Below are 72089 nucleotides of genomic sequence, written 5' to 3'. Positions count from 1 at the left end.
TAAACACTACATCCAAATGATATGACTCCTTTCCTAGGCCCTATCAACAGTTGGTATTTTCACATATTTTCAGGCCCATCATTTAGGTGATATTACTCTTCTGTCCTTCCTGGACACTGCCCACAAGGGACATTTTGCCACAAAGCTGGATTTAGCACACAAGTTTTGTGAGATTTCTGATAGGACCCTGCCTACAAAAAAAAAAAAAAAAATCGAAATATTTCTAGCTCAGCATTTAGGTGATGTGACTGTTCTGCCTGCTTCATAACCACAAATGGAATTCTGGCATATACCTAGGCATGGCTCATGGGCGTGATAATGACTCCTATATGTGTACTTAGAAAATATGGAATATTTAGACCTTTATAGTTAAGTCTAGGGACACGTCCTGCATCTCCTTCTTGTGCAAAAGTCACAAAGGATTTCAACATTCACATATATTTTACAAAGTCTTTGGACTATATAGACAGACAGAGTCAAAGCAGGGCTCAGCACTGAGGAAAAATTGTGAGTCTTGTATGCACACCCCACTGAAAGTGAGGACTTACAATCTCACATGGATGAAGGCAACTGTCACACATGAAAACAGGACATGTGTGGTATTGTAAATCTCATCTTTGAAATGTTCTGACTGTGTGATTGTGATATAAATCTTTGCCAATCACCTGTGTAATTTGATTCACCAGACTTGTTCCAGCCCACATATGGGATTATGATACCTACCATGCCAATGTTGAGGTGATATGACTCTTCTGCCTGGTCAGTAAAGATTGTGACATATCACTGGATCTAGCACCCTGGTGATGTTACATACTTTCCTGTGCCACACCCACCAAAATTATTGTGACATATTTCTGTACCTACCTCATAGTTGATGTAAGTCTTCTCTCTGAAATGAGAATGTTACAAAAGAAGGATAGTGACATATTGCAAGAAAAAAGAAAAGGCACAGAGGCAAGAGTATTCCTTTGCCAGAGGATCCCCTAAAGAGGGCATTTTGACATATCTCTGGGCCTATCACATAGATTATGTTGCTCTGCTGCTTGGGCCCTTCCAACCTTGACAGTGACATATTTCTAGGCCAAGTACACAGGTTATAGTATTCTTTTGCCAGGGATCTACTTCATAGTGGACATAGTGACATATCTCTGAGCCTATCATCTCAGTTAAGTGACTCCCTCCTTGAACCCTACACAAATGGAGCAATGTGGCATAATCAGAGAACCTGTACCTAGTATGATGTTTCTCTCTTGGCTGGGTGCTGCATTAAAACAGCCTTCGACATATCTCGGGACCAAGCACCCAAGTGACGTGGCTTTTCTGCCTGGTTTTTGCCCACGTGTTACTTTGTGACATATTCCTAGGGAAGCACATAAATGATATGCCTCTCCTGTACCTGAACCCTGACTACTTGGGACATTGGGACATATCTCTGAGCCCATGACCTACGTGATGTGACCCTCCCTTCCTGCCTGGGCATCCACAATAGGAGGATTTTGTCACATTGTTGAGCCCAGTACTTAGGATATATGACTCTCACCTTTTACCCAAACCATGCCCACAAGAAAGAAATTTTGATCTATTGCATTGCCCAGCACCCAGATGATGTAAATTATCTACCTGGAATCTGCACAAAGAGCTAATTTTATATATTGCATATTGCTGGTCCCAGCACCCTTATGATGTGACTTTCCTGCTTGTGCTGGAGCTACTCAAGGTATGTTGATGTATGTTGGGCATATTATACACGTATTTTGGCTGTCATAACTGGACTGGGTTTTTCCCACATGTGGGATTGTATCATATTGCTGGGTCTAGCATGCAGTTAATATGAATCAATTTTTCTGTACCCTGCCCAGAGAAGGCATTGTGACATATTTTCTGGCACAGCATCAAAACTATGTTACACTCCTACCTAGTGTTTTGCATACGTATGTAACTATAATATATACCCTGATTCAGTTAGCAGCCATGATGATCAAACTTATGTTGGGATTCAGCCAATAGGCAATGTTTTCTCTTTCACTGTTAGGCTTGTGGCAATAGGTAAGGTCAAGGGTTGCACGTTCGTACCAAGCTCATAGAAGTTTACACCACTAAATTGTATTGAATAAACTGTTTTGTGGTAGAAATTTTCATAACGGGGGCCAGCAAACAGTTCAGATTGGGACTCTCTATTACACACCCAGGTGAAATTAAAAGTTGCCACCATCCCGCATTTACAAAGGCCGCTGTTGAAGTTCTGAGTTTAAAACCCTCATCGAGCGGTTTTTCCTATGTCACTGAAAGGAGCTTCCAGGTGATGTGACTCTTCTCCCAGGGTCTTGCCCACAAGGTGGATTGTCACATCTCACTGGACCTGCACCCACGTAGGTGATGTGACTTTTTTGCCTTCTCTCTGACAACAGGAGATATTGTGCCATATACCTGAGACCATAGCAAAAGCCTAATAACAACTCATATGTCTGGAACCAGGACATATATAGGATGATGAGCCTTATTTTTAAACCTTTCCACAAGTGTAATTGTATATACTCCATTGTTCTGGTACCTGAGAAATTTAATAATTCTGCCTATGTATAACCCGCAAATGAGATTTTGACAAATACCTGGGTGAAGCACCTTGGTGATTTGACTATGCTAACTTGATGTTGTTTTCAGGGGAATAGTCACATATTTTTGAAGCTATTATTAAGTGTACATGACTCTCCTCTTTGGCCTCTTCTTTTAGTAATTGTAGTATTTCTAAACATTGCATCCAAATGACATGACACTCTTTTCTGGACCTCTCAACAGGAGGGATTTTGACATTTTGGGGTTCAGATTTTAGGTGATATGACTCTCCTCTCATGTCTGGACACTGACCACAGTGGAATTTGTGCTTAGCACACAAGGTATGTGATATTTCAAACAGGAGACTTTATGCAAAGAGAATATTGGAATATTTCTGGCCCAGCACTTCAGTGAAATTGCTGTTCTGCCTGTGCCATAACCACAGAGGGAATTGCAACATATACCTAGGCATGGCTCACGGGAATGATAATGACTGTCATATGTAGACTCAGCCAATAGAGAATAGTTTGACTGTTATAACTCAGCTTACGGACATGGATGATGTCTTGGATTACTTTCATATACAAACATCACAGAAGATTACAATGCTCAAACATGTTTTACAAAGTCTTTGAGTTATACAGACAGAGTCAAAGCAGGGCTCAATACACTGGTGAAAATTTGCATCTTCTATGCACATCCACCTGACAGTAAAAACTGTCATTATCTCACATGAATGAAGTCAACTGTCACACAGGAAAACAGGACTTGTGTGTTATTGCCAACTTTATCTTTGGAATTTTCTGACAGTGGGATAGTGAATAATTCTTTGCCAGGCATCTGTATTAATTTGACTCTTTAGGCTTGTTCAGGCCAGTATATGGGTTGTGATACCTACTTAGGCCAACCTCGAGGTGATGTGACTCTACTGCCTGGGACCTTCTTTCAGTAAGGGTTGTGATATATTACTGGATCTAGCATCCATGTGGTGCTACAGTCTTGCTTGAGCCACACCCACAAAAATTATTGTGACGTATTTTTGTGTCCACCCCATGGGTGATGTAACTCTCCTCTCTGGATAGGCCTTGCACAAAGGCAGGATAGTAACATATTGCAAAGGTAGATGCACAAATGATGGTACTTTTTGCCAGAACCATCCCCTAAAGAGGACACTGTGACATATCTCTGGTACTCTCACCTAGGTTATGCGGCTCTTCTACTTGGTGACATATCACTGGTACTCTCTCCTGGGTTATGCGGCTCATCTACTTTGTCCCTGCCAACCTGGAGAGTGACATATTTCTAGGCCAGGCACACAGGTGATGGTACTCATTACCCAGGGCTATGCTTCATAGAGCACACTGTGACATATCTCTGGCTCTATCACCTAGTTGATGTGACTCAATATTTTGGCCTCACCCACAGAGAACATTGTGACATGAATGTGAAACCGGCACCAAGGCGATGTAACCCTTTTACGTTGTTTCTATTCTAAGGGGGATTTCTGACATATCTAAGGACCCAGAACCCAGGTAATGTGGCTCTTTTGCCAGGTTTCTGCCCATGTGTTAGATTCTGACTTATATATAAAGAAGCACATAGAAAATACTACTCTCCTTTTCTTTCTGAGTTCTGCCTACTGAGGACATTTGGACTTATCTCTGATTCCATGACCTAAGTGATATGATTCTCTCCCCTTGCTTCACCCTTCAAAGTGGTGAGCTTGTGGACACATTGCTGAGACCAGCATTTAGGTCATGTGGCTCTAGTTTTTATTCTGAACCATGCACATAAAGAATAATTTTGACCTATTATACTCAGTTGATATTACTCTTCTGCTACATTTCTAAATATAGAGGGGATTTTTACATAATGGTGGGACTAGCACCCTGATGATGCTACTGTCCTGCTGGTGCAAGAGCCACAGAGAGAATTTTCACATGTCTTCTGCTTATTCTGAGGGTGTTTTGGCTCTCATCCCTCGGCTAATCTTCTCACAAGAATTGTGTAATATTGCTGTGTGCAGCTCCCAGATAATATGACCCTCTTTCCTATATCCTTCCTAGAGAAGGCACTGTGACAAGTTGCTTACCACATAACCGAAGTGATGTTATTTTTCCTTTTTATCCACAAATAAGATTATGACATATGCTTTTCCTCACTTCAGAGGCATGATATTCAAACTTATACTGGGATTCAACCAATAGAAGATATTTTGCCTCTCATCACAAGACTTAGGGCAATAGGTAAAATCCTGGTTTGCATATTTGTACAAAACTCAGAGAAATTTACAACACTAATTAATATCATATAAATTCCTTTAGTGGTACAAAAAGATTCATAACAAGGCCTAGAAAAATGTTAGGATTGTGACTCTCAATTAAACTCCCAGGTGAAAGTAAAAGGTGGGAACCTTTACAAAGCCCATTTTGAGGTATTGAGTCCAACAAGTAAAAACAGTTCAAAGATGGAATTGTGACTATAATTTGTGGATCAGGCCACAGGTGTGATTTTGTCTCATTTTTAGAGCCAATTCAGAGGCATAAAAATGTCTCACTCCAGAACTCAGCCTAAATGAGAGATGTTGACTATCACATCTGAGTTTAACGAAATATATAAGATCGAGAGTCCATGTGAGCATGTGGGCCTCAGAGTAGTTTGCAACTTTCATGCATGCTGTGTAAAGCCCTCGGATGTTGTAGAGGGTATCATAAAATGATGCAGCACACACATGACAATGTGACTCATATACACACCAAGATACCTGTTGAAGGTATCACCCTAAAATATGAGGAGATTTTGTCTTATCATTGAGCCTAGTACCCAGGTGTTAAAACTTTTGCCTAAATTGTTTCCCATGTGTGCATTGTGACATATCATTGGGACAGAATCATAACAATGTGACTCTTCTGCTGGGGTCCTGACAAGTAAGGATAATATCACATATCTCTGATCCTATCTGCTAGGTGATTTTTCTATTTTGCCTCTGCTTTGCCCCCAAGGAACATTGTGACATCGTCGGGGGTTAACATCTAGGAAATGTGACTCTTCTCTCCTGCCTAGGTCCTACCCATTAAAGAAATTGTGACATATCGTTGCGTGCAAAACCTAGGCAGTGCAACTATTCTCTGTATTCTGGAGTTGGCCAAAACAAGTGATTATTAAATATTGCTGACCCCAGCACCTAGGTGGTGTGACTATCCTATTTTTCTTCAATCCTGTCTACAGTGGACTTGAGACCAAATTACTTGAGGCTGTACCCAGGTGATGTGACTCTTCTCACTTGGCACTGCTTGCAAAGGAGATTATAATGTATCTTGAGTTAGGCATCCATGTGGTGAGACTCTCCTGCCATGTTCCTGCCCATAGGTGAAATTGGGACATATACCTGGGTTCAGCTATCATGAACAAATATAGCTATCATACCTACACCCAGAAAGGAGAGATATTTTGATTCTCATAGCCAGTCTTATGGCCATAAGTAATCGGTCTCCTAATTGTACACATTTCACAGAGGATTATGACACTCAGGCATATCATGTAAAGTGTGAGTGGTACAAAGAGTGTTATAACAGTGAACAGCAACCAAATGCTATTTTCACTCTTGGATGAACACCCAGCTGACATGACTGTCATTCTCTCACAAGAATAGGGCCTACCAATAAGGTGCTAAATCTCACACATAAAAAAAAGAGCCGTCAAAGTTTGAAATTTTTTCTTTCATGCATGAAATTGATCCATGGGTTTTTTAGTGATGCATGAATCAGCAGACCTGTGAAGCTATGACTCTCCTCCTGGAACACAATCTTCAAGTGGAATTCGCATCTTATACATGGATCTTGTGTATTGTTGAGATTGTGACTCCTCTGTTTCAACGTAAATCACAGGAGGTGTTGACTCCCATATACAAAACCAAGACTTGAATGGGACTGTGAAAAACATTTCTGAATATTTCCTGGTATGTGATTAGGACATAGAAGTTAGCCCTGCTCCTGAATAATTTGACTCTCATTATTTAAACCATGACAATGGATGAAATTGTGACATACATGTAACATACACCTAAGCAAAGGTGCTTGGACCTGCCTACAAATTGCACTTTTTCATATCACTATCACTAGCACCCTGGTGAGGTAAATTATTTGCCTTATCTCGGCCTATAAAAGGCATTATTGCTTATATCTAGGTCTATCATGTAAGTGATGTGACTTCTACTTCATTTGGCCTGCACTTACGGTGCATTGTGACACATAACTGGGTACTGCACCCAGGTGATGTGACTCTCCATTTTGGGTTCCACCAACGGGAAGCTTTGTAAAATATCACTTGGTTTAGCACATAGGTCATGCTTCTCCTCTCTTGCCTCACCCTGACAAGAGGGGAGATTGTGACATATTACTAAACCAAGCACCAAAGTGAGGTAATTTTCATACCTTGGTTTTGGAAATAGTGGCCATTGTGATATATATCTGGGCCTATTGCCTAGGTAAAATGAGTCTCATCAACTTCTTAATGCCTGTCCTCAAAAGGAATTTTGATATATCACTAAAACCAGCATCCAGGTAATGTGACTCTTCTTCTAGGTTCTTGGACACAAGAAAGATTGTGACATCTCACTGGACCAGCACCCACCCAGATAATGTGATATTTCTGTTTGCTCTCTGCCCATAGATAATATCATGCCATATACTTGAGACCAAATAAGAGGACTAATCGTAACTCTTAAATCTTAAGCCAGGTCATATGCAAGGTGACTCCTATTCTTGGAACTTTCCACCTGTGTCATTGTGGCATATACCATTTCCTATTTCTTGAGTGACCCACTAATCCTGCCTAGATGTAACCCACAAATTAGATTTTGATATATATCTCAGCTGAGCACCTTGGTGACTTGACTCTCCTATTTTTACAATATCCTCAGGAAGGATTGTAACATGGCTTTGGACTCATCATCTAGTTATCCAACTCTCCTCTTCTTCCTGGACCCTGCTTCCAGTGAGGATAGTACCATTTCTAGGCACTGCATCCAATTGATCTGACTCTCTTTCCTGGTCCTTTCAACATGTGACATTGTGACATATCTCTGGGCCTAGCATTTCAGTGATAGGAGTCTCTTCTTCTGTCTGGACACTGCCCACAAGGCACATTGTGACATACATCTGGGTGTAACCCCCACATTATGCAACTTTGCTGACAGAAACTTGCCAACAAGGAGAATATTGGAACATTTCTTGCTCAGCATTTGGTGTACTTTGCTGTCATGGCTATTTGATTACACACAGCGTAAATTGTTACATATACCTAGGCACAACTCACAGGCATGATTATGACTCTCCTATGTGGACCCCAGAAATTGGTGTAATTTTAAGTTTCATAACCTGCTTCAGAAACAGCAATGAATAAATGACTTTCTTGTGAAAAGATGATTTTAACAGCCTTGGATATTTTATAAAGCCCTTGGCCTGTACAGAGAGTGTAATAACAGAACCCAATAGAAAGGTGAAAGTGTGAGTCTTATATGCACACCCAGCTAACAGTAAAGACTGTCACCATCTCACATATATGAAGAGAAATGTCATTCATGAAAATAGAACATGTGTGGTATTTTAAATCTCATCCTGGTAATTTTCTGCCAGTGTGTCTGTGATATAAATCTTTGCTGGCTAAGGGCCTGTGTGATTTGACTCTTCAAGCTTTTTCCAGCCCACAAAGTTATTGTGATATCTACCTGGGCCAACCTTTAGGTGATGTGATGCTTTTCCCTGGCCCTGCTCTCAATAAGAATTGTGACATATTACTAGATCCAGCACTCAAGTCATGTCACATTTTTGCTTAAGTCATGTGCACAGAAATCACTGGGACATATCACTGAGTCAACCACTTAGGTGATGTAACTCTATTCTTTAGAATGGGCCCTGAACACAGTGGGGGATAGCAACATATGGCTGGGTCAGGCAAAGAGGTGACAGTGCTCTTTTGCTAGGGCCCTGTCCTAAAGAGGGCATTTGACAAATCTCTGGGCCTATCAACTAGGCATCTTTGCTCTCCTGTTTGGATCCTGCTTACCTGAATAGTGACATATTGCTTGGCTAGTTATACAAGTGATGGTGCTCTTTCACTAGGGCCATAATTCAAGGAGAACATTGTGACATATCTCTGCACTTATCAGCTAGATTGTGTGACTCCCTGCTTGAGCCCTGCCCACACAGAACATTGTAACATAAGGGTAGAACCTGCACTGATTTATTGTAACTCTCTAGCCAGGGTCCTGTCTTAAGGGAGCCTTGTGACGTATCACCAGACCAAGCATCAAGGTGATGTGACTCTTCTGCCTGGCTTCACCTAACATATTAGATTATGCTATAAACCTAGGGAAGCACCTGCATAATATGACTCTTCTCTTATACCTGAGTCCTACCTACTTGGGACATTGGATCATATATCTCAGCCTGTATTTTAAGTAATGTGTCTCTTTACTTCTGCCATTTTTTTTATGGGTTGATGTGACATATTGCTAAGCCCAATAATTAGGTAATATGACTCTTCTTTTTTTTTCCAGAACAATAGCCATAAAAAAGAATTTTGATGTATTGCTGGGCCCAGCACTGTGATGATTTTCAATTTCTGACAGGGTCCTGCATAAAGAAAGAATTATGGGATATTGCTGGACCCACATCCTGATGATGTAACTCTCCTGTCTCTGCCAGAGCAACAGAGTTGTGTTTTTACATATCTTGGGCCAACTATTTAGGTGATTTGGCCCTCTTCACTTGTCTGGGGTGCTTTATCCACATTTGGGATTGTGTCATATTGCTGGGTTCAGCACCCAATTATTGTAACCGGCATTCCAGACCCTGTGTAGGGAAGGCATTGTGACATATTGCTTGGCATAGAATGTAAGTTGTACTAACCTCCTGCTATTTTTTTTTACAAATGGGATTATGAAATTTACATTGCTTCAATTCAGAGGTATGATTATCAAATGGAAATTGGAAGTCCACAAATAGTAGATATTTTGCCTCTTATCGCTACACTTATGGTAATATGTAAAATTGTGAGTTGCAAATTTGAGCAAAGCTAACAGAAGTTTAAAACACTAACTCATATTGTATAAACTCTTTCAGTGGTACACAGAGCTTTATAAAAGTGCCCAGCAAATGGTTACAATCATGACTCTTGATTACACATGCAGGTGAGGGCAAAGGTTGTCACCATCTCAAATTTACAAAGCCCATTGTTGAAATCCTGAGTTTAAAATGCAAATAAAGTAAAAAGATGGAATAGTGACTTTCATATGTGTATCTTGTTACAGGTGAGATGGTGACTCATTTCTGGACCCAGATGAAGGGCATAATAACAGGTATAATGTCTCAACCCAGCCTATAAGAGCAGTGTGGACTATCATAACTGGGTTTACAGCAATATGTAAGATCGTGAGTTAACACGAGCATGTCAGCCTCAGAGTAGATTGCAACTCTCATACATCTTGCATAAAACCTTCGGATGTTGTACAGTGTGTCATACAATGACCCGGAACACACGTGACATTGCAACACTTATATATACACCAAACTGACAAAGATGTCACCCTAATACATGAAGATATTGTGTCATATCACTAGGCCTAGTACCTCTGCCAATAGGAAGCTTTTTCACATATCCCATGGCTCAGCACCTAGGTAAGGTTTCTTCTCTCTTGCCTGGGCCCTGACCACCAAAGAGATTGTGAGATATTGCTGAACCCAGCACCAGGATTAGGTCACTATTCAGCCTTGGTTCTTGATATAGCAGCCATTGTGTCATATATTCATGCCAATTGCCAAGGTGATGTTTGTCTACTGTTCTTCCTAAGCCTTTCCCACAGGGGGGGATTTACATATACCACTGAAACCAGCATCCAGGTGATGTGACATTTCTTCCAGAGTCCTGCCCACAAGTAGGATTATGACATTTCAGGGGACCAGCACCCACAAAGATGAGGTGACTTTCCTTTCTTCTCCCTGCCACAGGTGATATTGTGCCATATACCTGAGACCAGACCAAAGCCCTAATAATGACTCTTCTACCTGGAGCCAGGACATGTGCAGGGTGGTGACTCTCATTTCTGAATCTTTCCACAGTTGTTTTTGTGACATATACCATTGTCCAGCTCCTATGTGATTTAATAACCCTGCCTACTTATAGCCCACTGATTGCGTTTTGACATATTCCTGGCCAAGAACCTTGGTGATTGGATTATCCTGTCTAAAAGTGACCTCACAAGGGATAGTAACATATCTCTGTACCCATCATCTAGGTTATGTGACTCTTCTCTCCTGCCTGAACCCTATTTCCAGGCAGGTGAACCCTACTTCCAATGAATAGTGTAGCATTTCTAGGCACTGCATCCAAATGTCATGACTCTCTGGCCTGGGGCTTTCAACATGAAGCATTGTGACATATGACTGTGTCCATCATTTAGGTTATATAACTCTCCTCTCCTGCCTGGACTTTTTCTTCAAGGGCCATTTTGCCATTCAGTTTGCCTAGCACCCAAGTTTTGTGAATTTTCTGTTAGGGTCTTGCCTTCAAAGACAATATTGGAATATTTCTTGCTCAGGATTTAGGTGATGTGGTTGTCCTGCTTGTTCAATAACCACAGAGGGGATAGTGACGTATACCTAGGCACATCTAGCGGGCATAATAATGACTCTCATGTGTGAACCAAATCAGTAGGATAAATTTTGACTCTTATAACTATGTTAGAGACATGATGGTTGTCCAGGATGACCTTCTGGTAAAAAGGTCATATATCATGACAACACCCACACATATTATCACATCCTTGGTTTGTATAAAGAATGTCATAACAGGTCCTAGCACACAGAGAAAATTGTGAGTCTCATATGCACACCCAGTTGACAGTAAGGAATTTTTATTATAACAGATGGATGAAGGCAATTCTCCTACATGAAAACACGACATGTGTGGTATTGTATGTCTCATCCCTAGAACTTAATTCCACCATTACTCTGACATAAGCACCTGCCAAGCACCTGTGTGATTTCACTCTTCAGACTGTTTCCAGGCTACATATGGAATTTTGATAACTACCTGAGCCAACCTTGATGTGACTCTTCTACCTGGGCCCTTCTCTCAGTAAGATTGTGATATCACTGAATCTACACCCAGGGGATGTCACATTCTTGTGACATGATCTCTGTGCCCATCACTTAGAAGACAATTCTCTCTTTTGAATGTGCCCTGCACACAGGGCAGGATAGTGACATATTCCTAGACCAGACACAGAGGTGATGATGGTTTTTTTCCAGGGCCATGCCCAAAAGAGGGCATTTTGACATATCACAGGGCCTATAATATAGATGATATGGTTCCTCTGCTTGGTACCTGTGCACTTGAATAGTAACATATTGCTACGCCAGGCAAAAAGGTGATGGTACTTTTTTCCAGGGCCATGTTTTAAGAAAGCTTTGTGAAATATCTCTGGGCATGTCACCTAGGTGATTTAACTTCCTGCTTTGCCTGCCTACATGGAGCATTGTCACATAAGGGTGGAACCTGTACCTACATGATGTAACTTTCTTGCATAGGTACTTTTCTAAGGGGGACTTGTGAATATCTCAGGACCCAGGATGAGTTGATGTGGCTCTTTAGCCTGGTTTCTGCCCGCATATTAAATTGTGACACTTACCTAAAGAAGCACCATGGTGATATGACTCTTTTTCTTCCTGAGCCCAGCCTACAAGTGACATTGGGCCATATCTCTGAGCCCATGAGCTAAGCGATATGACTCCCTTTCTTCTGTATGTGCCTTTAAAATGGGAAGATTTTGAAATATTGGTGAGCCTAGCACTTAAGTAATGTGACTCATCTTGTTGCTGAACAACACTCATGAACAGGACTTTTGCCATATTTCAGGGCCCAGCATGTGGATGATGTCATCTTCTGCCTAGGGTATTAATAAGAAAAGAATTATAGCATATTGCTTGGCCCAGCGCTCTAATGATGTGACTCTCTTTTCTGTGCCAGAGCCTTGACACTTTCTGTGGCTCTTTTTTGGCTCTCAACACTTTGCCAGGTTTCTTGCATGTGTGGTTGTATCATATTGCTGGTTCCAGTCCCCAGTTAATGTGACCATTTATCCTAGGTCCTGCCTAAAGACGACATAGTGACATATTGAGTGATACACCACCTAAGAGATGCTAACATTCTACCTAGTTTTTTATTTTACTTTAAGTTCTGCATAACTTGCTGTTTTGTTACGTAGTTATGCATGTGCCATGGTGGTTTGCTGCACAAATCAACCCAGAACCTGTTATCTCTTCCCTAGCCCCCCACCCCCTGACAAGCCCCATTGTGTGATATTTCCCTCCCTGTGTCCATGCGTTCTTTTTGTTTAATTCTCACCTATGAGTGAGAACCTGCAGTGTTTGGTTTTCTGTTCTTGTAACAGTTTGCTGAGAAAGATGGTATTCAGCTTCATCCATATCCCTGCAAAGGACATGAACTCATCATTTTTTATGGCTGCATAATATTTCATGGTGTATATGTGTCACAAACATACATGTGCATGTGTCTTTATAGTAGCATGATTTATAATCTTTTGGGTGTACACCCAGTAATGGGATTGCTGAGTCAAATGGTATTTCTAGTTCTAGATCCTTGAGGAATCCCCAAACTGTCTTCCACATGGTTGAACTAATTTACACTCCCCCCCCAACAGTATAAAAGCTTTCCTATTTCTTCACATCCTCTCCAGCATCTGTTGTTTCCTGACTTCTTAATGATCACCATTCTAACTGGAGTGAGATGGTATCTCTTTGTGGTTTTGATTTGCATTTCTCTAGTTACCAGTGATAATGAGCACTTTTTATAAGTTATTTGCTTTTTTTTCTTGTAAATGTGTTTAGGTACTTTGTAGATTCTGGATATTATCCCTTTGTCAGATGGATAGATTGCAAAAATTTTCTCCCATTTTGGAGGTTGCCTGTTCACTCTGATGATAGTTTATTTTGCTGTGCAGAAACTTGTTAGTTTAATTATATCCCATTTATCAATTTTGGCATTTGTTGCCATTTCTTTTGGTGTTTAAATATGAAGTATTTGCCCATGCCTATGTCCTGAATGGTATTGCCTAGGTTTTCTTCTATAATTTTTATAATTTTAGGTTTTATGTTTAAGTTTTTAATCCATCTTCAGTTTATTTTTGTACAAGGTGCAAAGAAGCGGTCCATTTTCATTTTTCTGCATATGGCTAGCTAGTTTTCAAGATACCATTTATTAAATAGGAAATCTTTTCCCCATTGCTTGTTTGTATCACGTCTGTCAAACATCCAATGATTGTAGATGAGTGGTGTTATTTCTGAGGCCTCTGTTCTGTTCCACTCATCTATATATCTGTTTTGGTACCAGGACCATGCTGTTTTAGTTACTGTAGCCTTGTAGTATAGTTTGAAGTCAGGTAGTGTGATGCTTCCTTCTTTGTTCGTTTTGCTTAAGATTGTCTTGGATATTCAGGCTCTTTTTAGGTTCTGCATGAAGTTTAATGTAGCTTTTTTTTTTCCAATTCTGTGAAGAAAGTCATTGGTAGCCTCATGGGGAAAGCGTTGATTCTACAAATGACTTTGGGAGTTGTGGTCATTTTCATGATATTAATTATTCCTATCCATGAGCATGGAATGTTTTTTCATTTGTTTATGTTCTCTCTTATTTCCTTGAGCAGTGGTTTGTAGTTGTCCCTAAAGAGATTTTTCACATTCCTTGTAAGTTGTATTTTAAGTATTTTATTCTCTTTGTAGCAATTGTGAATGGGAGTGCACTTTGATTTATTATCTTGAGACTTTACTGAAGTTGCTTATCAGCGTAAGGAGATTTTGGGCTCAGACAATGGGATTTTCTAGATATACAATCGTTCAACTGCAAACAGAGACAATTTAAGTTCATCATTTCCTACTTGAATAACTAATTTTAGGGATCCCAAATGTCCTGAATCTCTTTCTTGTACAAAGTTTATAAAAAATTCCAACAAGCACACATATTTTACAAAGTCTTTAGGCTATACAGACAGAGTCAAAGCAGAGCTCAGGACACACTAGAAATTGTGAATATGGTATGCACAGCCAGCTGACAGTAAGAACTATCATCATCTCATATGGATAAAACCAACTGTCATATATGAAAACAGGACATGTGTGGCATTGTAAATCTCACCCTGGGAATTTTCTGACAATGTGATTGTGATATAAATCTTTGTCAAGCACCTGTTTAATTTGACTCTCCAGGCTTGTTCCAGTGTATATGTGGGATTATCATATCTATGTAGGCCACCCTAGAGGTGATGTGACTCTCCTGCCTGGGCACTTTCAGTGAAGATTGTGACATATCACTGGATCTAGCACCAAGGTAATGTTACATTGTTGCCTGTGCCAGGCACACCAAACTTATTGCAACATATTTCTGTATTCACCTCATAAGTTATGTAACTCTCTTCTCTGGAATGAGCCCTGCAAGAAGGAATGATAGTGACACACTGCCAGACCAGGTACACAGGGGAAGGTACTTTTTGCCAGAGCCATGCCGACAAAAGGGCATTGTGAAATACCTCTGGGTCTATCACCTAGGTTATGTGACTTTCCTGCTTGGGCCCTGCCAACCTTGACAATGACATATTTTAGGCCAGGCACACAGGTGATGGTACTCTTTTGCCAGGGCTATGCTTCATAGAAGTCATTCTGACATATCTCTGAGCCTATCACCCAGGTGAAGTGACTCCCTCCTTGGGTCCTATGTACACGGAGGCCAAATGGAGAATTGTAGCATAAACAGAGAATCTGCACCTAAGTGATCTTTGCTGAGTGCCATCCTAAGAGAGCCTTTTGAAATATTTCAGAACCCAGCATTCTGGTGATGTGGCTCTTCTGCCTAATTTCTGCCCACATTTTACATTATAACATATTTCTAGGGAAGCACATAGGTGACATGACTCTCCTTGTGTGCCTGAGCCCTGCCTACTGGGGACATTAGGACAAATGTCTGAGCTCATGACCTAAGTGATGTGACTCTCTTTTTCTGCCTGGGCGTTCACAATAGGAGGATTTTGGCACATTACTGAGCCCAGCACTCAGGATATGAGACTCTCCTCATTTTTCCAAGTCATTCTCACAAAACAGGAATTTTGACCTATAGCAGGGCCCAGCACCCAGATGATGTTACTCTTCTGCATATAGAGGAACTTATGGAATATTGTGTGTTGCTCAGTCCAGGACGATTTTTATGTGACTCTCCTCCTGTGCTGGGGCCACTGAAGGTATTTTGACATATCTCGGATTATTTATGTGGTTGTTTTGGCTCCCATAACTTGACTGGGTTTTTTCCACATGTGAGATGGTGTCATATTGCTGGGTCCAGCACCCAGCTAATATGACCAAATTTCCTACGCCCTGCCTAAAGAAGGCATTGTGACATGTTGCCTGGCAAAGAATCTAAGTGATATTACCCTCCTGCCTAGTTTTTTGCCCACATATGGGATTATGATATATACCTTGCTTCAGTTCACAGACATGATGTTCAAACTTATATTGGGATTCAGGCAATAGAAGATATTTTGTCTTTCATTGTTAGGCTTGGAGCAATAGATAATATCCTGGATTGCTTATATGTAACAACCTCACAGAAGTTTACAGCACTAATTTACATCATATAAACTCTTTGGTGATATAAAATTTCATAACAGGGCCTGGCTAAAATTTCAGATTGGGACTCCAGGTTACAAACCCAGGTGAAATCAAAAGTTGTCACCATCCCACATTTACAATGCCCACTGTTGAGATCAAGAATCTAACAAGGGAATACAGCACAAAGTTGGAATTGTGAAATTTATATGTGGCTCTGGCCACAAGTGGGATGATCAGTCATTTCTAGACCCAGCCCATAGAAATAATAATGGGTCTTTTTCCTTAACCCTGCCTATAGGAGAGATGTTGACTACCAAACCTGGGTTTAGATTAATATGTAAGTTTGTGAGTCCATATCAGCACGTAGGCCTCAGAGAGATTTGCAACTCTTATGCACGTTTTATAAGTCCCTTGGATGTTGCAAAGGGTCATACATTGTCGCAGCAAACATGTGAGATTGTCACTCTAATATACACACTTAGCTAAAAGTTAAAGTCCTCACCCTCAAAGATGATGAGATTGTGTCATATTACTGGGCCTAGTACCCAGGTGTTGAGACTTTTGGCTCAAATTCCTTTCCATGGGAGCATTGTTGCATAACGCTGGCTCAGAATCACAATAATGTGATTCTTCTGTGTGAGTCCTGTCAATAGGGTACATTATCATATATCTCTTGGTCTATCAGCTACGTTATGTGTCTCTCCAGACTGCTCTCTGCCTCCAGAAAAAAATTTTGAAATATCATATAAATTAGTATTTAAATAGTGTGACTCTCCTCTCCTGCCTGGGTCCTGCTTACCAAAGGAATTGTGACATACAGCTGAATGAAAAACCTAGGTAGTATGTCTCCCCTCTCCATTCAAAAGTTTATTTCTGTGCTGCATTCTGCTTCATTACTTTCATGTTCTACCTTTATACTGGTACCAAGTGCTTTGATTACTTTAGGTTTGTTTTGTGTTTGGAAATTGTTAAGTGTAATGCTTCCAATATTTGTCTTCCTTTTAAAGATTGCCTGGATTTTCATGTAATTTTCTGGGTTTTTTTAATTTATATTTTTGGGAAAGTTTAATTTAAAATTAAAAATTAACCTGTTGAATGTGTAGATCCCTTTAAGCAGCATGGACATGTTTACAATATTATATCTTCCAACCCTTGATAATGAGCATGCTTAAAACTGTGTTATTGGCTAGGCCTGGTGGCTCATACCTGTAATCCCATCACTTTGTAAGGCCAAGGAAGGCCCATGGCTAGATCAGGAGATCGAGATCATATTGGGCAAATGATGAAATCTCACCCCTACTGACATGCACCCAATTAGCTGGGCATGGTGGTGTGTGCCTGTAGTTCCAGCTACTGGAGAGGCTGAGGCAGGGGACTTGCTGGAACCTGGAAGTGGAGGTTGCAGTGAGCCAAGATTGTGCCACTGCACTTCATCCTAGTGACAGAGTGATATTGCATCTAAAAAAAGATAAAAAGAAAAAAGAAAAACTGTGTTGTTATTTGTTTTTTTTAATTTTTTTTCAGCTTTTCTTCCATTACTGATTTCTAGTTTCATTCCATTTGGGCTATAAATAATTGTCTGTAAAATTTCAATTAAAAATCGTTAATGCCTCTTTTGTGGTTATTGGATTATGCTCACACATAATCCATCTAGGAAATATTCTATGAGCTATTATAAAATACATATTCTATTGCCTGTATAGATTTGTTAGGTATAAATATTGTATAGAACATTCAAACTTTAAGTCCCTTATTGATATTGTGTCTTGCTTTATTTATTACTGAAAGTGAGATATAAACGTATCCTTCCATTATTATATTGCTTTCTATTTTTGCTTCAATTATGTCAATGTTTGTTTTATGTATTTGGGAAAACTCTCATATATTTACAGAATCTCAGTGAATGAACTCTCTTAGTATAATTGAATGTCCTACTTTGCCTCATGAATTTTGACTTAGAGCAAATTTTACAAAATATGACAGCTTTCAATTTAATAAATTGTTGCCCCTTCTCCTCTTATTTGGTTAACACTCCCATGACATGTATTTTTTATCCTGCCATTTTCAGTCTATTTTTTTATTAGGTCTGAAGTGAGACTCTTGAAGAGATGACATGCTTAGATCTTGATATAGATCATGATATAGTTAGGCTCTTTCTTTTTCATTTTGAAGGATACTTTTGCTGGGTATAGTATTCTTACTTAGACTTTGTAAAAAGTAAAAAGTTTTTCATCAAAGTTTTCCTTCTTTTAAGTAATAAATGTTAGAAATAATATTTTCTTTTAAAAATTTAATTTCTTCAAAGCCTTCTTGTTTTGTGCTATTGACTCTCTTTTAAGCCCTCTTCTATGTAGCTGTTATATATAAGGAATAAGTACATTCTATGCCCTTGGACTTTCACCAAGAGATTTTTTTCTGTACATGCTCAAGCATGTCCCAGTTTACAGTTTATGCCCCTTTCTTATTCGGAAATATTATTGCTTCTCTAAGTCTTTTCACAAGCAACTTTCTCCTTTTCTTTGTTCTCCATTGCCATTACCTATTTCGGGAAGTTTTAGGTTGTTAGCTAGTCAGGTTTAGCTTAGACGGTGATGTCCTTCTCAAACTAATGGAAATAGGAAACAGAAGTAAGAACCCAACGCATACAGGATAAATATTCCTGCCTTTCTGTTTCATTGTGCTTTCATGGCAGGATTGCTGAAGAGCAGTAAGCTTTCTACAGAAGTAAAATTGCCTTGCCAAGAAAATTCTTTGTCTGAGCGCTACTTCTACTTTTTGGCACTGAGGAATAGGCATTTCTTTTTTTTTTTTTTTTTTGAGACGGAGTCTCACTCTCTCACCCAGACTAGAGTGCAGTGGTGCAATCTCGGCTAGCTGCAAGCTTCGTCTCCTGGGTTCACACCATTCTTCTGCCTCAGCCTCTCCGAGTAGCTGGGACTACAGGTGCCTGCCACCACGCCCAGTTAATTTTTTGTATTTTTAGTAGAGAAAGGGTTTCACTGTGGTCTTGATCTCCTGACCTCATGATCCGCCCACCTCGGCCTCCCAAAGTGCTGGGATTACAAGCATAAACCACCATGCCCAGCCAGAATAGGCATTTCTAATAGAATTTTTTCTTCAGTATTTTAAGTACGTTATCCTACTCCTTTCTTCTTGAAAGATTTATGTTCATAAACTTACTGGTAATCTTACAGAAGCATGCATATAAATAACACATCTGTTTTTTTCTTCCTGCATTGAAGATTCTCCTCTTATATATGACTTTCAAAGTATTTCTTATATGGGGCCTTGTTAGAAATTTCTTTGTGTTAATGTTAGTTGAAATTTACTGAGCTTCTTGATTTTCTTATTTTTTTAATAACGTTGAAGTGCATATTAGTCTTTTTTGTACTTCTACTACACAAATTTTATTTTTTGTTCTTTTTATCATTTTGTTAATTTCATTTTATTATTTCAGTTTTCTTTATTTCAATTTTACTCATTAAACATCATAGATGGCAATTTTAATTTCTTAGGGTAATTTATTTTTTTCTTTTAAAAATAGGTGCAGACTTTAATTGAAATTTTCTCAGGTAATTTTTACAGCTCCATTTATCATCATTGATTTCTACATGTTTATTTTTATCTTGGAGTGAGCCATATTATCTTAATGTTTTGTATATGTTGTAATCTTGGGTTGCAAATTGTATAATAAAATGGACATGTGAAAATGCTTATTGACTTTTTTCTGGGGGGGAATATGATACGAACTTTTAGGCTAGAGATTCCTGAAGTCTCTCACACCTGTTCCATAGATGTTTTATTTGGGCTTGTGTGTTTTTTAGTTAAAAATTATTCTGAATGTTTTTTCTTTTCTTTTTTATTTTCTTTTTGAGTTAAAATTTACTCTTGTTGCCCAGGCTGCAGTGCAATGGTGTGATCTTGGCTCACTGCAACCTCCAACTCCTGGAATCAAGTGATTCTCCTGATTCAGCCACCCAAGTAGCTGGGATTACAGGCACCTGCCATCACACCCATGTAATTTTTGTGTTTTTAGTAGAGACAGCATTTCACCATGCCGACCTGGCTGGTTCTGAACATTTGACCTCAGGTAATCTGCCTGCCTCAGACTCCCGAAGTGCTGGGATTACAGGTGCAAGCCACCACTCCTGGCCATTCCCTATGTTTCTTATTGAGATCCTGTAGTCAATTTCTATACCCGTTGTCTGTCAACGATACTGAATTCTTTCTTGTAACAGTCATTTACCTTGTCTCATATGCCCCAAACTGTCAAAGAATACCACATTTCCTTTAAACACTGTCATAGAATATAGAAATTAGTCTTTAGTAAGGTCTCACAAAGCCAGAAGCCTGAACACAGGTGCCACTATTTTATTTATTTTTGAAGGAGAAATCAAGAGTTGGGAGTCTATATTTAAAGTCATCATAGGATGAAGAAAGGTTGGGGTGGACAAATATAAAACACTTTTTTTGCATTTCTATGTAGTTCTTGGTATTTTTCTCCCTTGAAGTGCTAAAAATGCTTAACTGATTATTAGGCTTCTCATAAAGGAATTTTGTTCAGCATATTTCTGTTAAGTTTCTATGTTTATAAAGGAATTAGAGCCCATGGTATTTTATTGTATCCTTGTTAATGTGATTCATATAATTATTTAAAATGTATTCACTTGAGCCTAATGCTAATGTGAGAGAAATATTGTTATTCTTTTTTTTCAGCTAGCTCTTTTCATATTACTCAGACATATGGCCAGAGTATGAAATAAAAGATTCACTTCAAAAAGTAATTCTCAGAAAATATAAAACCTGTGACCTTAATAGTTTACACTTAAAGAGATACTACCAAAGTGTGAATACATACAAGGGACAGAAAAGCAGTTATAATTTCTTTCATCAATATTTGTCAACTACCCAGAGCAAAGCCTGTCAATGTAATAAATTTGGAAAGCTTTCCAGGTGTGCTCAATCTTCAGTGAACATAAGAAACCTTTCAGCAGAGAGAAATGCTACAAATGTAAATATTGTGGCAGAAACTGTAGCTAGTTCTCAGATTTTACTATAAAAATGAGAATACATACTGGAGAGAGATGCTGCAGGTGTGAAGAATGTGACAAAGACTGTAAAAAGATCTCAAACCTTACTGAACACAAGAGAGTTCATACTGGAGGAAAACCCTACAAATGTGAAGAATGTGGCAAAACCTTCACCTGCTCCTCAACCTTTATTAAACACAAGAGAAATCATTCTGGAAATAAATCCTACAAATATGAAGAATGTGGAAAAGTCTTTAAATGCTTCTCAGACCTTCCTAAGAGAATGAGCAGACCTTGCTAAACATAAGATAATTTATACAGGAGAGAAACCCTATAAATGTGAAGAATGTAACAAAATCTATAGGTGGTTCTCAGACCTTCCTAAACATAAGATGATGCATACTGAAGAGAAACCTTTACATATGCAACTAATGTGGAAAAGCTTTTACATAGTTCTCAGCCCTTAGTAAACATGAGATAATTTATCTTGATCCCTTTCTTGTCAAAGAAACCTACTTTTTTATATTAAAAGAATTTAGGCTGGACATGGAGGCTCATGTGTTTAATCCCAGGAGGTCAAGGTGGGCATATCACGAGGTCAAGAAATCAAGAATATTCTGACCAACATGGTGAAACCCCATCTTTACAAAAAATACGAAAAATTCATTGGGCATGGTGGCATGCACCTGTAGTCCCAGGTACTCAGGAGTCTGAGGCAGGAGGCTCCCTTGAAACCAGGAGCTGGAGATTGCAGTGAGCCAAGATCACACACTGCACCGCAGTATGGCAACAAGGTGAAACTGTCTCTCAAAACAAACAAACAAACAAAAAAAAATTTAATATTTTTTGAAAGCAAATATTGATGTCATTTAACTAATAAATTTGAAGCTATGTCTTCAATTCTAGAATTTATGTGAAAAAACAGTCAATGGTTGCTGCACTAGATTTAAGAGAGGTTCTTCTATATTAGATGGACAGATTTATATACTTTCATATGGAAGTTTAAGGAAACTGAAATATAAGATACATGAGGAAATTCTAAGTGGAAAGGCTACTTAGTAGTTGGTTTACAGTAATATCATAAGTGACAGGGTAACAGGAGTGTGAAAAGTAATCAGGATAATATTCTGCATAGTAAGATAAACAACTTGAAGTTTAGAAGAAAATTGCATTACCATTTGCAAACTAAGAATTAGAATACAGTGAATTTCAAAATGCCTTTTTAATGGCAATGCGTAAACTTAGTTTGTTTCTGTTTCAGTTGATGAAAATATTTGCTACTGGGCTAAGGCTATTTTACATTGAATTTTTATCTTGCCACTGATGTTAGGTTATCCCATCTTATCCATGGTTGTAGGTAACAGATGATTACTATACACTATTGAATGACAATGAAATAACATCTCTCGGCCAGGCGCGGTGGCTCACGCTTGTAATCCCAGCACTTTGGGAGGCCGAGGCGGGCGTATCACGAGGTCAGGACATCGAGACCACGGTGAAACCCCGTTTTTACTAAAAAAAATACAAAAAAAATTAGCCGGGCATGGTGGCGGGTGCCTGTAGTCCCAGCTACTCGGAGAGGCTGAGGAAGGAGAATGGCGTGAACCCGGGAGGCGGAGCTTGCAGTGAGCCGAGATTGCGCCACTGCACTCCAGCCTGGGTGACAGAGCAAGACTCAGTCTCAAAAAAAAAAAATAAATAAATAAATAAAAAAAATAACATCTCTCATGATTCTTTGTCAGTGGTCTTTAACTTGAAATAATTTGGATAATACGGTTCATACAATTTATATTTCTGTTTTTCTTGTAACTACAGATAATTATGATGGTTGTTACGAAGATTATGAGTATGATGGAGTTTATGTTTTATTTCTGAATTCTGAAAAACTCTTTACAAAATTTATCTTACTTTTTTTTTAACAGATGATGTCTCTAGACATCATTGGTTTTATTAGTTTTTAATGGATGTAAATACACAAATAAATCACTGTAAAATAAACATTAAGTGGAACAGCTTTATAGAGAGTAATTGTATTGGCTTATGATTGTGTATCTACTTTGAGAAGAAAAGAAAAATATTAGAGTAAAACAGATAATTTTAGATGTCTTGATAACTTACAAGCAAACTAGAAACTTCAAAACTTTTGAAAGCAAATCTATCATCTCTGCTTTGTGTTAAACTTATTTATGTAAAATATTATTGCTTCTCTCTTAGAAACATCTTGTGCAAATTCTACTTTTTTTTTTTTGGTCTGTTTGCCTATTGCTCACTACAGACATAATATATAAATTTCTCTTAGCCTAATTTCATAAAGCATTCCTTGTGTAATTTTCTCAGAGTTGATGAATGTATCTTTGATAAAATTTAATAATGTTCACAAAATAATTTTCACATGTAATTTCACAGTGCATGTATTATTTTCTGCCATTTATTTAGTACATTTTAATTATTTCAATTAGAGAAGGCTATTTAATCCAGTTTTCATTTAGTTACTGTTCGTTTTACATTATGAACTTGATATAATTGAGTTTATTAAATTTATTGGGAAAATTTATTTAAGTCAATAGTTGAACATTTAATAAGTCATGAGTTATTTTTGGCATATATATGAAGTAAACAAGATAATACTAGCTATGTAATAGAAGCCTCATAACTAGAAATAAATATTCTGTTTGAAATTAGCCTGTGGTCTCAGGTGAAAAATGAAAATATTGATAGTAAAGAAATAACATTAAATCTGCATATCAGGAGAGCATTATTGTACCTACACTGTACAGTTGACTCTCCCAATTGAAACAAATTGTAGAGTTGGACATTTTAGGAAAACTAAGTGAAAATCTTGTAAAATTTTTTTTTTTTTTTTTTTTGAGACGGAGTCTCGCTCTGTCGCCCAGGCTGGAGTGCAGTGGCGCAATCTCGGCTCACTGCAAGCTCCGCCTCCCAGGTTCACGCCATTCTCCTGCCTCAGCCTCTCCAAGTAGCTGGGACTACAGGTGCCCGCCACCACACCCGGCTAATTTTTTTGTATTTTTAGTAGAGACGGGGTTATCACCGTGGTCTTGATCTCCTGACCTCGTGATCCGTCCGCCTCGGCCTCCCAAAGAGCTGGGATTACAAGCGTGAGCCACCGCGCCTGGCCAAAACCTTGTAAAATTTTTAGATTATGTTTCTACATTTAAGCATCTACTGAGGGAGGTAGAGGGAATGTCTATCCAGTCAAACCTGGAGTGGCTAAGACATGTAAATAGTATGCACCCCAGGTATCAAAACCTAAAATTCCCTGAACTCTTTTTATTTAGATTAAGAAGATATGATTTTAATCTCCGACCTCTATATTCTGACTTAGACAGAATTACTAGGCCATTTTTTTTAAGATTTGATTTGATTCTAGCTTTTCTTTCCTTTTCTTCTTTTCTTTTCTTCTTTTTTTTTTTTTTTTTTTTTTTGGAAATGGAGTCTTGCTCTGTTGCCCAGGCTGGAGTGTAGTGGTGTGATCTCAGTGTACTGCAACTTCCACCTCCCAGGTTAAAGTGATTCTCCTGCGTCAGCCTGCTAAGTAGGTGGGACTACATGCGCCCATCACTACACCTGGCTAATTTTTTGCGCTTTTAATAGAAACGAGGTTTCACTGTGTTAGCCAGGTTGGTCGATCTCCTGAACTCCTGGTCCACCCATCTTGGCCTCCCAAAGTGCTAGGATTACAGGCATGAGCCACCATGCCAAGCCTTGATTCTAGATCTTGACACAACACATCCTCAACTTTTTTTCTCTGAGGATAGAAAAACTGTGTGATATGGAATAAAATACCAAACATTTCTTATAACCAAAGGATATTTTATTTCTGCCCTGCTGTCCTGGGATCTTAGAATTGTAGTTCTTCCTAGAAACTGGCAGGATCAATTGGGTGACATATGAAGAGTGGTTTCATTGCATCAGGTCCTAAGAAAACCTGGCTTCTGCCAGTAGTAATACCTAGTAAGATTTTTTTTTGGACTATGAATTGGGTGTTTTTATAAATAATATAAATGATAGGTGTGTTCTGTTTATTTTTAATCATTCTTTCAAAACAGCTATGTGGCTTTATTTCTACAATGAAGCAAATTCTGAATGTCTTATAATCTGTTCATTATCAGAGAGTAAAAAATAAAGAACAAATAAATGAATTTGTCTCAGTTTCTGTGAATATTTTAAGCAGTAAATTTAATCACATTTCTACAATCTTTAAGTTTTACTACTGAAGACTAGATAGATTTTTTTCTCCTTTTTGGAAACTATAAAAGCATGTACATAAAGTCACTTTCATAGATACTGTGACTATCAACCGTCAAGTGTTTTGGTTTCTAAAATAAAATATTTTAGAATTATATTACCCAACACGTTCAATGAAATGTTTTTAAGTTGGCTATTTAAAAAATCTGTCAATTTTGAATTGCGTATGTAGCTAAAATTTTCTTAAGATGGAGAATAAGATATAAAATAATTCATACAAATAATATAAGAGAGATCTCTCAACTACCTTGACACTTAAGAGTCATGTATAAATAGTACCAGATCTAGGAGGAGGCTGTCATATATTCAGATTCTTTTCTGGTCTCCATTCCAAAAGACATGTTAAAATTACAAGAAAAATAAGATGCAAACCTGACAGTTCTTCCTTATAAATGGCAGCCTCAGTTTAGCCACCATGAACCACAATTTTAGGTTCTGGTTCAGCATATCTAACCTTGGAAAATAGTTGAACTGGGGCCTCAGAATGTCCAGTGAAAATCTTGAGAATGGACACCTTAGCCATCTGAACATAGCTGTAACAGGAACAAACCCTACCAACTAAGAAGCCATCTCTTTAACTTAGAAAACTGTACCAGCAATGTGTGCACATATCAGCCTTTTCAGGTAAACTCTGGTCAATGCAAGAATTCAAGCAAAAGCAAAAAAAAAAAAGTAACCTAGAAGTTCAGGAAGAAGAACCTCCACTGCCTGAACCAGCCTGTATGATGGATGCAATTGACAGTAGTAACTTGACTAGGGCATACCTCAAGACTGATCCTATATAAAAAATGCTTCTGAGTGTTCAGAGTTTCAAACTAAAAAATCTAGTAGTGGCCTGACTAAGTGCAGTGAGTCAGGCCTGTACCCCCAGCATTTTGGGAGCCCAAATCGGGTAGATCATCTGAGGTCAGGAGTTCTAGACCAGCCTGATCAACATGGAGAATCCTCATCTCTACTAAAAATACAAAGTTAGGCAGGTGTGGTGGCAAATACTTGTAATACCAGATACTCAGAAAGCTGAAGCAGGAGAATCACTTGAACCTGGGAGGCAGAGGTTTTGGTGAGCTGAGTTTTTGCCAACACACTCCAGCTTGAGCAACAAGAGTGAAACTTCATTTCAAAAAAAAAAAAAATGTAGGGTTGCAATCCTAGTCTCTGATATAACAGACATTAAACCAACAAAGACCAAAAGAGACAAAGAAGGCCATTACATAATGGTAAAGGGAGCAATTCAGCAAGAAGAACTAACTATCCTAAATATATATGCACCCAATACAGGAGCATCCAGATTCGTAGAGCAAGTCCTTAGAGACCTACAAAGAGACTTAGACTTCCACACAATAATAATGGAGACTTTAACACCCCACTGTCAACATGAGACAGATCAATAAGACAGAAAGTTAACAAGGATATCCAGGAATTGAACTCAGCTCTCAGCAAGCGGACCTAATAGACGTCTACAGAACTCTCCACCCCAAATCAACAGAATATACATTCTTCTCAGCACCACACTGCACTTATTCCAAAACTGACCACATAGTTGGAAGTAAAGCACTCCTCAGCAAATATAAAAGAACAGAAATTATAACAAACTGTCTTTCAGACCACAGTGCAATCAAACTAGAACTCAGGATTAAGAAACCCACTCAAAACCACTCAACTATATGGAAACTGAACAGCCTGCTCCTGAGTGACTACTGGATACATAACGAAAGGAAGGCAGAAATAAAGATGTACTTTGAAACCAATGAGAACAAAGACACAACATGCCACAATCTCTGGGACACATACAAAGCAGTATGTAGAGAAATTTAATAATAGACAAGAGAGCTTAAATGTCATTTCTCCAAAGAAGACACAAATGGCCAAGTTTATGCAAAGATGCTTAACATTATTTATTCATAGAAAACTACAAATCAAAGCCACAATAAGATACCAAGCCACTCCAGTTAAAATGATTATAATTAGAAATCATACATGCCTGACCCTTTCAACAGGAGGCATTGTGACATACTCGGGGTCTATCATTTACATTATATGATTCTCCTCTTCAGCCTGGACACTGCCCACAAAGGCATTGTGCCATACAGTTGGGCATAGCCCAAAAGTTATGGAACTTTTCTGTCAGGAACTTGCCTATGAGGAGACTATTGGAACATTCCTGCCTCTGCATTTAAGTTATGTAGTTGTCATGCCTTTTTCATTACCACAGAGTAAATTTTGACATACACCTAGGCACAACTCACAGACCTGATAATGAGTCTCATATGTGGACCCCATAGATAGGAGTAATTTTGACTCTTGTAACTTGCTTTAGAAACATGAGTAATGTCTTTGATCTCTTTCTGGTAAAAAGGTCTCATAAGGTTATAACAGCCTCAGATACTTTACAAAGCCCTTGTCTTGTACAGAGTGGCATAAGAGAACGTAGCAGAAAGGTAAAATTGTGAGTCTCATATCACACTCAGCTGACAGTAAGGACTTTCACCTATAAGGCTATGACTCCCCTACTGGAACACAATCTTCAAGTGTGATTGGATATCTTATAAATGGATCTTGCCCATTGATGCGATTGAGACTCCTCTGATTCGACCCAACTCACAAGATGTGTTGACTGAAATACACAAAGCCAGGACTGGTGTGGGAGTTTGAAACTTATTTCTGAATATTTCTTAATGTGTGATTAGGACATAAAAGTTAGCCCAGCTCCTAAATAACTTTACTCTCCTTTTTAGGCAATGACCACAGATAAATTGTGAGATATGTGGACCATACACCTAAGCAAATTTGCCTGGACCTGCCTACAAAGAGCACTTTTACGTATCATTTGGAAAAGAACCTAGGTGATATGAAATTTTGCCTAATCTCTGTCTATAAAAAGCATTGTGGATTTTATCTAGGTTCATCATGTAAGTGATGTGGCTCCCTTCTTCTGCCTTGGCCCTCCACTTATGCTGCATTGTGACACATAACTCGGTACTGCACCCAGATGATGTGACTCTTTGTTTTGGGTTCTGACAATAAGAAGATTTATAACATATCACTTGGCTCAGCACCTAGGTGATGTTGCTCCTCTTTTGCCTCACCCTGAACACAGGGGAGATTGTGGTATATTGCTAAATAAAGCACCAAGAGGAAGTCACTTTCATATCTTGCTCCTGCACATAGCAGCCATTGTGATATATATCTAGGCCAATTGCTTAGGTGAAGTGAGTCTCCTTATCTTTGTATGCCCTGCCTACAATGGGAGTTTTGATGTATCACTAAAACCAGCATTCAGGTGATGTGACTCTTCTTTCAAGGTCTTGCCCACAAGAAGAATTGTGACATCTCACTGGACCAGCACTCACTGAGGTGATGTGAACTTCCTGCTATGCCCACAGGTCATATTGTGACATACACCTGAGACAAGATAAGAGGACTGATTATGTCTCTTAAACCTGGAGTCCGGATGGTGATTCCCATTCCTGGAACTTTCCACCTGTGTTTTTGTGACATATACCTTTGCCCAGCTTCCAGAGTGATTTAATCATTTTTCCAGGTGTAGCCCACACATAAGATTTAGACATTTACCTATACTGAGCATCTTGGCGGTTAGATTCTCATGTCTTAACAATACCTTCAGGAAGGATGTAACACGCCTCTGCATCCATTATCTAGGTTACCAGACTTTGCTCTCCTGCCTGAACTCTGGTACCACTGGGGATTATAGCGTTTATAAGTACTCCATTCAAATCTTCTGACTCTCTTGCCTAGTCCTTTCAATAGGAGAAATTTTGAAACATATCTGGTCCTATCATTGAGGTAATATTCTCTCTTCTTCTGCCTGGACACTGCCAACAATATGCATTTCTGGCTCAGCATTTAAGTGACTTGGCTGTTGTAACTCTTTCATTATCACAGAGTAAATCGTGATATAAACAATTTACTAGGTACAGCTCACAGGAATAATAATGACCCTCATACATAGATCCCACAAATAGGAGTAATTGTGACTTTCCTAACTTGTTTTAGAAACATCAGTGATTAAATCTCTTTCTGGTAAAAAAAAAGGCTACAGAAGATTATTATAGCCTCAGATATTTTATAAAGCCCTTGGTTTGTGCAGAGAGTGTCACAATGGAACCAAGCAGAAAGGTGAAATTATGAGTTTCATATGCACAGCCAGCTGTAAGTAAGGACTGTCACCCTCTCATATATATAAAGCCAGCTGTCACCCATGACAACAGAACATGTGTAGTATTGTAAATCTCAACTCAGGAATTTTCTGCCAGTGTGACTGTGGTATAAATCTTTGCCCAGCACCTGGGTGATTTGACTCCCCAGACTGGTTCCAGACCACATACATTATTGTGATACCTACCTAGGCCAACCTCTAGGTGATGTGACTCTCCTGCCTGGGCCCTTCTCCCAGTAAGAATCATGACATATCACTAGATCCAGCACCCAGCTTATGTTACATTTTTGATTGAGCAACATGCACATAAATCATAGTGACATATCACTGTTTCAACCACTTAGGTGATGTAACTCTCTTCATTAGAATGAGCCTTGTACACCGTGGAAGATAGTGACATATGGCTGGGCCAGACATACAGATGATGGTACTGTTTTGCTAATGCTATGTCCTAAACAGGGCACCGTGACAAATCTCTGGGCCTATCACATAGGTGATATTGCTGTCCAGCTTGGATCCTGCTTACCTCGATAGCGACATATTGCTAGCGCAGGCAAACTGGAGATGGAGCTCTTTCGCAAGAGCCATGCCTCAAGGATGACACTGTGATATATCTCTGGGTCTGTCATCTAGGTGATGTGGCTCCCTGCTGGAGCCCTGTCCACAAGCAGTATTGTGACATAAAGTTAGAACCTGCAGCTATTTGTTGTAGCTCTCTGACCTGGGTCGTTTCTTAAGGAGCCATGCAACATATCTATAGACTTAGCGTCAAGCTGATTTGACCCATCTGCCTGACTTCAACTCACATGTTAGATTGTGTCATATATCTAGGGAAGCACCTAGTGATATGACTCTTCTATTCTGCCTGACCAATGCCTGCTTGGGACACTGGGCCGTATATCTGGGCCCATGTCCTATGTGATGTGACTCTTTTCTTCTGCCTGAGTCTTTACAATGGGATAATGTGACATATTGCTTAGCCCAACCCTTAGGTAATATGACTCTTCTTTTTTTCCCAAACCATACTCATGAAAGGGATGTTTGATGTATTGCAGGACCCAGTACACAGATGATGTTTCTCTTCTACCTGTGTCCTGCATAAAGAGAGAATTATGGCATATTGCTGGGCACCCCATCCTGATGATATAACTCTCCTGTCTGTGCCAGCTCAACAGAAAGTATTTTTACATATCTTGGGCGAATCTCTAGGTGTTTTGTTCTCAACATTCATCTGGGTTGTTATACATATATATAATTGTGTCATACTGCTGGTTCCAGCACACAGTTAATGTAACCCTCATTGCTAGACCCTGCCTAGGAAGGCATTGTGACATATTCACAGTAGCTAAGTTGTGCTACACTCCTGCCAACTTCATTTTTCTACAAATGAGATTATAAATTTTATGCTTCATTTCACAGGCATAATAATCAAACTTAAATTGGGATTCCACCAATCATAGATATTTTATCTTTCATCAGTAAGCTTAATGTGGTATGTAAGATTATGAGTTGCATAGTGTTCAAAGCTCACAGATGTTTACAATAATAACTCATATACTGTAAACTCCTTTGCTGGTGCACAGACATTCATAACAGGGCCCAGCAAAAGGTTAAAGTTGTGACTCTTGATTACACATGCAGGTGGGAGAAAAAGCTGTCACCATCTCACATTAACAAGCCCACTGTTGAAGGTCTTAGTCTAGCAAATAAATAAATTAGAAAGATGGAATTGTGACTTTCATATGTGGGTCTTGGTACATGTCAGATAGTGATTATTTTCTGAAACCAGGTCACAGGCATAACAAGATGTCTCCTGTCTGAACCCAGCCTATAAGAGAGATGTTGACTATCATAACTGAATTTAGGGCAATATGTAAGATTTTGGGTCAATATGAGCAGATAGGCCTTAGAATGGTTTGCAATTGTCATTCATGTTGCATAAAGCCTTCAGATGTTTTAGACTTTGTCATAAGCTGAAGAACACATGTGAGATTGTGACTCTTATATATACACACCAAGCTAACAATTAAAGGTGCTACCCTAAAAGATAAGATGATTTTGTCATGTCACTAGAACTAGTACCCTGGTGTTGAAACTGTGTTTTTTTCAGTTCTTTCCCATGGATGCATTTTGAAATATCACTAAGTCAGAATCATAACAATGTGACTCTTCTACTTATATTCAGGGAACAGGGAATATTATCACGTATCTCTGGACTATTAACTAGATGATGTGTCTTTCCTGCCAGTGCCCTACCCACGGGAGACAATGTGACATATCGCTAGATCTAGCATCTAAGTAATATGACTCTCCTCTCCTGCCTGAATCCTATCCACTGATGAAATTGTGTCACACCACTGAGTGGAAAACCTAGGTGATGTGACTCTCTTTTGTCCTGGACTCTGCCACAAGAAGTAATTGCAGCATATTGCTGAGCCCAGCAGCCAGAGGGTGTGACTATCCACTATGTGTATATCTATATTTTTTCCCTTGAAATGGAGTTTTGCTGTTATCACCCAGGCTGCAGTGCAAGGGCACAATCTCAGCTATTTGCAAGCTAGCCTTCTAGTTTCAAGAGATTCTCCTGCCTCAGCATCCCAAGTAGCTAGGATTACAGACATATGCCACCTCGCCCAGCTATTTTTTTAATATTTTTAGTACAGATGGTGTTTCACCATCTTGGTCAGGTTGGTCTTGAAATCCTGAACTCAGGTGATCAACTCACCTTAGCCTTCCAAAGTGCTGAGATTACAGGCATGAGCCACATGCCCAGCCGACTATCCACTTTTTTCTCAGCCCTGTATACAGTGGGCATGATGACATATTGTTGGAAACTTTATCCTTGTGACATGAGTCTTCTGCATGGCTCCTGCCTACAAAAGAGGTTAAAATGTTTCCCTGACTCATCACCCAGATGATGTGACTCTTCAGTCATGTCTCTAGCCAAAAGTGAGATTGTGACATAAACCTGGATTTAGCTCATATGTACAATAATATCTCTCACACCTAGACCCCGCCAGGGGAGATATATCAACTCTCGTAGCCAGTCTTATGGCCATGGGTAAAGTTCTAGATGTTCTACCTGTAAGAATTCGAAGAGAAGTATGCTACTTACTCAGGCATATCATATAAAACCTGAGTGACACAAATAGTGTCATAATAGGCACCGACACCTGGGTGCTATTGTGGTTCTTGGATCCACACACAGCTGACACGATTGTCATTCTCATACAGAGCAAAGCCTAGGAATAGGGTACTAAATCTCACACACGTACATAGTAGAAGCTTGAAAGTGTTACATTCATACATGAATCTGACCCACAGGTGGCTTGGTGGCTTTTGAATTATAATTCAGCAGATCTGCAGTGTTTTGACTCTTCTGCTGGACCATAATCTTTAAGTGGGATTGAGGCTCTTATACATGGATTGTACCCATTGTTGAGATAGTGACTCCTGTAGTACTTGAACCCAACTCATAGAAGGTGTTCATTCACATACCTGAAGCCAGAACTTTTGTAGGACTGTCAAACTTATTTCTGAACAATTTCAAGTGTGTGATTGAGAAGTATGACTTTGCCCTGCCTCTGAGGATTTTCATCCTGTTTTCTAGGCCCATAGCAAATTTCAAACTCTGACATACATGCACCAAGCACCTAAGCACTATATAGCACCTTCTTTGTCAATGCAACAAAGGGCATTTCTTCACTGGTACCAGCAACCAGGTGATGTAAAATCTTGGCCTGAACCCTGCCTAAAAAGAGCATCATGGCTTTTATCTAGGTCCATCACGTAAAAGATGTGACTTTCTTCTACTGCCTTGCCTCTGCACTTATAGTACATTGTGACACAGTAGTGCGTACTGTACCCAGATGATGTGACTCTTCTTTTGGGGGGAGGAGTGTTCTGCCAGTAGAAAGCTTTGTAACATATCACTTGTCTCAGCACCTAGGTGATGTTTCTTTTCTCTTGCCTGGGCTCTGACCACCAGAGACATTGTGACATATTGCTGAACCCAGCACCAAGATGAGGTCACTCTCCTGTCTTGGTCCTGCATATAGGTGCCATTTTACAGATATCAAGGCCAATAGTCTATGTGAAGTTTGTCTCCTCTCCTTCCTAAGCACTGCCCACAGTGTGGATTCAGATATATCACTGCTACCAGCATCCACGTGATGTGAGTCTTCTTCCAGAGTCCTGCCCACAAGGAGGTTAGTGACATTTCACTAGACCAGCACCCATTCAAGCAATGTGACTTTCTTTTCTCCTCCCTGCCCACAGGTGATATTGAGCCATATACCCAAGACCACAATAAAGGCCTAATAATGACTCTTGTACCTGGATCCAGGGCATGTGCAGGAGGACATGAGGTGACTCTCATCACTGAACCTTTCCACAGGTGTTATTATAACACGTACCTTTGCCCAGCTTCTGAGTGATTTAATAATCCTGCATAGTTACAGCCCACAGATGACATTTTGACATAGACCTGTGCCAAGAACCTTGTTGATTTGACTGTTCTGTGTTAACAGTGTTCGCAGAAAATATTGTAACATATCTCTAGACCTTCTGTCTAGGTTATGTGTCTCCTGTCATGCCTGAATCCTGCTTCCAGTGAGAAGTGTAGCATTTTAAGTACTGTATCCAAACTACATGAATCTCTTGCCTGGGGCCTTTCAATATGAGGCATGTTACATATCTCTGGGCCCATCAATGAGGTAATATGATTCTCCTCTCCTGCATGGACACTCTCCGTAAGGGGCATTATGCCATAGAGTTGGGCCTAGCACCCAAGTTTTCTGATTTTGTGTTAGGTCCCTGCCTACAAAGAACATATTAAGGTGATATGGCTATCCTACTTGTTTAATAACTGCAGAGGGGATGGTGACATATACCTAGGCACAGCTAACAGGCACGAAAATGACTCTCATATGAGGACCCAGCTAATAGGAGAAATTTTGACTCTTATAAGTATGTTTAGGAACATGCATGTCATCTAGGATCTCCTCTGGTTAAAAGATCACAGAAGATTACAAAGCTCACGTTTAGTTTATAACAACCTTGTGTTGTATAGAGAATGTCATAGTAGGGCCTAGCACACAAAGGAAATTGTGAGTCTCACATGCACACCCACCTGACAGTAACGAGTTTCACCATTACATAGATGAAGGCAACTTTTCTACATGAAACCGTGATATGTGTTGTATTGTAAATCTAATCCCAATAATTTTCTTAAATTGTGACTGTGATATAAATCTTTGTCAAGCACCTGTGTGATTTCACTCATCAGATTGGTTTGATCCTACATATGGGATTTTGATAGGTACATGGGCCAACCTTGAAGTGATGTGACTCTTCTACCTGGGCCTTCCTCTCAGTAGTAATGGTGACATCAGTGGATCCAGCACCCAGGTGATGTTACATTCTTGCCTGGGCCGTATCCACAGATATCACAATGACATTTCACTGTATCCATTACTTAGAAACTCTCCTTTCTAGAATGGGCCCTGCACACAGGGCAGAATAGTGACATACTCCAAGGCCAGGCACACAGTTGTTGATACTCTTTTGCCAGGGCCAAGCCCAAAATAGGGCATTTTGGCATATCACAGGGTGTAACATATAGATGATTTTTTTCTTCTTGAGACTTGCCCACTGGAATAGTGACATATTGCCAGGCCAGGCACAATGGTGATGCTACTTCTTTTTGCCAGGGCTATATTTTAAGGAAAGCTTTATGACATATCTCTGAACCTATCACCTAGGTGAGATGACTTCCTGATTGGCCCTTCTCACATGGATTTTTGTGACAAAAAATGTGGAATCTGCACCTAGGTGATATAACTCTCTTGTCTGGGTCTTTTTCTAAGGGGACTTGTGAATATCTCAGGACTGAGGATCAGGTGATGTGGCTCCTCAGCCTAGTTTCTGCCCACATATTAAATTGTGACATATATGTAAAGAGCATATTGGTGATAATACTCTTTTCCTGCCTGAGCCCTGCTAACTTGTGACATTGGACCATATCTCTGAGCCCACGGCTAAAGTGATGTGACTCTCTTATTCTGTCTGGGCCTTTAAAATGGGAAGAGTGTGACATATTGATGAGCCCAGGACTTAGGTAATGTGACTCTCACCTTCCTGCTGAACAATGCTTATGAACAAGCTTTTTGCAAATTTTAGGGCCCAGCACCTGGATGATATTACTTTTCTCCTTAGGCCATGAATAAAGAGAGAATTGGGACATATTGATTGGCCCAGCACACTAATGATGTGACTCTTTAGCAGGGTCACAGATGTTACTTTGACATATCTTTTTTCCATACTGGAAGTGTTTTGGCTTTTATCACTTTATTGTGTTTCTTCCATGTGTGGTTGTATCAGGTTGCTGGCTCCAGCCCCCAGTTAATTTCACCCTCTTTCCCAGGCCCTGCCTAGAATAGGCACTGTGACATATTGCTTGGCCTAGCCCCTAAGTGATGTTAACCTCTGCCAAGTTTTTTGCCCACAAATTGCTTCAGTTAAAAGTGATGATGTTTAAGCTTATATTTGGATTCAGCCAATAGGACATATTTTGGCAGGTCAATATGGAAAGTCTTTCATTGCATATTTATACAAATCTCACAGTATTACAACACTAACTCATATCACAAAAACTTTTTGGGCTGTAAAGAGAGTTTCTTAACAGGACCCAGCAAAAAGTGAAGATTGTGACTCTCAACTATCCACTCAGGTGAATGTAAAATTTGTTACCATCCTACATTTACAAAGCCCAATGCTGAGGTCCTGAGTCTAATAAATGAATACAACCCAAAGTTGAAATTATGACTTTCATAAATGAATCTGTCAACATGTGACATGGTGATTCATTTCTGGATCCACCTCACAGACATAATAGTCTCATCAATGAGGCCAGCCTATGGGAGAAATTTTGACTGTCATATCTGGGTTTAAGGCAATATGTAAGATCATGAGTCCATATAAGCATGTAGGCCTCAGAGAGGTTTCCAACTCTCATCCATGTTGTATAAAGTTTTCAGGTGTTGTAGAGAGTGTCACATAATGGCCAGCACACATGTGAGATTATGATTCTCCTTTACACAACTACCTGATGGCTAATGATATCACCATTTAAGATCAGGAGATTATGTCATTTCCCTTGGCCTAGTACCCTAGTGTTCAGAATTTTTGGTGTAAATTCCTTTTCCTAAGGGCATTATGGGTCAGAATCATCATAATGTGATGGTGAATAATGATGGTATATCATTAGCACATGATAATGTGATAATGATGATAACTTTCTGCCAGGCCCCTGCAAACAGGTGATATTTTCCCATATCTCTGGGTCTACTGGCTAGGTGAGATGTCTCTCCTTCCAGTTCCCTGCTGACAATTGACACTGTTACATATCACTAGATATAGCATCTAGGTTATATGATTCTACTCTCCTGCCTGGACTGAAGAAATTGTGACATATGACTCTACTCTCCTGTTTGGATCCTTCCCACTTAAGACATTGTGACATACCATTACTGCAAAACCTAGGTGACATGATGCTTCTCTTTGTCCTGGGTTCTGCCATGAGAGGATATTACTACATATTGCTGAGTGCAGCAACCAGGTGGTGTGCTTCTCTTTTTTCTCTTCAAACCTGTCTACATTAGGCATGGTGACGTATTATTTGAAGTTGTACACAGGTTAAGTGGCCCTTTTACCTAATTACTGCTCACATGTTAGACTGTGATACATAACTATGGAAACTCCTAGGAGATATGACTCTCCTTTTCTGCCTCTGTCCTACCTACTGTAAATGCTGCGATATATCTGTAAGCCCATGACATAAGTGAAGTGACTCTTCTTCTGTCTGGCCTTTACAATGGGGAGACTTTGACATATTGCTGTGCCTAGCACTCAGGTTATTTGACTCTTTGTTTTTCTCCAACCATGCCAGCAAACAGAAACTTTGACCTATTGCCAGGCCCAGCATGCAGATGATGTTACTCTTTTGCCTGAGTCCAGCATATAGAGAGAATTATGGCATATTGCTGGGCCCAGCACACTGATAATGTGACTCTCATGCCTATGTCAGAGCCACAGAAGGTATTTTGACATAACCTAGGCCAATTATGTAGGTGTTTTGGCTCTCATAACTTGCCTTTTTTTCCCCCATGTTGGATAGTGTTATATTCCTGAGTCCAGCACACATTTAATGTGATTGTAATTCCTATTCTCTGCCTAGATATGCTATAATTCCACATTTATGCAGGACCCAGGCAGAAGAGTAACATCATCTGGTGAATCCTGCAATATGTCAAAATTCCATTTTTGTAGGCATTGTCCAGAAAAAGAGGAGAGTTATGTATCTTGAGTGCTGGGCTCAGCAATGTGTCAAAATCCTCCTGTTGTGAAGGCCCAGGCAGAAAAAGAGAGTCACATCACTTAGGGCTCAGAGATATGTCCAGTGTGAGGTTGTCTGGGAAACTCAGATTCAACGACAAATAAATAATGTACACAGATGCACATATTATGCTTATCAGTCTGGCTGAGAGTCCAGGCCACTTACAGACTCCAGTGAGAGTGCTGTCAGCTGTGGCCCTGAGTTGCTGGCTCTCCTGGCATTTATTCAACACACATTAAATGACAAAATCTCAAGTAAACACCACAAAGAGTTAATTACCATTACTGATCCCCCTAGTACAAAGCAATTATGCACCAGCAAGTGGTCAAAGATTAGTTTTAGGACCACATGAGTAAACAAGCTATTTAAATAGACTTCTCTACATTCCATTGTTAAATACCCTTGCTATAGCTCAAAAAGTATAAAGCTGTCTTCAGCCAAACACTTTATGCGAACCTCCAGGCCTTCCAGAGATTATGTGTTTATATTTTATAACTTTATCTTAAATTTTTCCCCACCAGGCTGACTGAACTCCAACATCCCCATGTCCACCACAAGCAGTGATCAGGCAGATGAGGAGAGTTACATCCCATAGGTGCTTTCCTGGGAATGTGTCACAGTTTAACATGTGGACAGAAAGCAAGCAAAAGAAACACATCACTTGGGTTCTGGTTCCTGAGATTTTTCACAAGGCTGTCTTAACACAGCACCCAGCAAAGAGAGTTATATCACCTAGATGCAGGTTTCTGCTTATGCCACATGCTCCAAGTGGGTAAAGCCAAAGCAGGGAGTCACTTCACCTAGGTCATAGGCCCAGATATATGTCACAATGTCCTCTATGGAGCATAGCCCTGGAAAAAGAATATCATCACCTGTGTGACTGGCCTGAAAATATGTCCCTCTCCAGGTTGGCAAAGCCCAAGTAGGAGAGCCACATAAACTCTGTGATAAGCCCAGAGATATGTCACAATGCCCCCCTCTGGGCATGGATCTGGCCTAAGGGTTCTCTCACCTGTGTGCTTGGGCTAGCAATATGTCACCATCCTTCCTTTGTGCAGGGCCCATTACAGAGAGGAGAGTGGCATCCCCTAAGAGGTGGACACAAAAATATGTAACAGCAATTTTGGTGGCATGGTGAAGGCAAGAATATAACATCACCTGGAGGCTAGCTCCAGTGATAAGTCACAATCATTACTGAGAAAAGGGCCCAGGCAGGAGAGTTACATCACCTCCAGTTTGTCCTAGGTAGACATCACAATCTCATATATGGGCTGAAACAATTCTGGTGAGTCAAATCACACAGGTGCTTGGCAAAAGTTTAAATCACAATCACACTGTCAGAAAATTCCAAAGATGAGATTTACAATACCACACACATTCTGTTTCCATGTGACAATTGGCTTCATACATGTTAGATGATGACAGTCATTACTGTGAGCTAGATGTGCATACAAGGCTCAAAATTCCATCTGTAAGCTGAGCCCTGCTTAGTTTCTGCGTGTGTAGCCAAAAGACTTTGTAAATATGTGTGAGTGTTACAGTCTTTTGTGACCTTTGAACAAGAAGGTGATCCAGGACATCACACATGTCACTAAACCTGTTTATAAGACTCAAAGTATCCTCTATTGGCTGAGTCCACATAAAAGAGTCATTATCATGCCTGTGGTCCAGGCCTAGGAATATGTTACAATTCCCTCTGTAGTTATAAAGCAGGCAGAAGAGCCACATCACCTAAATGCTGGGCCAGAAATATTCCAATATTCTTACTGTAGGCATATCCCAGTAAGAAATATTATATAACTTGTGTGCTAAATCCAGCTTTGTGCACAATGTCCCTTGTGGGAAGTGTCCAGGCAGGACAGGAGACTCATATCACCTTACAGCAGGGACCAAAAATATGTCACAAAGTTTCATGTTGACAGGGCTCAGGAAAAACAATCAAGTCATTAGGATGCAATGTTGAGAAATGCTAAAATTACTAAAGGAAGCAGAGTACAGGACAAAGAGGGGAGTCATGCAGCCTAGATGACAGGTCAAGAAATATGTGACCATTCACCCTGAGGACATTGTTAAGATAGCACAATTAATTCATCAAGGTTCTTGGCCCAGGTGGTTGTCAAAATCTCATTCGTGGACTGAATCCAGGCAGAATTATTAAGTCACTCAGGAGCTGAGCAACAGTATATGTCAGAATCACACTTGTGAAAAGGTTTAAGAATATGACTCACCATCTTGCACAAGTTCTGACTGCAGACATGAGTTGCTATTAGGCTTTTTTATGGTCTCAGATACATGGCACAAATATTATTTGTGGCAAGACAGAAGTCAGGAAAGTCACATCACCTACGTGGGTGCAGGTCCAATGAGATGTCACAATCCACCTTGTGGGCAGGTCCCTGGCTGAAAAGTCACACAACTGGAATGCTAATTTCAGTGACTTATCAAAACTCCTCCTGTGAGCATGAATTTGGCAAGAAAGGAGATTCAGTTCATCTAACAACTGGCCTCACTATGTGTCAAAATGGCTTTAATATTCAGTACCAATGATGGAGAGTGATCTTATGTTGATGCCGAAATCAGGAATATGTCACAGTCTCCCTGTGGCCAGTGCACAGGTGAAAAGTGAAGAAACATCACCTAGGTGTTTAGCCAAGTGATATGTTACAATGCTTCCTGTTGGCAGAACCCAAAAGAGAGAATCGCATCACCCAGGTGCAGTACCAATCTATGTGTTACAATACACTGTAAGTGCAGGGCCAAGGCAGTAGAAAGGAGACATATCAATTATGTGATGGACCTTGATATAAGACCCAATTCTCATTGTAGGCAAGTTTAGGCAGATAATTCACCTCACCATGATGATGGTCCCAGTGATATACAAAAGTGCCCTTCGTAGGCAGTGCCAAGAAATGTGTTACGTATTGCTTAGGTGCCATATTCTTCCACATATGGCACAATTTCATCTGTGGTGTGGACGTTAAAAAAGGGGTCAAATTATTCATGTGCTGGGGAAATTTACCTGTCCCAATCACACTCTCAGAAATGTTTGAAATAAGTTGTACATTCTTCACAAGTCCTGGTTTTGTGTATGAAAGTCGAATCTTTCTATGAGTTGAGTTGATGCAGAGGAGTCACATTTCAACAATGATGCAGATCTATGTATAACAGCCAGAATCCCACTTGAAGATTATGTTTCAGTTGGGGAGTCACAGCACTACATTGTGCTGAATCATTCTGCAAATGTTATCAAGCCACTTGTGATTAAGATGCAGATATAAGAGTAATTATTTCAGCCTTTGACTGCTATTAGGTGTGCAGGCAAGAGTCATATTCTCACCTCATTGCTGATCTCTTTTATGACACTCTTTGTACCATTAAGGGTTTATATTATATACCTGAGTGTTATAATTCTTCGTGAACTTTGTACAAGTAAAAATCCCAGGGCTTTAGTGATGGACTTGAAACTGGCTATAAGAGTCAAAATATCTCTACTGTCTGGGTCCAGGTATAAAAGTTATTATGCAGGTGTCCTTAACCCAGAGTGCTAAAATATTTCTACTGGGTTGGTCCAGTTATAAGAGTTATTATTGTGCATATGTCCTTAACTCGTGTATATCACAATTTCACCTGTGAGCAGGGACAAGGCAGGAGAGTCACATCATCTGGGTGCTGAGCCAGTGATACAGTATAATCTCATTTATAGGCTGTGTCTAGTCAGAAAATCACACAACCTAGATACAGCCTCAAATAGTATGTCACCAAGCCTGCTATAGACAGGGAAGAAGCATAAGAGGAGAGTTACTCCACCTAGGTGCTGGGCTCTGCAATATGTAATAATGTATCTATTGCCAGAGTCTGGAATATGAAGAAGAGCCACATAACCTAGGTATTGCAGTCAGCAGTATGTCACAAGTTTTTTTGGTGAGCAGAACCTTAGCCAGGAGGAGAGTCACGTGACATAAATGTTGGCCAAACAATATTTCACAATGTCCTCTAGGGGCAGGGTACAGGTAGGAGAGAAAAATCACCCAGCTTATAAGCCCAGGGTTATGTGATGATATCCCAGATTGGCAGGGCCCAGGCAGAAAAGTCATAATATTATTATTATAACCCAGCAATATGTCATATGAACCCATGGGAAGATATTTAAGCCAAAAAGTCTGAACACCTCAGTACTAGGCCTAAGAATATGCCAAAGATTTTGGCCTTTGAGGGTGTCACCATCAACCGGGACCTGGGTGTGTATATGACAGTCACAATCTCACATTTTTCCTGGGCTGTTGTATGACACTCTACAACATTTGAAGGCTTTATACAGCATGCATGAGAGTTGCAAACCACTCTGAGTCCTATATGGTCATTTGGATTCACAATCATAACTACTGCTCTAACCCAGGTATAATAGTCAACATCTCTTCTATAGGCTGGGATTAGGGATGAGACACATTATTATGCCTGTGAACTGGATCCAGAAATGAGTCATCATCCCACCTGTGGGACATATGTGGGACATATGAAAGTCACAGTTCCAACTTTGCACTTTATTCACGTGTTAGACTTAGGACCATAACAGTAGGATTTGCATATGTGGTATAGTAACAACATTTGCTTTTACCAGGGTGTGTAATCTAGAGACCCAATCTGAACTCTTTGATGATTCCTGTGATAAAACTCTCTGTACCACATGAGGAGATTATACTTTATGAGTTAGTGTTATAAGGCACGGTGAGTTTGATACAAATATGCAACACAGGACGTTGCCCTAAGCCTAGGGATGAAAGACAAAGTAAGTCCTATTGTCAGTTGCCAGAGTCTGGAATATGAAGGAGAACCATATCACCAATATAAATTTGACTCTCATGCCTGTAAACTGAAGTAAAGTATATGTCATAGTCCCATTTGTGGGAAAAACTAGGTTAGCAAGTAAGATCATTTAGCTGCTGTGTCAAGTAGCATGTCACAATGTCCTCTCTAGAAAGGGTATAGGAATTAGAGTCACATTAGCTGGGTGCTGGACTCAGCAGTATGAAACCATCCCACATGTGCAAAATCCCAGCCAAGGGATGAGAGTCAAAACACCTACATAATAAGCCCAGGATATGTTAAAAATCTTCTGTGCATATGGGACAGGCATGAGAGATGAAATAATGTCCTGCTCTGAAATAACATTGTCAGGTTTCTGTCCCCAGCAATATGCCATAATTCAGTCTATATACTGGACCCAAGCAAAGAAGTAACATTATCTCATGGCTAGGCCTGCAATAGGTCAAAAACTCTGTTGGTGGGAATGGCTCTAGAAAAAAACTAGAGACAAATAACCTGAGTAATGAACTCAGCAATATGCCACAATCCCTCCATTATAAAGACCAGGCAGAAAAAGAGAGTAATTTCACTTAAGTCATGGATATAGGTGTATATCCCACTGTCTGCAGTAAGGAAAGCCCAGTCAGAAAAGGTGAGTCATATCACCTAGGGACTTTCCTAGTTATATATCACATTCTAACACGTGGGCAGACACCAAGCAGAAGCGCAACATAAACTAGGTAGAGACTCAAGCAATATGTCACCATCCCCAATAAGGACAGTTTCGAAGAAAAAAAAAAAAAGAGAGAATCACAACTCCCGGGTGCTAGGTTCAGCAATATGTAATAATTCCCTCTCTTGTCAGAATGCAGGACAAAAAGGAGACTCATATCACCTAGGTTTTGGACTCAGTGGTATGTCACAATTTCTTCAATGGGCAGGATCTAATCAGCAAAGGAGAGTCACATTTCCTAGATGCTATATCTAGTGATATGTCACAATGTCCTTGTGGGCAGGGCACTGGCAGGAGAGCCATATCAGCTAGCCAAGAGACCCACAGATATATGAAAATATATGCTGTTTGCAGGGTCCAGGCAGAAGAGTCACATTATCATGATGCTGACCCAATAACAATGCACTTACTGAATAATTATATATATATCAAATGTCTTAACACTGGGGTATAAGACCAAGGCATATGAGTCAATCTCCTCATCTTTAAGGGTGACACCATTAAGAGTTAGCTAATTTTGTATGTGAGAATCACAATCTCAGGTGTGTGCTGGACATTGTATGACACTCTCTACAACATCTGAGAACTGTATACAATATGCGTGAGAGTTGCAAACTTCTCTGAGGCCTGCATGCTTATATGGACTCACAAACTTACAGATTGCCCTGAACCCACATATGACAGTCAACATCTCTACTATAGGCTGGCTTAAAGAATGAGACCACTATTATTCCTGTGAGCTGGGTCCAGAAATGAGTCATGATTCCACCTGTGGCCAGGCTGACTTATGAAAGTCACAATTCCAACTTTATGCTATATTCACTTTTTATACTCAGGACATCAACAATGGGCTTCATAAATGTAGAATGATAAAACTTTTACTTTCACCTGTGTAGTCAAGGGTCACTATCCTAATTTTTTGCTGATCCCTGTTATGTAACTCTCTGTACCACCCAAGGAGTCAGTAGGCCTCACTTTAGTCCTGGTTATGCTGTTATGTAGCCACTTATTCCCCTATATGAGGATTTGTTCTTTATCTGTAAAGTGGAGGCGTTGAAGTACATGATCTTTGATTCTTTAAAGTTATTGTTTCGAATCTGAAGTCAGCTTTAACCAAAGTCCAATAAAGAGCTCTCTGCCTTAGCACTTAGAGAATAGGAAGAGGCTTCAGTATTTTCAGACTTAAACTGTGCTCTTGGGTTTCTTTTTCCACCAAGATTTTATGATGAACATTTTCAAACATATAGAGAAGTTGAAATGATTCTAGTCAAAACTTATATACCTGCCACGTAGATTCCACAATTACATTTGCATTATATATGCTTCATCATTTTTATCTGTTTATCATTCATCCATCTTACTTTTTGTGTATTTCAAAGTAAATTGCAGACACTCATGCATTCCCCTAAGTATACTCTTTCTTTACTTTTAAGAAGAGGTCTGGCCTCTTACACACCTGACCACGCTTCTATGTCCTAATTTGACATGTTATTTTTTAATAGCTGAGAAGCTTCAGCTTACTGATGATAAGTTTGCAAATACTTACCCCCAGTGTATCAAATGTGAGTCTTTAAAAATAAAGCTAAATGAATATAAGAGAAAAATAGAAGAGCAACTTGAGGCAGAAATGTGTCAAAAGATAAGCTTTAACTTGCTACCGTTAAAGAGGGTGATGATTTTGTCTTCTTAAGTCTTAATCTTAGGTATATCAAAAAATATCTAGAACTTTTACTAAAGAATGGGATACTCTACTATTGTGCATATTATTTTTATTTCTGGTGACATTTGTTTATGACTTTTGAGTGAGTTCTACAAATACAGTGAAAGAGATTAAACTAAGTAAGACAAAACTAAAGGTGAAATAAATATAACATGTCTGGACAGAGCATTAATGTGGAGCCTAGCTGTGGAGAGAGAATTTGTTACTGTTTTTATAGTATAATACTTGGAATTTTTAATTTTTTGTGATCAATTTGTAGTTGAAATTTCTTAAAGATGCCAAGATAACAAAAGTTACAATGAAAGCAAAAAGAAAGTGCGAGAAGGAACTAGCTGTGTTCTGGAGTGATTCTGAGAAAGGCTTGTCAAGCAAAACCTGAAGCCCTCATTCTTGGAGAAAATAATATCCTTGAGAGAATTCAAAAGCACCAAGAGGTGGTATTTACAAATATTTTACTGTGTGGGTAATTTCTGCAGCCATTAGTAGATTGGCTCAAGATCCAGGACTGAGATGCTATAATTGATGAAACAAGGGCCCAGAAGAGCAGTAGGGACTGGGCCAAAAGTGCAAACAGAAAGAAGGATGGGCCTTGGAAAGGATACACAGATTTGCTTCCTCTGAGACTCGAGGAAAGGCAAGAATTTCAGAGGTGAACAGTCAAATTGGGATTCGGGGAAATACAACCTAACTAAGCTCCATCTTCTCCGGCAGATTAGAGGGTTAGATTTTGGGTTTTAGGAGCATCTTGGAGATGTAGACTAGCTCATGTAAGGGAAGAACAGCTCTTTAAGGCAGTGAGGACTGATCACCTGTATTGAGAGTGGCAGGAGGAAGAATAAGGATAGTCCAATAGTACAGTATTGCAGGATGAGGTTTCAGGTGGAAACTGGAAATGAAATACAGGTGATGCCATTGACAGAGCCATGGAAATGAGCAAGGGTCAAGGTCCCCGGAGTACAGGAGTCACCAGGGTCGCAAGAGTCACCCATGTGGCTGTTTCTTCTGGTCACCAGGAAATTAACTGGGCAAGAGATGGTGAGGATGAGGAGTGCAGGGAGTTAGTGTGGGCAAGTGGGATTGGATCTATTCCCTTAAGAAATAATACTTTTCTTCCAGGGGTGTGTCTTAGACCACACTGGATTTACAGCAGTATTTTCAACCTACATCTAGAACTGATGCTGCCACATGTTAAAAGTAGGAAGGCTTCCCTCTAGCATCAACTCTTGTTTGGGGCTTCTCAATGAGACATAGTTGTTTAATGCTAAGGACATCCCCTCTAAAATTTTGTATAGCATTTCTGGGAATTGGGCTTTCTTCAGCTATAATGTTGGCAGCACAGATCTTTGAGATGATTGGATAGTGTTTAGTCTAATAACTTCCATTTCAAGCTAGGTGACAGACTTGACTCCAGTTTACTTAACTGCGAGTATCTGAAGGCTTTGAGGAAGATTGTCACCTCATAAAAAGCACCATGTCTGTATTTCCTCACCTAGAATGTCAAATCCCTTCTTTCCCTGAAAACCATACTGTCTTTCAAGACCCAGCTTGGATGTCCCCTCACTGTTGCATTCCCCAACTCCTACTGAGCGACCCATTTAGGCCTCATTCCTGCATGTAGTCTTTATTTACATCAGTTACAAAATTATCATATCTTATTGTGATTGTTTCTCCCTGACTAAATCATGAGGCGTTTAGAGATGAGGACTATTTTTATATCCAGTTCCCAGTATGCTGCTTTACATGAAATGGGTAGTTAATAAATTGTTGCTCTGTGGAAACATAAATGGAAGAATGGTCCATTTATGTAAGAGTTCATATGAGCTTGCTAATTCTAAGTCACAATGACCCATAAACTGAAACATTCAGGCAGCACCACCAGTAAAATACATGGTGATTTTATTCTTTTGGAGTTTTATTTCTGAAGGTACATTTTGTTCAATTTTCTTCCTGAAGAACTTACCAAATTTTAGTTAAGGGGAACAGGTATGATGGCTCATGCCTGTAATCCCAGCACTTTGAGAAGCAGAGGTGGGCATATCATTTGAATCCAGAGGTTCAAGACCAGTCTGGGCAGCATGGCAAAAGCCCATCTCTACAAAAAATACAAAAAATTAGCTGGACTTGGTAGTGTGTGCCTGTAGTCCCAGCTACTTAGGAGGCTGAGGTAGGAGGATTCCTTGAGCCCAGAAGGCAGAGGTTGCAGTGAGCAGAGACATCACCTGTGCACTACAGCCTAGGGAATCGAGCAGGACCCTGTCTAAAAATTTTTTTGTTTTGTTTTGTTTTAGATAAAGGACTGAGAGACGTTATAGCACTAAGTAGCATATATTACATAAGGGATGTTGGGAATGTATGGTAATGAAGTTTAATAGTAATTAGGGGAGTCAATTTTTATGCAGCTAGAATATCTATTTGAATAAAGTTGAAACTTTGCTTTTGAACAAAGTTAAAAAGATTCAAACTCAAGGCTAGAATTTTCCATTTATTTATTTATTTATTTTGAGATGGATTCTCACTCTGTAACCCAGGCTGGAGTGCAGTAGCAAGATATAAGCTCACCAGAACCTCAACCTCCCAGGTTCAAGTGATTCTCCTGCCTCAGTCTTCAAAGTACCAGAGGTTACATGTGCCCACCACCATACCCGGCTAATTTTTGTATTTTATTAGAGATGTGGTTTTACCATGTTGGCCAGGATGGTCTCGAACTCCTGACCTCAGGTGGTCTTCCTGTGTTGGCCTCTGAAATTGTTGGGATTACAGATGTGAGCCACCACAGCTGCCCAAGTTCAATTCTCTTGAAGGTGAAATTGTCATCCTCAATGTCTGTACTTTGCTTTTCGGATTTAGAAAGCAGTAAATTCATTTAAATCTATTTTGCTTTCATTAGCTTGCTTGCTAAAAAATGTTTTTCTATACCGATTGAAACAAAATAATCATACTCAAGGCCAACATCTATTAAAAGATACAGATTTGCTAAGAGGAAGACAAAAAGAGCTGACACAGAGAGTTGAAGCTTTTAAATTGTAAGTAATGCAGGCTCATTTTGGATATTCAGAATGATGAGATTAAAAAGAATTACTAAATATATGTCAAAATATTCTAATGTTTATTGCCAAATAGAATTCTTGCTTATAAAGGTTATATCACCTAGTATTAGATGGTACAATTGAAGACGAACAAACACTAGGGTTTTGCTTTTGAAATGTTAAACATTAAGATGAAAAGCAGAATGAGATACTATAACCAGGCTACAGTGAGGCCAGACAGAAAATTTGGACAGGCTATTAATTCTTGAACAGATCATAGGTTTTGCAGTTAACTTCAGTCTTTCAGGTCTGATAGTTTTGTGTGTTTATGTACAGTAACTGAATTCTGTATTTACAGGCCGCAGCTCTTACCAGTTCTATGCTCATAAAAGGAAGCATGGTGGTCTGACTTGACTTACACTGGGTGAAATTATTTCTCATGGGTTATTCACTTTTTCTAAGTGCTCACACATGTTCCATCTTTCAGATCTTACCTGGGATTGACAGCAAGCTCACCTGTCTATAGTTTGTGCAAGAAGCCTTTTTTTTCCACTGGGAATGTGCTGTTAATTGACACCCATAGATACTCTAGGAATCTTAGTTCATTAAATAATTTGTCTCCATCTTGTTTAATGTTGTTTTCTCACTTCTATAGGTTTGATTTGTTTGATTTCAACTCTCTGCCAGCCTTACTCTCTTTTTGGCAATAATGAAAAGGTAAATTGATCAAGAGAACGGGAAAAAAGAAACATTTGGGCAGAGAGAGTTCATCACTTCTTTACCTCTATTTTTTCTACTCCTGTTCCCTCTACCAGCATATAACCTAAATAAGGGTGGTTTTTACCTCCCCATGGCTTTCCAGATTACCAGCAGAGGGAGCTAATACTGAGAGCCTTTAACTGTTCTTAGACTAGTCAGTGTTTGTAGCACTTCTTCAGAATGGCTGGATCTCAGCCCCTGTGAACTCACCTCCCTGGCTTGGGAAATGGAGCTATGGTTGATCTGAAGTCTCCCTATAAATCGACCGTTCTATTCTTAAGTATTTGAAAGCCCATATTTGGGCTTCCATATTTGGAAGATCCGTCTATCTTTTGCCATCTCTTGGTAATTTTTCAATATTCAATCAATAGTTTTTGTTTTTTAGGGTTTTTGTTTGTTTGTTTGTTTTGTTTTGTTTTAAGAGACAGGGACTTCCTTTGTTTTCCAGGGTGGCCTCAAACTCTTGGGGTAAAGTGATCCTCCTGCCTCAGCCTTTTCAAAAGCTAGGATTATAGGTGTGGGCAACCCCACTTTGCTACATGTGATATAGTATTAAATGTCAAAAACAACTATTATACCTTAAATATCTATGGGCTAATTAATTAAATCCTACAGTAAGAAACAGCATTATAAAAAATCAAGTACCTAAATATACTTTTGTTGCTTTGTAACTAATAGGATCACTCTTTCATTCCAGAATTGATTTTAGCCATTTATTATCTGCAACCATTAATGTTGCAGGTGATAAAGTGTTAATTATCTGCTATGGGAAACTACTTCCCTCTTGAGACTCTCACACACCCCTTAGCAAAATACTATAGCCCCTGGTGCTGGTACTTTCAATATACCATAACTAGATCAGTTCATAAAATATACTGAGGACTTCTGGCTCTTTCCTTCTACTTCTCAGTAGTAATAGTCATGTAGCAGTTTTAGTCTGTTGAATGAAAAACACTTGATGTTTTTTCCTAAATTTGTTACATCAGATATCGTAGTTTATTTGTTTTTATACTTTTGCTAATTTCAGGACCCAGATGCTCCAGGAGAAAAAACATAAAAGTGTGAATGAGGCACATAGGAGAGGGGGAGCAGAATATAAAGTTTTAATTTTCAGGGTACCTTGTGATTTGCTCAGCTTGCATAGTTGATAAGCTGTAGAATTTGAATTATAGTCACTTTTAATGATCTTTTCCTCTATCCCACACTACTGCCACAAAGATGGGGATATCTTACAATATATAAATTATACTTAGTGGTCATACTATTTGTCAGTGACGATGTGCCTTGCATTCCTTCATTATTCTGCAAAGCCGGAATCAAAAGAAAGGAGCTAAAATTAACTATGTGAGGCAAAAAGTGATATAGGGAAAGGGAAATAAGGACAACTATGTTTACTTTGACTTTTCTGTACTCTTAAATTTTGTGTATCCATGGATAATAGCTCAGTGCTAAGACATTATGCCCATATGGTAAATTTTCAGTGGGTGAGAAAGCATCTGACACATAAAGAGTTCCCAGTTAATATTTGTTGTAAATGTGCAATAGGAGGAAATGACACAAGTCAGGTCCTCTGGACATTTATTTGGCCTGTTTTTATTGCCTTCCTCATAATTTGTCACTGACACTTCATTACATAGTACTTGTAAAGTTTTCTTAAATTCTATTTTTACAAAATATGGCAGCTTTTTTTTAAATCAGTTTTGAAATGATGTATATTACCCACATCTTTTATGTCAATTCCTATACTAGAACAGCTAACATAGACGTTGCTATAGTTACTAAATTTTTAGGAATAAATAAATTAAAATGTATGCGTCAGCTTTATATTGTGTGTTAATTAATATACAATTATGGAGCTAGTGAACTGTTTGGTACCATTGTGACAGCTTCCACGGCCTGCATAGTGTCTTTCTGGCTTTGGGAATCTTCATATGACTTTGGCACGTGTGAGAGTTTGGAGGCTGTTCACCACAGGAGTGTCTCCTTTCTCTTTTGGAACCAAAAGGGCAGCTTTTAACAGCTGGGAAAGAGAAGTGAAACTGTGAAAATGGGCCTTTGGGTATTGCTAATCCAGTTGTAATTCCCTTGCCACTTGTCTCTCAAGACCATTCTTACTCCCTGGGCACAAAGTTCTTAAGTTGGTTGGGAGTGGGCAGATAGTACAGGTGAATTGGAAGTGACTGTCTAATTATCCTTTGGGATAGCATCTATTGTGTTCTCTGTAAGTTTAATTTTCTTCTTTGCTGTTTGTGTCAGTTGAGACCAACTGAAAAGTGATTCCAGTAACCTTTTGACAACACAATTCTTCATTTTGTGTAATTGAGCCTTATAGGGTAGAGGCAGGGTTTTAGTGGACACTTTATGTTTGGAAGTCACATCCCTGGCTTTAGTACTGAGGGACTTTGAAGTTTACATAACGTCATGTTCAATGCCTTCAGGAATGCCTGTGCCATAGATAAGCCATAGGTAAGCTCCTGCATTAATACCATAATAGGTGTGCCTGTGCCATAGATAAGCTCCTGCATTAATATCGCTCTTTCCAGAAAGATAACTGAGGAATGCATATTTAGATGTTCTGATTCTCAGGTGTCGACTTGAACTAAAGGATGACTCCCTCGTTAGAACTAATTGACTGATTGAAGATAAAAGGAAGAATAAAGGTGATGTTTGGGTGGGGAACAAAGCTGTATTTTTCAGTTCCGACATAGGTTATTAGCTTTGCAAGTTGGGTCTTTCCTATATCCTAAAAAATATAGCTTATACCTCATTGTTCTCACAAAATTATACTTTTTTGTAATTTTAATTATATAAAATTAAAAAAATTGTCTTCACTCTCTTTGGAGAAAGCTTCATGTTTAATATTTTGTGTATTCACAAAGGCCAGTGATTTATCATGGATATTTTATTCTACTTTATTTCAATATATTTTGCTAAATCTGTAATTGTCAAGAAGTTGGAAGCAACTAATAGCCCTCTGGTACATATGACTTGTGACAATAAGATACTTTATTTTTCAGTTTGAAAAATTTTAACTTCTTTGTCCTCTGTGACCTAGTTTCTAATTTATTTTGCTTCTTCTTCTTTTTTCTCTTTTTGAGATGAAGTCTCAAGAGGTTAAAGTGTAATGGCATGATCCTGGCTCACTGCAACCTCCACCTCCTGGGTTCAAGCGTTTTTTCCCGCTTCAGCCTCCTGAGTAGCTGGGATTACAGGTGCCTGCCACCATGCCCAGCTAATGTTTGTGTTTTTAGTAGAGATGGGTTTGCACCATGTTGGCCAGGTTGGTCTTGAACTCCTGACCTCAGGTAATCCTCCCCCCTCAGCCTCCCAAAGGGTTGGGTTTACAGGCATAAGCCACGGCACCTAGCCTCTTTTTCTTCCAGTATATTTATTCTTTATAATACTTTTACTTCATATATAACCTCCTGAACTCTTGTATACATTGGCCTGAGCCTATAGAAGTTGAGTAATTCATTGATCTTCAGATATTTTACACGTACATTTCTAGGAAATTGCCTACAATGGAAGTGAATTTTTGGAGGAAATTTCAAATAGATTCTTGGGATTAAACCAAGGCTGGTTACTTGAAGTTGACCAGACACCCAATATGTAGCTTTCCCTTTAACTACTATCTTGTGGAGACTAATACTTCTTTTATGGATTAATACCATCCTGTATGTAACAAATTATGTTTTGATGATATATCCACATAGACTCATGTTAGATGAAGTGAAAATAACAAAATAATAATGACAATACATAACAATATTATCTGTTACTCTGTAGCATCAGACAGATCTCTGTTTTCAAGGAATTTAAGAGCTATGGGTATTAAAGCCGTATGCTCTGGGTAGATGGTGTAACTCTGGTTACCATGGGTAGCAGGTGGAATTTCAATGCTTACCTGACAGTTACAGCTTCATATAAACTGTTGAGTAATGAGGTTTATTTCTTACTCACCTGTGAAACTTTTGACCCCTACATATGCTATTTTGCATTATAAAATAATGGTCTTTAGGTCTGAAATACTGATCATAAATATTAAATGTATTTGTATTCACTAGGAAAACATTACAGTGTTTAAACTGGGCTCTTTCTTTCAGGTAAGGCTGTTCACTTGCAAGTAGAGCACATAGTTATTAATCCAAATAAGGAGGAAATCAATCAATCTGTAAATCATATAAAAGAACTTGAGGTAATTCTTAAGCATATTGATTTTTGAAATAGATCTTAAGCAATATATAAAATTTTAGTCATACATAATTTATTCTAAGTCATCCTCTTGAGATGTTTGGATTGCCATTTATATGGCTAAGAGGTTGATGGCTGGAGTTAATACAGAAGTTTTTAATTTCAATCAATGTCACATAGGAAAGCAGAGACAACGCATTGAGTCCTGCAGTCCTGCTTGAATCCTGTGTGTCTAATTGATTGTGTGCCTTTTGGTAGGTTCTTCACCTGCAGGTTTCTGAGCTGTAAACTCTAGGATATTTTCCACATTATAGGTTTGTTAAGGGAATTCACTGAGCTACCTGATATGTCTAGTTCATAGCAGGTGACCAATACAATTAGTTTCTACATCAGCTTGTTCACTCCTTCCATCAACAGCAGATAAAAATTCCTGTCATTACATTGTTATCTTACAGATTAAAACAAAACGAGGTGCACTTTTTACATGCCATTGCTTCTTTACTTTTCTCTTCATTCACGTGCTTGCTGTTGGAAGTTGGAAGTTTAGGTATTTACAACATATTTTGTATATAAAATTTATTTTTGCAGCTTTGACTTAAGTGAGAACTTTGTAGGCTTCCATACTCAAATATGAGATATATCATACTATAAGAAAATGTAAGCATTTCAAAACATGTACAGATGCTTGTTTGTTTGTTTGTTTTCCTTTTTTCTGAGGTACTGTCTTTTTCTGTCTCCTAGGCTTGAGTACTTGGGTGTGATCTTGGCTCACTTCAACTTCCACCTCCTGGGTTCAAGCAGTTCTCATGTCTGTCTCCCAAGTAGCTGGGATTACAACCTTTTGTCACCATGCCTGGCAATTTTTGTATTTCTTCCCTCTGCCCCCCCAAAGATGGAGTCTCATTGTATCACCCAGTCTGGAGTGTAATGGCATGGTCTCGACACACTGCAAACTCTGCTTCCTGGTTTCAAGTGATTCTCCTGCTTCAGCCTCCCAAGTAGCTGAGATCACAGTTGCCTGCACCACACCTAGCTAATTTTTGTATTTTTAGTATAGATGGGATTTCACCATGTTGACCAGGCTGCTCTTGAATTCCTGACCTCAATAATCCGCCTGCCTTGGCCTTCCAAAATGCAGGGATTACAGGTACAAGCTACGGCACCTGGCTATATTTTCAGTAGAGTTGGGGTTTTGCTATGTTGCCTAGGCTGGTCTTAAACTCCTGAGCTCAAACAGTCCTCCTGCCTCAACTCCCAAATTGCTGGGATTACAGGCATTAGCCACCATGCCTAATCATTCTTACCTTAACTTTTTTCATATTTAAAAAATATATATTGCTATGGGCTGGATGCGGTGGGTCACCCAGAACTTTTGGAGGCTGAGGAGGGTGGATCATGAAGTCAGGAGATTGAGACAATCCTGGGTAACACAGTAAAACCACGTCTGTACTAAAAATAAAAAATTAGCCAGGCGTTATGGCATATCCTGTAATTCTAGCTACTTAGGAGGCTGAGGCAAGAGAATTGTTTGAACTCAGGAGGTGGAGGTTGCAGTGAGCTGAGATTGGGGCATTGCACTCCAGGCTGGGTGACAAAGCAAGACTTGGTCTCAAAAGAAAAAAAAAGAATATATGTGTGTGTATATATATATATATATATATGTATTAAAATATATATTATATATCTATATTATATATACATATATCTATATTATATATAGATATATAATATATTATATATTATGTATATTATACTATATAATATACATAATTTTACATATATTATATATAATTACATATGTATTACATATACTATACATGTAATTGTATTACATATATTATACTATATAATATATAATATATATTATGCATTACATATATTACATTATATATAACATATATTATATCTTACATATATTATACCGTATTTTATATATATATATATATAGCTATGATGTGTGATTGTTGTAGGGCTCTTTGCTGTCTCTGGAAAATGGAGTGATAATCTTAGAAGGACTTGCATCATGAGGTATGGTCTATAAAACTTCCTGTGCCTGAAGTTTAGGGCAGACGATAATTTTCATTAGTGTAGTTATGGTCTTACTGCAGAGATTTAGACATCTTTTTAGTGACCTTAATTAAATTGTGACACTATGCTTAAAGGAGCCTCCCAGCTTTTACTTTTGGAGCACTGTAAAATCATTATTCAAACATAAATTTTCCTTTTGTAATATCAGGTTTACTTAGAGTCTGTCAAAGCCCAGTCTTTAACAATAACAAAACAAAACCTTATGCTGAATGGAAAGGTTAAAGAGATGAGTGATTATTCACTACTAAAGAAGAGAAACTGGAACTTCTGGCACAAAATAAATCACTTAAATGACAACTAGAAGGGAGTAGAAATGAAAACTTGCATCTTTTAAACTGTATTTTTTTTCTAATTTGCAATTTTTAGTAATTCGTATTAGGTCCATATTATAAAACTATGCTTTGTATGGGGACGGTTAAATTGGGAAGAATTATAAAATTAAGATTCTTGGATTAAACTCTGCAAACCTGCCTTGAGGTGGTATCAAGGCATCCCTTGCCCTCCACCTGCTGATTGGGTTTGGCCCGTGGGGACACCAGCCTCCACATACAGTGGCCCAAGACAGGCTGCTGCACTTCACAGCCAAGCGAAGTCATAGTGCCTGTGATGACCTATTCCCAGTGCTCTGCACCACCTGTCTCTCTCCAGTGCTGAGAATGTCTCCCTCCTATGATCCTCCAGGCCCAAAGAGTACTAATAGACTGGCCCTGTTACTATCACAGGGAACTCTCCCATCCTTTGTGGGCAAGCTGAATAAGTCACCCTTTTTAATGGGTTCTTAGATGACCTTGACTGTGGCAGCCATCTGCTTTCTGCCTGGATCCCCACTGATGCTGACAGATGCACAGAACCTATTGGATCTTGTGGCTGTCATCAACAGGTGGAAGACATAGGGAGCTCCTCTGTACATGGTACAGGAGCAAAACAGGCTTTCAGGTGAATTTGAGGATTTAAAAGAGTTCTTTTACTTGGAGTAGGACTCCAAGGGTAATAAAGTTTGCATTAAAATGTATTAAATTCTTTTGTTCTGAAATTTTAGAGTCAGGATTGCTCTGAGCTCATTAAATAGAATTAATATCACATCTATTGGGTGACTACAAAGAAAAGGAACAACACATTAAAACCCCTCTGGTTTTTGTTAAATTAAATAGAAAAGGTTGATAATGAATAGGAATTTTTATTTATTTTTTATTTTTTATTTTTTTACCTTCTTAGGTCTAGCTCAAGCTGGCTCCTGAGGTTAAGGTATTTCAGAAAGAACTGCAGAAGGCAGAAAATGCCATCATAGCTCAGCATGGAAAGTTTGAAAACCACAGACGAGCTCTGCAAAAGCAACTGCAAGATGAAGTGAGTATTGCTATTTGCCAGTTCCAGTATGATACCAGTACACTTCGTCAATATGTAAACTTGGCACAAGTCACACTAGTGTAAATTAGATTTACTTTAACATCAAACATTACTCTCCCAAATATGCTGAAACTATTCTTTTCCATCTGAGAAAATTCTCCAATGATAATATGACTTTATATTTATAATAGTAATAAAATGGAAAAGAAACAAAATACACCTAAACATAAAATTTTCAGAGTGCCTAATTGTACCCATTGTAACCTCTTGATTCTTACCCTGAGGAATGTTAAAAACATTCACTAAGTCTTCTGTCTGCCTGTTCTAGAATTCTTTGATATGATTGAAAAAGAGAATAAAAAATTTGCTTGTGTGATCTGTTTGTGGTGTTTTAAAATAGGGACCGTGTAGTTTACTGGCATAAAGCTTCTCGACAAAAAGAGTACACACATGATTAGATAACTTTTTTCTTTTTAAGCAAGCCGTGCTCTGTTTTACATTGATTTCTTTTCCTATTCTGAATCTTTCCAGATTGAGCATTCTGCATGGCTGAAGGCCCAGATACTAGATTACAAAGCTTCTGTAAAGAGTTTAACTATTCAGGTTGCTGATTTAAAATTGCAACTGAAGTAAACTCGGACAAGTTAAAGACATTTTTAACGAATAAATATTTTGTGTGTGTAAAGCTTCTGATGCTTGTGAAAATGTAATAAGCATAATTTGTTGAATATTAAGTAAATATGATGTTAGGGGAAAAGCCACAAAAATATGTGCCATCTTAGAAGTAAAACCTTCTGTCCGTTTTGATGATACCATTTGGATCATCAGCAAAAGTGACTTGCTTCATAGGTGCTTCATGGCTTGGGGGCGCCTCAGGTTCCAAATGGGAAAGGCATGGTGGTCACACGGAAGTCTCCACATTCATCTTAGGATTTTCTTTTCTATTTGTTACCCCAATGCTAACACCAATTCAGTAGTTTTACGGATTCCTTGTTAGACAGATATATGCATACACAGGAGGAGCAGAGTGGTTTAGCAAAGAGAACATTGCACTCAGAATCAGAGAACTGTTCTTTTGGACCCCAGTTTTGAAGTTAGTTGTTTGATCTTGGGCATGTTACTTTAACTTCCTTGGGCCTCGGTTTCCTCATTTGTAATGAAGATAATAATACCTAAAGAGTCATGCTGTAAAAGATGAAATGAGATGGGTTTCAGTCCAGTGCCTGAGACCTAAAAAATACCCAAGAAATGGTTATTGGTATCATTTTATTATTGTGTCTTCACTGTGGATACATCTCTGCCCCTTCCTACTTTATAATAAGGATAATGAAGCTTAGATGCTTTCTTCTTCAGTTGCTTTAAAGCTCAAAGGAAGTGTGTATGTATTACCAGTTCAACTGATTTCTCATACTTGTTCTGAGCCTTCTGGTTCCCATTTGCATTCGTTCCTAATCAGCATTTTGCTCTCTTCTACCACTACTTTACTTATTTTTTATCTCTTTACTTGTTTTCCTTTTTTCTGTTCCTCATTGCCTTTGAGTTCTGTTTGTGAAACTTCTCACAGCTGAAATCATAGTCTCATGTTAACAAAAATAGTTGAATGAGTGTAGAACCCTTTCACATGCATGCATTGCTGAGGGCAAGCTTCTTTTTGGTAGCGTCATAGGAAGACATTGCAGGAGAGTGGGGCACACACACTGGCTTTGCATTAAGAAAGTCCATTAGCTCTTGGAACTGCTAACTATGTGATCCAGCTCAGTAAGCTTTAGTTTCCCATCTGTAAAATGGAAGCTGTGAGAGTTCTTTGGACACGTGTTGTTGTGAATGAAGGCCCTTACTTCCTTGTCTTAAATTCAAGCCGGATTTCATAGCATCTGAAATCCACAGCATGGGAGTTCTAAACAGCCAGCTGTAGTGAAATGCATTAATTATTTTCAAGTCAACTGTATGAATATTCATGCTGGGATAAATAAAGATAATAAAGGGTTTACCTCAGTTCAGGTCAAACTTTTCAGCTAAATAATAAGTTCAAGTCTGATTATGTTTGCCACCAAGTAAGTCATGAACAAATTTTTGATTCTCACAGATTTTTGGATATGAAAATTGTGCATAACAGATTCTGAAATTATACCATGTTACAAAAGACATATGAAGCTGTCGCTGGTACAATAAGCTCTCAATAATTGTTAGTTGTTATTACTACCATGGCTTCAGAAACTGTTTAATGTGTAAGTTTATCCTTATTATTTATCTTCTCCATTTTTCAAAAAAAATATACCCCAGTATATTAATTTTCTTCTCTGGCTTGTTCATTCACTTTTCAAATTAGCTTTTTGTACTTTGCAACCCTAGAGAATGAAGTATACTACAATCCAAAGCAGTCTCTGATCGATCATTCTGTCAGTGGATTAATAAGTGGCAACATGGTGCCTTGCAATGGTGGTATACATCAGGATTTCTTGAAAAATTCTTTTAAACAGGAAATAGTTCTAGCAGTTATGCTTGCATCAAGTATCCCAAATCATCCAAATGGACGAGTGGAGGGTAGTTCTTCTTATTCTGACCTTAGGGTTGTAGCCAGTACTAAGGGAAGGGTCAAAGAGCTTGAGCAAGAGGCTGAAAGCTTGGAAAAGGTTTTCGGAAGTTGCCATCAGAGAGTCTTTAAAATCTCTGCCAAGAGCCCACTACCAGCAAAGAGTGCACCATCTCTCTGCACTTGCTGGGAGCTTTTAAAAACATTACTTCCCATTCCCTGGAAAGACATATTTTTGCAGAGCACAGAGGTTTCTCTGAGCAGCCTCAACTGAAAACACTTAAAGAGAAAGAAATGGCTTCTTGGAAGCACTGGCAGGCAGTACAGCCTCGAGGTTATGTAGAGGCACTTCCTACCGAGGCCTCTCCTCCCTGTACCTTCCAAAAGCAAAAAGAAGCCTTGAGAGGGAAATGTATCTGGAAGGTAACCCCTGCCCATGATACAGGGTTGCTGTGAGTGCCAGCGGGACACACTGGCAAGGTCTAGTGTGTTATTGGCACACAGAAGTGTTTAGGCACTGATAGTTGCCTTTCTTTTGCTGCCTGTTTGTTGCATGCATTTTATTATTGCCACTGCAATTTAATTTAGCTGCTTACTTTTGTGGATCTTCTGCATCATAATTGGCTATTTGCAAAAATAACAATGTATTGTCACACTAATAGAGTTATTTAGAAACCTCGTTGGTATCTTCATGCAATTAATAATATTCTTGCCTTGTTTCCTTCTGCACTTTAGGTCTGGGCAGATCACAGTTTGCTTCCCTCAGTCTTTGTCCTGACAGAATACCCTATCCATTAGCCACTGAGTTGAATCAAATCCTCTCCATTCCTCTTTTCTCCAGCCCCCAGAACAGAAGGTGGGGTAAGTGCAACTTTCTGATTGGTTGGCTTCAGCTGAATCATGTTACTTACTCTGTGAGCCTTCACTTGCTTTACTCAGATTTTATTTTATTTTATTTTATTTTATTTTTTGTTGGGGGATAATTGTTGCAGACCATGTGGCTGTATAGAATTTGGAATCAGACTTCAAAATGAGGTTTCATCTTTGAGAACCATCTAAATTTCCTGGAGGGAAAAAGGTGGCTTTTAGCAAATAAATAGATAATACTTACTTGCTAAACTGGATATATAGACCACACAATATGATATTAGTAAGCATCTTCGTAGTTCTGTGAATAGACTCAATTTATTAAGATAAAACACAAATGTACAAAATCTGTGAAAGCAAATGAGTGGAGGTTATTTCTGAAGTTGGAACCATTTTACACATCATTAAAAAGTCACTTAAAAATATTTTGGCATTGAAATATAACAGATAAGGTACTTTTTTGTGTGTGAGTGAGGCAGAGTTTCACTCTGTCGCCCAGGCTAGAGTGCAGTGGCATGATCTTGGCTCAATGCAACCTCTGCCTCCCTAGTTCAAGGATTTCTCTTACCTCAGCCTCGCAAGTAGCTGAGACTTCAGGCGTGTGCCACCCTACCCAGCTAATTTTTGTGTATTTATTAGAAATAGGGTTTCACTGTGTTGACCAGGCTGGTCTCAAACTCTTCACCTCAGTTAATCCACCCACCTCTGCCTCCCAATGTGCTGAGATTACAGGCATGAGCCACTTTGCCCTGCCTGAATAAGGTTCTCATTTGAATATCATTGAAATAAATTCAAAAGTGGCACCGGGCTCTGGAGTATGATTGTTCAAACTGTAAGGAGTGGATGTTTTTAGGAACTAGGCCAGTGGGTCCACTAGGCTATGACTTGAGTCATGAACAGACTCCTCGCCATACCTGGGCCCCACAGCAGAGATAATTGACTCTGTAGTTCTGGGCTTGAGCCTCAACATCTGCATGTTAATATAGCTCTCTGCAACAAGTGCCAGTCATGGTCCTAAAGTGTCTTTTTTCCTATTTTCCTTTTTTTTTTTTTTTTTTTTTTTTTGAGACTGAATCTCGCTCTTTCAGCCAGGACGGGGTGGAATGGTGCAATCTCAGCTCCCTGCAGCCTCTGCCTCCTGGGTTCATGTGATTCTCCTGCATCAGACTTCTGAGTAGCTGAGACTACAGCCACACACCACTATGCCTGGCTAACTTTTGTATTTTTAGTAGAGATGGGGTTTCATCATGTTAGCCGTGATGATTTTGATCTCCTGAGCTCATGATCCACCTCCTTGGCCTCCCAAAGTGCTGGGATTATAGGCTTGAGCCACCGCACCCAGCCAGCATTTTTCTTTTTTTGTGTTTGTTATATGCCAAAAGGAAGGATAAGACACACATATATGCTGAGTTAGGTTATTTTGCTCACTCAAGGTTGTGCTATTGCAACCTCAGGTTGTTCATGCTGGTAGTGTCCAGAATTTTTCTTCACAAATGTTTCATGTTTATTGAGAAACCAAACTCCTAGGAATAGCATTCAGAGTCCAATATTATTCTCTTTTAACAACTGTAGTACCTACTTCACAGCATGAAATAGTACAAGGAGTAACTGGGTAAGCAGTTATTAATTGCTGAGAACAATGCCTCATGGTGTTGGTGAGGTCGAGCTATTCTTTATAAGACAAAGAGAAAAGAAATTCATGGAGCATGTTCTTGAGTAATAAAAGGCTTTTTGCCACTCGTACTCTTGGGTTTTCCATTATTAAAACTTCACATTCATGAGTTTTATCCTTCTAATCTAATCTTCACCAGGGACAACCTAAACTTCAAGAAAAAAGTGAATTTTCAGATATGGACAAGCTGGCTTTTAAAGATAAGGAGAAATTTGAATAATCTTTTGAAAATAAGTTCCAATGTAAGTACCAGTTTTTATACATTGAAAATCTAGAAAGCTTAGTTTTTTTTTTTTTTTTTTTTGAGACGGAGTCTCGCTCTGTCGCCCAGGCTGGAGTGCAGTGGCGCAATCTCGGCTCACTGCAAGCTCCGCCTCCCGGGTTCACGCCATTCTCCTGCCTCAGCCTCCGAGTAGCTGGGACTACAGGCGCCCGCCACCACGCCCGGCTAATTTTTTTTGTATTTTTAGTAGAGACGGGGTTTCACTGTGGTCTCGATCTCCTGACCTCGTGATCCGCCCGCCTCGGCCTCCCAAAGTGCTGGGATTACAAGCGTGAGCCACCGCGCCCGGCCGAAAGCTTAGTTTTGTTGAAACATATCCATTGGTATAAAAAGAAATGCAGTTACAAATTGGGACATTTTTATTCTGTGATACAAGTACAGCTATATCACCCTGTTTTTCTATCATGAAGATTTTCATGGGTTTGTCTGTTTACTTCTTTTTAACTATTTGAACTAATAAATACATTTAGTAAAATATCAGGTTAAATAATCTACATACAAACACTTCTGCGGTTTTTGGAGACAGGGCCTTTTTCATCTCAAACTGCTGGGCTCAAGTGTTCTACCTGACTCAGACTCTGAAAACAGTGGGATTAGTTAAATAAGGCACCACACCCATCCCAACATACAAATATTTGTTGCATTTCCATACCATAACAACAAACTTTTCACAAAAAAAGAAATAATTTTTATTTATGATAATATAAAATAAATTTAATAAAAATAAATTTAACTGATGATACCAAAAGATATAAAAATTTGTACCTTAAATACAATAAGATACTGATGACAGAAATTAAAGTAGACCCAAATCAGTAGAAATATATTCCATTACAATAATTAATATTATCAAAGTACCATACTATCCAAAGGGGTCTACTGATTCAAAATGTTAGTGACTTCACAGTAATAGAAAACACAGTTGTAAAATTTAAGTGTAACCTTAAACAACTTGAAATAACCTGAGCAATCTTGAAAAAGAACAAAGCTGGGAGCATCATACTTTCTAATTTCAAACTTTATTTAAAGGTTGCAGTGTTGAAAAGCATGTGGTATGTGCATAAAAACAGATACAAAAACCAATGGAACACAATAGAGAGCCCAGAAGCAATCCATGCATACAAGGTCAACTAATCTTTGATAAGGGCACCAAGAATATACAATGCAGAAAGTAGAGTCTTGTCAATACATGCTGCCAGTAAAACTGAATATTCACAAGCAAAAGAATATAATTAGATTATTTTCTTTTACCATACCCCAAACTTAAGTCAAAATGAAAGACTTAAATGTAAGATATAAAGCCTTAAAACTCCTGAAGAAATCATATTGAAAACCCTTGTTGATACTGGTCTTGGCAACAGCTTTTTAGATATGACACCAAAATCACAGCATCAAAAGAAAATATAAACATGTGAGACTGCATCAAAGTAAACAGCTTCTGCACAGGAAAGGAAAAAACAAATTTTCCTTAAACCCTACAAGATAGAAAAATATTTGCAAGCCATGTATAATCAGCCAATATCATTACTGTGTAAGAAACTTCTGCAATTCAAAGCAAAGCAATAATGATGATCACTCATTCAAAAATAGGCAAAAGATTATCCTATTCTACTAAAAAAGACACACATACAAGGGAAATCCTGTATGCTGTCAGTGAGATATAAATTGATAAAGTCATCATAAAAAACAATAAAAAATAGAAGTATCATATAATCCAGTAATACCACTTCTGGGCATACTACTACCAAAAGAAATAAAATTTGTACCTCGAAGAAATATCTTCAGCCCCCATGTTCATTGTAGTATTCTTTACAACAGACAAAATACACACACACAGAGAATACTGATCAGCCATAAGAAAGAAGGAAATGTACAACATCCATCTACAACATAGATAGACCTGTTTCGTTTATGTAAATGAAATAAGCCAAATGCAGAAAGACAAAGAAACCACATGTTCTCAGATGGGGAATCTAAAAATGTAAACTCATAGAAGCAGAGATGGAAGGGTGGTTCGTTAGTTCCTGAGGGTGGGAATATGAGGAGATTTTTTTCAAAAAGTACAAATATAGTCATAAATTGAGCAAGTCTAAGAAGGCTAATGTAAGTTATTATTAGATCACTAAATAGCATTGTTTATAGTTAGTAATACTGTAAAGGGTGCTTAAAATTTGCCACAACAGTAGACCTTAAGTGTTCCTGTTACAAAAGAGGATTATCTATGTGAGGTAATAGATGTGTTCATCAACTTGACTATATTCTATTTCACAATGTTTACAAGTATCAAATTATTGTATTGTACACATTAAATATATAGTTATACAATTTTTATTTATCTGAACATCCATGTGACACAAACACAGTCACATAGTCTTCTCTTGATGTTCAAAATAGGTTCTTGAAAACTACATTTTTTTAAATGAAAGAGTATTGCTATATGCCATTCAGATATGTTTTTTGTCAATTAAACTGTGATAAAATTTTGTTTTCTTGAGCAATATGTTGCTTCACTTACAGTTACAGCTTCCAACAACCTATCAACTGGCTATACAGAAATACAATTTATGTAGGTGTGTGTATATGTATCACCATACATATTTTTATATATAGCTATATCTCATGGACACAGTGCCAGCAGGCTTTATACTAAATAAAACAAAATTATAACATAACAGTTATTAAAAAATAAAATAATAATGGCTTAATATATGCTTAGCAGTGTTCTAAGCTCATTAATGACATAAGGCATTTCAGAAATCTAGAAGGTGAGTAGATAGTTTCAGCCGGTGTTGTGCAACTAAGCAACCCTTTAAACGAGATGACTGTTTTGCTTCTCTGTGGTGAAAAACGTCATGAAAACTGCACGAACCCATTTTTTTGTTTGTTTGTTTTGTTTTGTTTTATTTTAAGCTCATCAGCTGTCATGAGTGTTAGTGCATTTTGTGTGTGGCCCAATGTGGCCTGGGGAAGTCAAAAGGTTGGACAACCATTCTTTAAAATGTAATTTGAAAATATGCATATATAAGTTTAAATTACAAATCTAAGTTTATACTAAAACAATAAAATTATGAAGAAAAAACATTACTTTTTTCATATTTAGAAAAATGTTTATTGTTTTGATGAAATTGCTGAGTAAGAATTTTTGTGAAATCACATTTACAACCTCTATGGGATTAAAAATTATTATGCAGAAAGATGCAACATCTGTCCCTGGAGCTCCTGGGATTTCTGAACCCAAATCCCAATATGTCCACTACTCACCTTACACATTTTAGACATGAGGCAAAAAGAATATCTGAAAAAGTTACTTTAACCTAGAGTGCCTCAAAAACACAAATATTCCTGTGTTTCCAAAAGCAATGGAAGAGCAGTCAGATCATGCAGCCCTTTATAAGTGATAAAGTAGCAATTGGCTCTCACTGTAGACTTGAAGGGAGATCTACTAAAGAAAAAAAAATGATTCTTAAAAGATTTAAGAGAATGAGACAGAAGATGTTCCTTTCTTTGAATCTGAAAAAAAAAAAAATCAGCCTTTTCATTGGAGCAGAGCTTCCCAAACTACATTTTAAGTCCTTGCTTCCTTATTTACCTTTGGTCACCTTGCCTGTGTGATCATCTTCTTTCACTCTCAGGTACTTGAGGGTTTGTGTACTGTGTCATGTATCTTCACATTGTAGGGCTCTTTTCTTTGCTCCAGACAGTGATCAGGTCTGGTTAGAGATAGCAACACCCAGGTAGACAAGGCTTCTGTAGTTCTCCAACATCACATTTCTATATAAATTCTGCTGGGAAGGGTGCAGGCATTTCCACTCTTCTGGAGAGAATACTATGGCCATATCTCTGAATGTTAAGAGCTCCTCTCACTAAAGTATCTGGAAGCGCTCATGCTTGACCCTGGCCTCCCTTTGGAATCATGCAAGGAATTTAATTTAAAAAACAGGGATATTTCCACCTAGAACAGTAGACAAGATCCTTTCTCGGCTTCAGGTGTGTCCTGGAGTCTTAGATATAAATCATTCAATGCCAGCATGTCACAGACCAACAGAGGCTGACAGAATCACCTAGGTCTCCCAGAGTGGTGGGCACACTCCGGTGGGTTAAGGGCAGTGAAGCCTTAACCCCATGCTCTGGCTTGAGTTGTCTGTTTACTTTTTAAAAATTTCAGTATGACCAATACTTTCAAAGTTTGAGCTAAGCTCATAAAGGAATTTTTAACTTATGAATTTAAAATAAGTAATTTTTAAAAATTTGTTTCTTCCTTTATATGGAGTACAAGGATGTTATTTTTCTGTAAATTTACTCATTCTGTTGATTGCCTCGATGTAGAAAACCTCATTTTTAGTAAAAGAGTAGAGATAAAAGAATATTAAGAGTCCAGAAACTGGTGTCCTGGCTATGGCTCTGGCTTAGACTGTCTCACTTTGTAGCCACTTTGTAAGTGTAAAATAAGCATGTAGAGCCTGCCATTACTAAGGTTCTTTCCAGCCTGAGAAATCTTTAAGTTAGTGTATAACCTATTGATTATTTTTGTAAATGTCGTCTTCAAATCTGGAACTGTAATATTTTGAACAGTTAATTGAGAGGGCTTAGTAAATTTTGTGAATATTTGTTAATGTCTTGGTGTTAAATCTTTGATATTTCAATAGAACTCAGATGATTATCAACAAGCCAGTTGAATTCTTCACTGTCACTGGGTTGTTGATTTTCCTTTTGGGAAATCCAGTTTTGTACACAAAGTTAATTCTTTCTAGTACAAGAACACTGACAAGCAAATACATTGGCAAGTGGCTGTGTTGGGAAGTTCACAGAAACCTGTTAGGATTATTTCATATTAGTAAACCTACTAACTTGTTAGATTATTTCATAATGAACAGCACACAGTTTACCATCACTAACACCCAGTACCTATAGTCACTTAATGTCTGGAACACAATAATGAAGAAGTAAAGTTTCTTTTGAAAATGCCTTAAATTCAAGCAGTTTTCTTTATGAACATCAAACTTTATTATTCCAGGAAACTAAGATTTAGAAAAGACAAAAATAAATACTAATTATAATTTAAATTATGTCTTCAAATCTATAAAAATAATAGAATTAGAAGTCTGTGGTAAGTTTGAAATTAGATTTTAGAGAGTTAGTATGAAACTGTTTACCCAGACCACTGAAAAATGGTTTAAAATGGTGCTCATTTTAATAAGGTAACACTTCTTAATTAAGAAAAACATTTATGTAGCAAAATTCTGTGAAAGACATTTGGGTCTCTGGTTATAATACAAGTTCTTAGAAATTTAAAACAAATACTCCTTAAGACAGAGCTGACGTGTATTTCCCAAGGATAATGAAAACTGGATTAGTATTTTGTTGAAATAAGACCTATTATAAAATTGCACTTCAAAGATTTTCAATGAGTCAAAATCCAGATTCTTTAGTAATAGATTATAAAATTGCTTCTGGAAAGCTTGTCAATGAGTCATAATCAACTTCTTTAGTAGTCAAGTCAGCAGAATTGTAGCTAATATTAGCATTATTGAAAAGTATTTTCTTATTGGCTCAGGAAGTTAATTGGCCCTCGACTTGGGAAGAAAAGATAATTTGTAAAGTCAGTATGAGAATCACACTATCTTTGAGCCAAAGTTTAACAAATGTCAGCTGTCAGAATTGGAACTTCACACCAATTTTATTTTATTTTCTATGTAGATAACACTTATTTTAGGACAGATGGCATATATGTGAATGTATGGTCTCATCTTTTGGTGCTGGCATGTCACAGATACCTATCAAGGAGTAAAACATATTCCATAGAGTGTCTTGGTAGAAATCCTCTAGCAATAAGTATGAACCTTCCACAAATTTCCAAAGTATGAACAACCATTTTGTCAAAGTGTTGCCTTTTAAAATGACTAACATGAAACTGCCAGTATTTGCTCTAATGAAAAAGCCCAGCAGCTTGAGACATAAAGCGAGGTGTTTGAACGTCTACGTTAGTTTGGTGGGATAGGCATCTGTACTGCAGAGCAGTTGTCTGATGATGTGTCAGAGCTGTAAATGCATTGGCTGAAACACTGTGGCAAATATTTATGTGAAAAATTAAGTTATTTCTACTGAGATGGGATATCTTGCAGTTCCTGTTCTTTCTTTGCTTTGATATCCTGATAAGCCTGCATTTTGCTAGCATCCAAGTAAGCCCAATTAGAAAACAGTATCATGAGAAAGTGGATCTTGAAGGGAAGGGTAAGCATGATGGCTAGTGAGCATGTGAGAAGGCAAAGCGAGGTGCTAGTTATATTAGATGGACTTGACTTTAAAGAGGATGAGGGCTATTCTGTATTAATACTTGCTCTACTAGCAGAGCTGTCAAATCATTAAAGCACCCTATACTAGTTGGCTTCACATTAAAAGGCTGATGAAAAGTTAGTAGACAAACATTGCAAAGTATTTTAATTAACCACTAAATAATGTCTGTATACTCGTCAGTCTAGATGACTAATACATTAAACACCTCTCACTACAATTGGGATTTGTCTACATAAATGGATATCCATCAAATTTGCCTCAGGCATATATTGAGACAATGATACTGAGGCATTTAAATTTGTGACTATTATATTATCTTTAAATTTTTTTCATATTTTGATGTTTCCTATTTTCTCTGTCACCTTTTAAGTTATCCACAATTGTCCCTCTTTATTCCTTGCATTTTTCCCAAAATTCTCTTTTGCCTAATACAATATCAGTGGCCTTTTTTGATAAATACTTGTTAGTTTTCTCTAAACTTTTATTTTCAATATTGCAGTGTGATTATTCCTAGGCAGAAGAAAATTTTTACCAATCTAATCTAATTTAAACAGTTTATATCTAATATGGTTACTCCTTTATCCATATAAATTATACCTGCTTAGACAGTTTTTTATTTACCCTAGATTTTTTTGTCTCTGCCTTTGCCTCTTGTCTATCTGCTTTTGTTTTTATCTCTGTCTCCCCAACTGCACCTATTTTTTTAATTTTATTGATTTATTTTTCTTACTCATATTTATTTGTTTTCCTGCTTTTGACATTAATCACCATATTTCTGTACTTTCTGTAGTTAATCAGAAAGACCCAGTTAGTTGACTTTTTTTAAACAAACTAAAACATATTTCTAGTCCTCTTAGAAAAAATTCTTGCATAGTTCTTTGATTTTGAGGTTTTTCTCTTTGCTAAAAAAAAACTTTTATACTTGTTTTCCATGGCCTTTTCATAAGTCTTTAATATTGGCATAATCTTCGTGAGTTGAAAAATGTTATTAAATGTTACTAAATGATAACTTATGTGGAATAATATCCTGGGTAGAGATAATTTTCATAATTTGCATGTTGCCCTTTTTATACATTTTTGTCTTCTAGTGTTTCTTATAAATATATAAAAGTGTTGAGTTCATCTTTCCTAACTTCTCTTTTATGTATGGTCACCAGATATAATACAGGATTACCAGTAACATTATCATTTTAAATAAGCAACAAATAGCCTTTAATGTAATTTTCAATATTCTAAATATTGCATGGGACAAGTTTATACTCAAAATAAATTCTTTGTTGTTTGTCAACAAATTATCAAATTTCAAATTGAAATGTAATATTTAAATTCCTGAATTTTCCCCCTACACCTGGCAAACTTACTTTCAGATCTACTTAGGAAATTACTCATTCTTTCTATATTTGTGCTGAACCTACTATATAGGAAACAAACAAAAAAAATTGAGTTCCTTTAGTATATGGTTCATTTTTCAATGATGTATAATTGCCTATTTAAAAATTTATTTTTGTCCTCCTACCCACCTGTTTTGCCTTTAGACTCCATTTATTCGTTTCAGAGAACACCTAAACTACTTATTATGATGACTTTTTTGATTTCACTTTTCATCCTTGAGCGTGACCCTTAAGTGTGTCTTCCTTGGCTATCTCTTAGGGTGTGGAATGTCCATCCATGAATTAGTAATGTTGCCTTTGAGGTGGCAAAGCAATCTTAAGTTCTTAAATGTAAATTTATTCTTACTGGGGCAGTTTTATGTTAATCTTTCCAGGTTTTTAAGAAGTTAATTGTTCAATCTAGTATGTTATACCAGTTTCTGCTTTTCCGGTAGTTATATAATGTACGTAATATGAAAAATCTAACCTCAGTCTTGAATATCACACAGGTTAGAGGTTGTGATATGAATCTTTCTCCTCATGGCTTTGAATGAAAACTTCATTCTGTGTTAGATCCTAGTATCCATGGGCAATGACTTTCCATATTGACACAAATATTTCAGCTAAATGTCTAAACAACATTTTCTTTCACTAATTATTTAGGCAGGGAGCCCAGCCCCAATGGACACAGAAATGGTCTCTTTCTTGGGAATATATCCAAATTTACTTCTCAATTAACTATTTCAATGAACTGCCAAGTTTAATCTCAAATTAATAGTATTGGAGTCCCAACTTCAGAGCTGTTTTCTTTCTTGATAACCAGTTTGATTTTTTAAAGAAGAATTTTCTTTCATAATCTCTGGTTTTCATAAGAGTTGCTTTTGCAGTTGTTCACTTCACAACAGAGACCTAGAAATGAGTGCTTGGTTTCTACTAAATCATGTGTTACTTAACAAATAAAACCTATGAGAAAGGTGTTATTACTAGATCTCTACTGCAGTTGAAAAAGAACACATTTTTGGTTATATTTTTCTGGAAGCAGTGCTGACATTCTTTTTCTCCCAAGTGTATGGCAGGTATTTCATAGAGTCTTCACTGACTTATATTATTTATGTGCTAAAAATCATTGGCTTTTTCACATATATTATAAAGACTTCTTTGAGATTATTTAATTTTAGTGAAGATTTTATTTTATAAAATCTTTTCACTGTAGATACATCATGTTATTCTCTGCAATCATATATTCCCACATTTTGCTTTATGGGATTTGGTTTTCATGGTACTTTAAAAGCCTTCGTAGGACTTCCAGTTACAATGCAATACCCCAGTGTTTCCTTGTAACAGCTAAAACACCACAGACATAACAATAAGAAACAAAGACAGACTCTGAAAGGTACAAAGAGGAAGACAGCTTGTCTAGGGTCTTTAGGAATTGAAGAGTGATACTATGGTAAATTTACTGGATTTTCTTATTGCCTTCAATGTATCCCAGGTGATAGAGTATAGAAGCTTCCAATACCGAATCTCCATTAGGCACAGACTTCAAGGAAATCCTGTTCTCTCCCAGCCAAAGGAACAGGAGAGGATGTCCTAACCACACACAACAGCTCAAAACCCTTCTACGGGAATAACCAAGCTGTTCCAGACAACCAAGCTATTCCAGATAAACAACACAGAAACAACTACTACAGCGGTTTCTATGGAGCCATGTAGAGAGACAAGCTTCTCCCAGACCAGTGATGCTCTGATTCCTGCTAAAGGCAGAGTAGGCATCTAATTTTTTGTTACCCACCTGGCATGAACAGAGGACAGCATTCCAATTGCCTAATCAGTGTCAGCAGAGTCCAGTAGCAAGCTGAGCATCCAGGTCAACCCAATGACAACAGTTTTTAAACAGCCAGATCTAAGTAGGGTTCATTGCACTTTGCTTCTTACCTGCCCTCCCCACTGTCCTACATTATCCTGTCACCAGGCTCCAGTGGGGAGTTAAGTATCTACCACCACCCAACCTCCTAGGCACTGAACAATTGAAGTGAACCTAAACTAGTCAGCAATCTGCTATTTCACCACGCCACAGGTCAGCAGTACCCCAATTTAGCAACAGTACCATCTACAACTGCTCCAAAGAACATGAACTTCTTTGTTGTACATTAAAACAAAACAAAACAGATATGGGATCTGGATGCTGAAACATATAAAACACTAGTGAAAGAAATAAAAGCAGAAATAAAGGGAGATACACTATGTTCATGGATGGGAAGACTGAATATGTTGTGTTAGTTTTCCCAAGCTTGGTCTATATATTT

At 38.4% G+C, this 72089-nt stretch overlaps 1 pseudogene; it reads left to right on the top strand.

The window, feature by feature from the left end:
* The first annotated feature begins 46276 nt into the window (after window positions 1-46276).
* Window positions 46277-71496, top strand: LOC129476710 (centriole and centriolar satellite protein OFD1-like; annotated as a pseudogene).
* Window positions 71497-72089: the final 593 nt, after the last annotated feature.

Source organism: Symphalangus syndactylus, chromosome Y, assembly GCF_028878055.3.
Source record: "Symphalangus syndactylus isolate Jambi chromosome Y, NHGRI_mSymSyn1-v2.1_pri, whole genome shotgun sequence".
In the NCBI taxonomy this organism is placed as follows: Eukaryota; Metazoa; Chordata; class Mammalia; order Primates; family Hylobatidae; genus Symphalangus; species Symphalangus syndactylus.
This window is presented reverse-complemented; position numbering and strand designations above follow the sequence as displayed.